Raw genomic sequence first — 69,897 nt, 5'->3', positions numbered from 1 at the left:
TCGATATGATTAATTAATGAGATAAATTAATTATCTCATTAAAAATTAATAGTGAGATATATTGCATTCTTTTTTTGTACTAAATCTTTGTGTGTGTGTGTTTTTTAAAGATTTTATTTATTTGTCAGAGAGAGAGAGCACAGGCAGGGAGAGTGCCAGGCAGAGGGAGAAGCAGACTCCCCTCCGAGCAGGGATCTCAATGCAGAACTCGATCCCAGGACCCTGGGATCATGACCTGAGCCAAAGGCAGATATTCAACCAACTAAGCCACCTAAACACCCATGTACTAAGTCTTTGAAACCCAGTGTGTATTTAGCATTTCAGCTCAGTATGCAGTCTTTCATTTCAATTCCAACTAGCCACATTTCAAATGCTCAATAAGCCACATGTCATATTTTGGGTTGGATTGTGTCCCCTCCCAAATTCATATGTTGAAGCCCTAATCCCCAGTATCTCAGAAGGTGACCTTGCTTGGAAATAGGGTCATCGCAGATGTAATTAATTCGGGTGAAGTCCTACAAGAGAATGGTGGGCCCCTATTCCAAAGTGACTGGTATCCTTATGAAGAGGGGACATTCAGATACAGACATGCGCACAGGGAGAGTACCCTGTGAGGACAGAGATGGAGGTGATGCTCTCACAAGCGAAGAAATGCCAAAGATTGTCGGGAACCTGTCAGAAGCCAGAGGAGAGACAGGGAACAGATTTTCCTCCCATGGGAAGCACCAAGCCAGCTGACACTTGGATTTTGGACTTTTCGTCTCCAGAACTGGGAGAGAATACATTTTATTGTGTAAGCTACTTGGTTTGAGGTACTTTGTTATGGCAATCCCAGCAAACTACTGTAAGTGGTTAGCAGTTGCCTTCTTTGACAATGCAGGGTTCATTCACTTAGTCCTCCTGGTGCATTCTGACATTGGCATGATTATTACCCCAATTAGGGACCAGGAAACTGGAGTTCAAGGAGCCTCTGAGGTCTGAGAGCCAGCATGCAACAAAGCCAGGATGGGAACCCAGATAGGCTGGTATGGGTCCAGGCACTCACCACCGTGCTGTGTCCTTCTACCTGACAAGTTCCCTGCATCCAGGTTACCCTCAGGTCCTGTCATGCTGACACAGCACTGATGTCTTTCCTCTGAAACTGTAGGGTGAGGCCACCTCCTCGAACGTCAGCCACTGGCTGGGCATGGAGGACTTTCAGTCTAAGCATCTGGATGCTGAGGCTTTGGGGGGACAGAAGATGCCCCTCTTCCATGATGGGTCTATCTACCCCCCAACCTTCCCAAGCTCATTCTCTCGGTCCCCCGAGCCATGGGCTGAGAAGCTAAACTACAGGGATGGTGTCGTGATGGTGTATAACCTTAATCTCACATCTTCTGCCCACTCACTGCGCTCACTGTCTCTCCCTCCCACCTTCTGGGTGCTCTGGAAACTCCAGGCATCTGTCGGTGGCCATAGGTGGCCTGCTTGTGGTCCTAATTCAAGCCTGTAGTCTAGCCTGCCAACTGAAGGAAGTTCTGTGGGGGGTGAACAAACGGCATCTCCACTGTTGGAGTGGGATCGGTCTTTGCGGAAGCCCCTGCCAGCTCTGCCTCACCTCATGGCTAATTCAGTCCTATCCTGCAGACGTCTCAGCCCAACAAATGCTACTGGATGTCCCTCCAAATATGTAGAATGGGGCATAGGTTACCCCTGGTGCAGGGGTTGGGAGGGAGTGTCTCCCTGACACAGATGCCTGGGGTGGGTGTGGCCTCATGCCTGAGCCTGCCTGGGAGGTGAAGATTAGGATTTAGGGCAGCTGGGGGAAGGTTTGTTGGCTCCCACCACCATCTCAGGGTGACCTCAGGGTGGCATGTCCACATCCCCTCTGCTCTTTAACTCTAGGGTGGGAGGTGGTGCAAGGGCCTGAGAAAGAGAGAGAGGTGAGCAGTGGGAGCCTGACCAACTACTCTGAAGACCTAGGACTAGGAAAAAAACATAGGTTAGGGGTCTGGGGCCACAAGTGAATTTCTATCTTTCTTTCTCTACAAAAGCCAGGAGGTCTGCCTTTACCAAGCCACAGAACATCAGGCAGGGAGTGCACAGAGTGATCTCTCTCCCCTTGATGTTCTGTCCTACCACAGGACCTTTGCACATGCTATTCTCTTCATCTTGACCATCTTACCTTACCTCCTTCTACATTGTCTTGTTAGTGCTGCAATTCCTCTGATTCCGCAGTTAAATGCTCAAACAGAACCCTGTTTCTGTATTCCAGAGTATTGTTCTCATTAGACATTGATTGGCTCAACTATTTGACTCATCCCCTTAACTGTCAACCCCATGAAGGCACAGGCAATATTTGCTGTGCTCACCATTGTACCAGTGTGCTCATTTGCATGTGCAGCAACTAAGAGGCTGGTAAGACCCAGAACTAGGGTTTGAACCCTCATTTGTCTATACCGAAGGCCTGGATCTTTAACTACTACCTGTCCTGTCACCCTGAAGATAGAGTGTTTTAGTAAAGGTATAAGCAAGAACACTGCACTAACGGGTGTCTTGTCCTGGGATGTCCCCCAGAGGAGATGGTCTTTGAGCTGGGCCTCTAGGTGGGAATGGGAGAAGAATATTCTAGATAGAGCTGACCACTTCAAGAAACTCATAGAGGTAAGAGAGGAGAGAGTGGCTGTAAAGGCAGGGGCCTCAAAAAGATTGAGGTCAGATCAGGAAGGCACTTCAGGCCAGGCTGGGCACTTCAGGCAATGTCCTTTCATTCGTGGGGGACCTTTGAAAGTTTTAGAAGGAGAAACCGATGTGATTCCCCCAGTGTCAGGAAGAGAACCATGGCCCAGGGGTGAGGAATGACCTAGACAGAAGATATTCAGAACAGGAAACTTGTCAGGAGGTTGTTGCATAAATTCGTGGTGGATGTAGGGGAGGAAGTAGAGGAGCAAATGGTGATCGGGGACATGTCAGAGCCTCACCTCTGTCCCAGACCATAACCTTGTGGGCAGACTTGCCAGGGGAATATGGAAGGCTGAATAGCGCTCAGGGCCTGGTGTGTGGGACTTATTAAATTAATTATTAAATTAGAAATTCATTCCAACGGAGAGTTTTGAGCACTTCAGATTACTCTGAACAGCAAAGGCAGAAATCCAATGATCCCCAGAATTACTACAATTATACTAAGGCTTGTTCCTAGACATCCCACTTGAACTTCATGTGTTTATTGGTTATTTCTTTACTTGCTTTCATATCTCCCTCTAGTCTCCCCACAGGCTTCCAACTCTATACTTTGACATCTCTGCTGAGTTTCAATATTCATCTTTTGTTACTTTGTTGGAGTTGTAACTTGGGTGTAAAATTTTCACCAGATACTCCTTGTTATTATGGTTCTGAGTTATGGGCCAATTTGCCAGAGCAGGGGACATGGAACCTGGGGTTTTCTCGCAAAGGGAATTAAAGCCACACTGAACTGACTATAAACTTTACTTGTTACTTCAACCAGATTTAAAGTTTACAACTTTTACAGAAGTTTTGCTTGTTTGCTTACAACTTAAAATGCCCGTCCTGTCTCAAAAAAAAAAAAAAAAAAAAAGCGGGGGGGGGGCTGTGGCTCAGTGGATTAAGCCACTGCCTTCGGCTCAGGTCATGATCTCAGGGTCCTGGGATCGAGCCCCACATAGGGCTCTCTGCTTGTTGGGGAGCCTGCTTCCCCCCCCCCCCCACGCCTGACTCTCTGCCTGCTTGTGATCTCTCTCTCTGTCAAATAAATAAATAAAATCTTGAAAAAAAAAATGCCCGTCCTGGCGTGCCTGGGTGGCTCAGTCCTTAATAGTCTGCCTTTGCCTCAGGTCACGACACCAGGGTCCTGGGATGGAGCCCCACATGGGGCTTCCTGCACGGCGGGAAGCCTACTTCTCCCTCTCCCACGACCCCTGCTTGTGTTCCCTCTCTTGATATCAAATAAATAAATAAAATCTTTAAAAAATAAAAAAATAATAAAATGCCTGTCCTTCCTCCAAAATGTTTTTTTAATGCTTTTTTATATTTTGACCTGATTTGCTTCTTTAATATTCTCCCTTATCAGTTGAGCTCCTTGGAGGCTTCCTCTCCTAGGAGATGAAGGATCAGTTGGGTGGCCCCCTCTTAGGAATATTTGATGATGTCATCATCATATGAAGCACTGCTCCACAGGGTTTTCCACATGTCCTATGTCCACACTGTCTAATTTCATAATGTCAAAGATGAACAAAGCTGGGGCACCTGGGTGGCTCAGTGGGTTAAGCTCCTGCCTTAAGCTCAGATCATGATCTTAGGGCCCTGGGATCCAGCCCCACATCAGGCTCTCTGCTCAGCAGGGAGCCTGGTTCCCCACCCCCCTTTGCCTGCTGCTCTGACTACTTGTGATCTCTCTCTCTGTCAAATAAATAAATAAAATCTTAAAAAAAAAAAAATAAACAAAGCTGAGCACTAGTTAAGGCAGACAACAGTGCAAGTTGGAGCAAGTATCGCCCCTCCCACTCACCCCTGTCCCCCAAGTTAAGCTTTTATCCTTTTATCCTCCTACATGAACTGGGAACAGGATCAAAAGTCATGTCCTGGGGTGCCTGGGTGGCTCAGTGGGTTAAAGCCTCTGCCTTCGGCTCAGATCATGGTCCCAAGTTCCTGGGATCGAGCCCTGCATTGGGCTTTCTGTTCAGTGAGAAGCCTGCTTCCTCCTTTCTCTCTCTGCCTGCCTTTCCACTTACTTGAGATCTCTGTCTGTCAAATAAATAAATAAAATCGTCAAAAAAAAAAAGTCATGTCCTTGAATGTCTGCATTTCAAAGAGATGGCTTTCAGGTCCTTGAGGGACAGTTTTGAGTGGTATATGATTTACATCTCAAAGGAATAGAGAAAGGATGTATAATTGCAAGCTTTCTCAGTGGGCATATTAGGGGGTTTGGGATTATCCTAGGGACACAGGCACAAGCTGCTAGAAACCAGGCTGAATTTGGTCAAGGGGAAAGTCTTTGTCAGCAGCCACTAACATGTGGCTACTGAGCCCTTGAAATGAACTGAACTGAATTTTTTATTTTAGTTACTTAAGTTTAAATAGTGGTCAATTACCACTGCTTTGGACAGCACAGTTTTGGAAGATACTGGTGTTTTTCTTAAAAGATTAATTAATTTATTCTTCTTTTAAATTCAGTTAATTAACATATAGTGCGTTATGTGTCTCAGAGGTAGAAGTCAATGATTCATCAGTTACACATAACACCCAGTGCTCACTACATAATGTGCCCTCCTGAATGCCCATCACCCTGTTAGCCCAACTTCCCACCCACCTCTCCTCCAGCAACCCTCAGTTTGTTTCCTGTGGTTAAGAGTCTCTTATGGTTTGTCTCCCCCGTTGATCACATCTTGTTTTATTTTTCCCTCCTATCCCCTATGATCCTCTGTTTTGTTTCTGAGGTTCCACACATGAATGAAATCATATGATAATTGTTTTTCTCTGGTTGGCTTATTTCATTTAGCATAATATCCTCTAGTTCCAACCACATTGTTGCAAATGGCAAGATTTAATGGCTAAGTAATATTCCATTGTGCATATATACCACATCTTCTTTATCCACTCATCTCTGTCAGTGGACACTTGGGCTCTTTCCATAGTTTGGCTATTCTGGAAATTGCTGCAATAAACATTGGGGGCCACGTGTCCCTTCGGATCACTACATCTGTATCTTTGGGGTACATACCTTGTAGTGCAATTGCTGGGTCCTGGGATAACCTTATTTTCAACTTTTTGAGGAACCTCCATACTATTTTCCAGAGTGGCTGCACCAGCTTACATTCCCACCAGCAGTGTAAGAGGGCTCCCCTTTCTCTGCTTTCTGCCAACATCCATTGTGTACGATTTATTTATTTATTTTTTTTTTTACAGAGAGAGCATGAGCAAGAGGGGCAGAGGGAGAGAGAGAAAGAATCTCAAGCAGACTCTGTCCTGTGGAGGCTGATAATAATAATAATTACTACTATCTTCCGAACACTTATTCTGTGACGGGCACTGAGTAAGATAATCTGTTTTTCATTGCCTTTTTTTTTTTTTTTGACCCAACAACCCAGTGATGTAGGTACTACTATCAACCCTGTTTTGCACTGGAGGAAACGAGCTCAGAGAGGTTAAACCACTTGACTAAAGTCACTCAGCTAGCAAGCAGCCATGCCAGGTGAGTCTGACCTTAGAGGCCAACTGCTAACCATCTTCCCAGAGGAAGAGCTTGGGGAGAAAGGATAGAGAAGAGGTTTGCTCTTGAGATAAATGTTGGAAATCCCAGGAACCTGAATGCACAGAGAGGAAACCCCTTTTCCATGGTCCCGAGAATGTGGCCAGAGTTCCCACGTGCAGACTCCTTCTTAGTGGGGTAAGCCTGGCATCAATTTTGGCTGCTGGGAGGAAACCAATATGAAACGATGTCGATGGGTGCCTGGGTGCTTTAGTTGGTTAAGCATGCTTGGCTCAGGTTGTGATCACCAGGTCCTAGGATCAAGTCCTGCGTTGGGCTCCCTGCTCCCCCACACCTGCATGCGCGCTCTCTCTCTCTCTCTCAAACAAATAAGAACTTTAATACTTAAATAAATAAAGCCATGTGGATGATTACGCATACCCCTACTTGTGCAGAGTACACAGAGTTCACATGCCTGAATGGAGAGAGAGAGCATGCGGGATACTTAATATGCGATAACAGCTTTTGTAAATCTGTGAGGGCAACTTGACTCTGAACGAGGTATATAGCTTATTCAAGTTTTACACAGGAATTCACATGCCTGAATGGAGAGAGAGAGCACACAGGATACTTAATACGCGATAACAGCTTTTGTAAATCTGTGAGGGCAACTTGACTCTGAACGAGGTGTATAGCTTATACAAGTTATGTATACCTTATACAAAGCTTTCCCAGCTCAAAGCCTTTGTTCAGACAGTTCCCTCCACCTACAATGCCCCTCAAACCACCACCAAAGCAGCAAAAAATCCTCCCTGGAATCCTGAAGACCGAGTCTGCAGATACCTGGGTGGCTCAGTTGGTTGAGCGGCTGCCTTCGGCTCAGGTCATGACATCAACCCCATGTCTGGCTCTCTGCTTAGCAGGGAGCCTGCTTCTCCCTCTGCCTGCCACTCCCCCTGCTTGAGTTCTGTCCCTCTCTGACAAATAAATAAATAGAATCTTTAAAAAAAAAAAAAAAAGACCAGTCTAATCCCATCTGTGCCTCTTACTAATTGGGTGGAATCTGGGGCAGGCGACACCCTTCTGTTGGGCCTCGGTTTTCTTGTCTGTTCTTGGGAAACTAGACCCTTCTGCCCACCCTGCAGGGTGGTCATGAGGCCCATGTGAAGGCAATGCAGAGACCAGTGCTGGAGCCTTGGGAACCAGTGAAGCCACTCGGTTCTCATCAGCCGGGGGAACTTAGCAGAAGTGCTGCAGACCCAGGTGGGAAGTGGAGTGTGAGCCCAGAGGGACAAGGCTGGCTGCAAGAGGGAGAGCCAGGGAGTGGCCCGGGCAGCTGGGCTTGGCCTTGGAGCAGAGCACTGTCCTTGCCAGCCTACTGGGACTGCTAAGGAGGACCTGATTTTCATTTGTTTATAACACCTACTGGGTGTTTTTCTTTTTTTTTTTTTTTAAGATTTTATTTATTTATTTGACAGAGAGAAATCACAAGTAGATGGAGAGGCAGGCAGAGAGAGAGAGAGAGAGAGGGAAGCAGGCTCCCCGCTGAGCAGAGAGCCCGATGCGGGACCCAATCCCAGGACCCTGAGATCATGACCTGAGCCGAAGGCAGCGGCTTAACCCACTGAGCCACCCAGGCGCCCTACTGGGTGTTTTTCTGATCATGATATCTAGGCACTCTCATCATTACCCTGAGATCAGGACCTGAGCTGAAACCAAGAGTCAGTTGCTTAACCGACTGAGCCACCCAGGAGTCCCTAAAACATACTATTGACAGTCCTTCTTGGTTATTTTGTGTGGCCCCTGGTGCCCATTAATTCCTTGACCCCGTTCCTACCTATTTATAAAGTCTGACTTCATAAATTTGGTCAGCCCTTCTGTTCTGTATGTAGCTTTTATTTTTCCATGACTGTGTGGCCAAGCCATATTTCCCTGTGGATTGTATTTCTTTGCATGTGTGTTATTTTTATATTGGGGGAAAGGAATCCACAAATATTACTTTAGTTTTATTTATTTGTTTGTCTGTTTATTTATTTTTAAGTAATTTCCTCACCTAAAGTAGGGATCAAACTTGTGACCCCGACTTCAAGACACACATGCTCTACCAACTAACCCACCAGGCACTCCCACAAGTGTTATTTTTTTTTTTTAATTTCTTATTAGGATAAAGTTCACTTAACAGAAAATTTTAGCATACCATTAGTGGCATTTTGTCCATGCACAATATTGTACAACCACTACTTCTAGCTACTTCCAAAACATTTCATCAACCCCAAAGGAGAATCCCCATTAAACAGTCACTCGCCATTCCCCTCTTCCCCCATCCTCTGGCTTCCGCCAATCTGCTTTCTATCACTATGCATTTATCTATTCTGGATAATTCATATAAAATGTATCCTCCGTCATGTGACCTTTTGTTTGTGGCTTTGCTCACTTAGCACCGCGTTTTCAAAGATCATCCACATTCTAACTTGTATTCGTACCTCATTCCTTTTTATGAATCAATAATATTCTGTTGTGTAAATAAACCACATTGAATTTATTCATTTGTCTGTTGGTGGACTCTTGGGCTGTTTTTACCTTTTGGCTTTTGTGAATAGTCCTGCTGTGAATGCGGGTGCACAGGTTTTGTTCGAACCCCTGTTTTCAAGTCTTTGGGATATCTACCTAGGAGTGGAACTGCTGGGCCATATGGCAATTCTATGTTTAACAGGTTTTTTTAAAAGATTTTATTTATTTATTTGACAGACAGAGATTACAAGTAGGCAGAGAGGCAGGCAGAGAGGAGGAAGCAGGCTCCCTGCTGAGCAGAGAGCCCGATGTGGGGCTCAATCCCAGGACACTAAGATCATGACCTGAGCCAAAGGCAGAGGCTTTAACCCACTGAGCCACCCAGGCACCCCTATGTTTAACAATTTTAAAAAAATATTTTAGGGCGCCTGGGTGGCTCAGTGGGTTAAGCCGCTGCCTTCGGCTCAGGTCATGATCTCAGAGGCCTGGGATCGAGTCCCGCATCAGGCTCTCTGCTCAGCGGAGAGCCTGCTTCCCTCTCTCTCGGCTGCCTCTCCATCTACTTGTGATTTCTCTCTGTCAAATTAATAAATAAAAAATCTTTAAAAAAAAAAAAGAAAAAATATTTTATTTATTTGAGAAAGAGAGAGAGAGAATGAGTAGGGAGGGAGCAACAGAGGGAGGGAGAGAAGCAGACTCCTCAGTGAGCAGGGAGCCTGATGAGAGACTTGATCCTGGAACCCTGGGGTCATGACCTGAGCCGAAGGCAGATGCTTAACCCACTGAGCCACCCAGGTGCCCCTCTGTGTTTAACTTTGGAGAAACACAAGTTTGTTTTTCTTTTTTTCCTCAAAGGCAGAAGCACAGATCAAGAGCCTAGGACTCTGGAGGCCCTGCCTTCCCCCAACCCCAGGTGTCCCAGCTGGGACATGTCACCATATGGGCCCTGTGGGCCTGGCCAGTTCCTCTGGACAGGACACGCTCAGTGAGGAAGCACAGAGAGACAGGAAGAAAGGATGTCTGGCATACAAGCTTAAGCCAGGCGTAAGGTAGGGTTGAGGAGAGTAGAGAGACAAAAGTCTGTACAGGAGAGGCTGGAGCTGTAGAATGAGCAGTAAGACCTTGGAAGAGGGATGCCTGGGAGGCTCAGTTGGTTAAGCAGCTGCCTGAAGCTCAGGTCATGATCCCAGGGTCCTAGGCTCAAGTCCCTTCTTCTCCTTCTCCTTCTGCTGCTCCCCTGCTTGTGCTCTCTCTCTCTCTGGCAAATGAATAAGTACAATCTTTAAAAGAAAAAAGGACTTTGGAAGAGTCCCGTGGCTGAGCCCCACCAAAGCTTCCCCTATCCTTGGAAGGGGGACTAGTTCTTCGAAGCCTGAACTCAGGCCCTGGGGCCTGGTCTGGTGGCAAGGCTGGTCTGAGATCTGTGGCTTGCTGAGTTCAGCTTGTGGGCCATGAGGGGGTCCTGCTCATGGAGGCTGCATTTGGTTGCCAGCTTGCAGCCCAGGCTCAGGAGACCAGGGGTCAGGCAGGAGACCCTAGGGTTCTAGTACAAGGGATGAGCCTCCTAGCTGATCATCCCAGCAATGCATCAGCCCTACACAGAGCAAAGGAGGAATTTGGCATCATTCATTCATTCATTCATTCATCCATTCATTCATTCGCTATGCACTTGCTCCATGCTATGCACTGGCCCAGTGCTGAGACTGTCAGTGGACACTGGATGGGAAATGTCAAGAACTCCTGTGTGTCCCGCCAACTCCTTAGCTATGTATATTCAAGAGCCCACCACACTCTGGGCCCAGGGCCATCTGTGCTCCCAGAGTAGGGACCGCCAGGCTGCTTTCCTCCTCTGCCGTAAGGTACACTAGCAGCCCCAGCTATGGCTGCAGGGCAGTGGTGTCCCAGAGGCCCTGGGTGAGTGCACAAGCCCGGACCTGCCCGGGGCAGCAGGGAGAGACATGCACAAGGGGCTTTTTGCTCTGCTGTCAGAATCACTGTTGCATGACCAAGTTTGCATTGACCCTCAGAAGGGGGGGGCTTCTGAGAGCCGGAGAGAGTTTGCAGGCCTAATGCCTGGCACTCAGGGCCCAAACAGACACCTGCAGTCTGCATTACTGTTCTGTGGTGTGTGTTGAACTGGGATGGATGCAAGACCATTTACTAGGGACGACTGTCCAGAGTCTGGACAGGCAGTCACCACCCAAGGAGAGAATCCATGGAAAGATGTGTAAGTTTACAAGCTGATGGCAGCAGACACCAACAGGCACTGAAATAACACAGGCTGGACAAGGGCCCCAGAAAACATATGACACATGCCCCGGATCTGGCCAAGGAGTCCCTGCAGGATGGGATGGGGGACGGCTCTCTAATGACCTGAGAATAGCAGGGTATTTTTTTTTTTCTTTTAAAGATTTTGTTTATTTATTTGACAGACAGAGATCACAAGTAGGCAGAGAAGCAGGCAGAGAGAGGAGGAAGCAGGCTCCCTGATGAGCAGAGAGCCCAATGCGGGGCTCGATCCCAGGACCCTGGGATCATGACCTAAGCCGAAGGCAGAGGCTTTAACCCACTGAGCCACCCAGGCACCCAGGGAAGGGGTTTTGAACTATTCATTAACTGAATTAAGAGAAGGAATTCCAGAAACAGGGTGGGTGAGAAAGTCAAATTCGGGGACAGATGTAAGAGGTTTACTGAGGCCTAAGTGTGAGATATCAGGGGCAGGGCTGACCATGCTAGGGTGAGCCAGCAGCCAGCTGGGGAGAGATATTGGGGGTGGGGGGGCATGAGACCCAGAGAGGGCAGTGGTAGATCAAAGCTGTTGTAAATGACAGAGGGTTCTTTGGGGAAGTTGGGGCGAGCAGGGCAGGTGAAATGAAGATGCCTGGGCAAAGCTTGTGGGACACATGTGGGTAGGTCGCTGGTCTCCAACACTTGTTATCAGCACCCATGAGCAGCTGCTGTCTGCCCCTCCCCGCAACCTACCATGCTCACTGGGTGCCTGTGGATCTCATTTCTCCTCATAGCAACCACCCAAAGATAGATACCGTTATCTTCCCCATTTGTCAATGAGGAAACAGAGCCCCCAAGAGATCTGGTCAAGGTCACACAGTAAGCGCCAGACACAGGACTTGAACTTGGGTCTGCCTTATCTCATAGATGATGCCCTCTTCACGAAAGGACGCTCAACAGCCCTAGTCATTAGTGATGTAAATTAAATGTAAATTAAAACCACAGAAATATCATCACGTACATATTAGAGTGGCATCAGAACATCAAGATAACTGAGGATACCGAGGCAGGGGTGTGGAGAAAAGGGAATGCTCAAATGCTCGGATGGGAAATGCAGAACGAGGCAAAAAAAAAAAAAAAAGTTTGCCAGTTTCCTACAACACTAAACAGACCCTTCCCATATGGCTCAGCAGTGATCCCACCCCTGGATATTTATCTTGGAGAAATGAAAACAGGAACAGACAAAAACCTCATGTATTCATATAGCGGCTTTATTAGTAATTGCCTCAAACTGGAAACAACCCAGCTAACCTTCCACCGGGGAAATGGATAAACACAGCACAGTGCTTCCACGCAATGGAACACCACTCAGCCACAAGAAGGAGCCAACCACTAACACAGGCAACAACACAGATGGTTCTCAGAGGCGTCATGCCAAAAGAAGAAAGCCAGATCCGAAAGATCACATACCGTATAATTTGGCATTTTCGGAAAAGTCAACTGCAGCATTAGAAAACAGATCAGTGGTTGTCAGGGCTGGGGTAGGGGAAGGGTGGATGACAAAGGGCCTGCAGGAGGGAATTTGGGGGGAGATGGAGTTGTTGTGCGTCCTGATTGTGGCAGTGGTCCTAGAACCGTAGAGGTTTGTTGAAGCTCTCGGGATTATTCAGTAGAAAGAGAGAATCTCATGGGTGTAAATGACACACCAAGTACTTGCCCTCACTGTGACTCAGCACTGCTTGCTGGAGAGAAACTTTGTACAGAGGGAAGAAAAGCATGCCTTCTAGGTGAGGGAACAGCGTGAGCAAAGACAAAGATTTGGGGCAGGGGACTGTGGGCTCAGAGTGAAGGCTTTGTAGGAGAGGAGGCAGGTGGGGACAGCTGTGAACATGTCCGTTATCTGGCCAACAGCTCTGGTCTTCAGCCCATGTCTCCAGAAGACTGTATCAAGGGCAGTTGCTAGAAACAGATGGAACGGTGGGTGGGATATGGCAGATCATGGGGTCAAGGCAACCCAAGCCAGGGAAATCCCTCCATCCTTGACATGGCTCTCCAATGCCCTCTCCTCCCATGTGGCACTTCTCCAACTAAACTCCCCCTACCAGTTGGCCCCAGCACCTTGGTGCCATCTGGGCAAGATACCATGGTAGAACCATAGAGGATGATAGGAACCAGGCACTGAATTTGGGAATCAGTTGAAAAAACTTGCTATCAAGATTCTGGAATAGATTGTTGAGAAGGGGTGCTGGGTGAGCCCTTAAAAAATGGGATCCCAGGGATGACTGCCTTCAGTCTTTCATGTTTTTTTTGCTTTGCTGTGGCTGTCTGGCCACCCCTGGGACACAGTCCTAGTAGTTCCTAAGATGCAGACCCACTGTGACAACTGGGCTGGGAGCAGCTGTCGTAGGATTCCCATTCCTGGGGAGGTTGGAGGGAGTCTGGCCAGGGAAGGCTATGAATTCATTGTGGTCCTAGAGATCAAAGGGGAGGCTATGGGAGCCACAAGGCTTGCCTAGAATCTCTTCGTCTTCTCCACAAAGATTTGGTCCATGAGTAGAACATCTACAGTGGAGCTGATATGTTTGGAATGAACTAGGCTGTAGATGTTGTCAAACCTCAGGACATCTCCATCAAGGGACAGATTTTCAGACGGGATGCCCCACCCAGGACCTCACCCTCCATGGTGTAAGTTCTTGTGCCAGGACCAGGGAGCCATTGTCCTGCCTGAAGCCAGTTACACATCCTGTCTGCTGGTGCCAAGAGCCCCCACATGGTAAAACGTGGATGCACATCAGGACTCCAGCCCCCAGCCCCCAGGTCCAAGTGCAGCTGTTTCCTGCCGATATTTCCAGATGCTGGCCTTGAGGCAGGTGAGGCTCCCGTCCTCAGGGACCACATGGGCTTTGCAGCGTTGGATGGGCAACACCTCCACCATGTCCCCTTCCTGCTTCTGTTCACACATCCTGGTCTTCAGGAAAATCCCAAGGCCGATGTCTGTCCCTTCCGATGCGAACTGCCATCTGCAGGCGACAGGGCCCCACAAATGACCACCTGCCTGAGCTCCAGGCCCCTCTCAGCTGTGCCCAGGGATGGCATGGCCACCATCCCTACTTGAGCACACAGCCCAGGAACAGGATTTTGTTCTCCACCTGCACAAAGGAGCCTCTGGCCACAGTCACCGTGTGCTCATAATGTGTCCTCACCTGGTTACGCGGGTGGTAGCTCTTGGGCACATCGCCCCCGTATTTGATCTGTGGGTGAGGGTTGGTGAACAAGCACTACACCATGGCCATCCCCCCTCCCTCCTCATCCTCTGGCCATCCTGGTCAGGGTCAGGTGCTTGGGGTTGCCATCAAGTCGGTCATGCTGCGCCCAAACTCCATGGACAGCTGGTCAAGATGGATGAACTTGTCAGCTCCCATTCAAGTTGCCTGTGAGAGGAGGAGGGGGCACTGTGGCAGCCAGGGAGGTTCAACAAAGAACAGAGAGACCAAGCCCCAGACTGTCCTGTGGCATACTGTTCCTTTTCCCTGGCATGCTTCTGGCGCCCCTAGAGGCTCGAGGTCTAGGCTGGGTTCTCAGCATGTGTACCTGTTCCTGTCCCCAGGTCTGCCCTTCCAGACCCTGCCCCCATCTGTCCAGGTGTTGGCCCACTGGCCATCTTAGTTGGGACTCAGACTAGTACCTCCTGGAACCTAAAGTTGAGGAGAGGCTGTCTCTGACCTGGGCTTCCTTTTCCTTAGAGACTGAGCTTCCAGTCAACCTGCTCCTCCAGCTCCAGCACCCCGAGAACTGGGGGGCAAGCCTGTGTCATTTCCTGCCCAAGCTACTCTGAGAAAGCCAATGGTTGGCTTTCTCTGAGAAAGCCACAAAGGATTAGGGTCATTGCAGGAACAAAGTAGAAGAAAGCAGAGGTAAACACCTAACATATTCTATGATAGGTATGAACTACTTAAGCATAAAAGCAATGGAGAAATCAAAGGAAAAACCTCCCAAATGAAATAACATAACACAAAGTTAAAAGTCAAAGATAGCAGCAAACTACAAACTGGAGAAAATGCCACAATATGAGAGAAAAGGTCAATGTGCTTAATATGTAAAAAGCACTTATAAATTAATAAGAAAAATACTTTTCTAGAAAATGGGTAAGAGATACCAGAAAGCAATAAATAAATAAATAAATAAAATAGCCAATTAGCATGAAGAAAAATTCTGGCCTCACCAGTGATAAAAGCAGCCCAATGCATTCCCTTAGATTCAGAGCAATGACGTCATCACACATCATGTAGCCTCTGGAAAACTCTAATGAACACTCATGAAAGGATGGGAGCAAAAAGGGCAAATAACATTTAGGTGTTCTTATGAACAATTGTGTAGACCTTGAGGGCCGGTTCAGACCATGAATGACTTAAAACATGTAAGGAAGAGAACCCAAAATGTCATGTCTCCACACTGTCACAAAACTGCTGTGTGACTTTGAGTCATTCTCTCTGTCAGAGTGAAGTTTCCTTCCCTCTCAGTTAAGACTGCCCATGACCCAGTGACCCCACCTCTTAAGATCCACCTGAGAAAAACATTCACACATTTGTGTAAAGGGAGTGTGTAGGTTTTCCACACTGAAAGGTTTATAATAATGAAAAATTGGAACCAACCTAAATATCCATTCCTAGTGGGTTGGTTAAGTAAATGCTGGCCCCTCCACCTTGTAAAATACTATGCAGCAATTAACAATGACAAGGTCGGGGTGCCTGGGTGGCTCAGGCATTAAGCGTCTGCCTTCAACTCGGGTCATGGTCCCAGGGTCCTGGGATCGAGACCCACATCAGGCTCCCTGCTCGTCTCCTTCTGACACTTCTCCTGCTTGTGTTCCTTCTCTTGCTGTGTCTCTCTCTATCAAATAAATAAATAAAATCTTTTAAAAAAATAAAAAAATAAAAAGGACAAGGTTTATTAAAACATCCTCAGATAGGCAAATCTGCAAATTATGCATATTGTCTAATGGAAAGAGTAAGTTGCAGAATAATTCTTACACTATATTCAATCATGCACTCTAGCTATTTCTATTATATAGATTATATTTTATACATATTATATATAAAATTTTATATATTTATATATCTATTTCTTGTGGATACACGGAAATGCATTGAAAAATGCCTGCAAATTATACAGAAACTGGTGACAAGGGTTATTTGGGAGGGCCTCAGGAGGCTTCAATGTAATCAGTAAGGTTTAGATTTTTTTATACTGAGAGTATGTTCAGAGAGTCCTTGTATAATTAAACCTTTAAAAAATAGCATAACAGGGATGCCTGAGTTCAGTGGGTTAAACCTCTGCCTCCAGCTCAGGTCATGATCCCAGGGTCCTCAGATCGAGCCCTCCATCGGGCTCTCTGTTCAGCGGGGAGCCCGCTCCCCCCCACCCCCCCACCCCCGCCTGCCTCTCTGACTACTTGTGATCTCTGCCTGTCAAATAAATTTTTAAAAATCTTTTAAAAAATAGCATAACAATGGAGCTCTTCACCATGGCCAGACATCCTTTAGTTTTCAGATTTATTTATTTTTAAGATTTTATTTATTTATTTGACATAGGTGGGGGATGGCGGAGAGCAAGCAGGGGGAGCAACAGGCAGAGGGAGAAGCAGGCTTCCCATTGAGCAGGGAGCCTGATGTGTGGCTTGATCTCAGGACCCTGGGATCATGACCAGAACTGAAGGCAGATGCTTAACGACTGAGCCACCCAGGCACCCAGTCCTCAGATTTCTATTTTGAGAGGTTCTTGGAGCCGGTAGAACTAGCTCTGTCCAACTGAGAAAGCGGGAATGCCAGGAAGGGGATATTTAAGTCAATAGCATAGAACTACTCCCCTAGAACATCCTGTATCCTTACAACTACCCTAGAGAAGACGTCTCTCTCTTTTTCTTTTTTTTAAGAGGAAGAAGAAGACATCTCTTATTTTATTTTATTTTAGAGAGAGAGAGAGATCATGAGTGGGGGAGGGTCAGAGGGAGAAGAATACTCCCCATGGAGCAAAGGAGCCCAATGCGGGACTCGATACCAGGACTTCGGGATCATGATCTGAGCCAAAGCAGTTGGCTAACCAACTAAGCCACCCAGGCACCCAGAACACATCTCTTAATGACTTGGAGAAACATTCCTGAATTTAACAGTGAACAAAATAGTATATTATAGATGAACTCAATTGTGATTGAGATATATATATATATATATCATATACCGTGAGGTTACTTTACATATATATATCTGTAGAGTAACCTCACAGTATTGGTAGGATTACAGGTTATTTCTATAACTCTCATGGTGCTTTTGTCTACACTTTCCAGATTTTCCAGGATGAGAGTGCCCCGATATCACGATCAGAAAAACACCCAGTAGGTGTTATAAACAAATGAAAATCAGGTCCTCCTTAGCAGTCCCAGTAGGCTGGCAAGGACAGTGCTCTGCTCCAAGGCCAAGCCCAGCTGCCCGGGCCACTCCCCGGCTCTCCCTCTTGCAGCCAGCCTTGTCCCTCTGGGCTCACACTCCACTTCCCACCTGGGTCTGCAGCACTTCTGCTAAGTTCCCCCGGCTGATGAGAACCGAGTGGCTTCACTGGTTCCCAAGGCTCCAGCACTGGTCTCTGCATTGCCTTCACATGGGCCTCATGACCACCCTGCAGGGTGGGCAGAAGGGCCAAGTTTCCCAAGAAAGACAAGGAAACCGAGGCCCAACAGAAGGGTGTCGCCTGCCCCAGATTCCACCCAGCTAGTAAGAGGCACAGATGGGATTAGACTGGTCTTTTTTTTTTTTTTTAAAGATTCTATTTATTTATTTGTCAGAGAGGGACAGAACTCAAGCAGAGGGAGTGGCAGGCAGAGAGAGAAGCAGGCACCCTGCTAAGCAGAGAGCCAGACGTGGGGCTTGATGTCAGGACCCCGGGATCATGACCTGAGCCGAAGGCAGCCGCTCAACCAACTGAGCCACCCAGGCATCTGCAGACTCGGTCTTCAGGATTCCAGGGAGGATTTTTTGCTGCTTTGGTGGTGGTTTGAGGGGCATTGTAGGTGGAGGGAACTGTCTGAACAAAGGCTTTGAGCTGGGAAAGCCTTGTATAAGGTATACATAACTTGTATAAGCTATACACCTCGTTCAGAGTCAAGTTGCCCTCACAGATTTACAAAAGCTGTTATCGCGTATTAAGTATCCTGTGTGCTCCTTCTCTCCATTCAGGCATGTGAACTCTGTGTACTCTGCACAAGTAGGGGTATGCGTAATCATTCACATGGTTTTATTTATTTATGTATTTAAGATCTAATTTGTTTGAGAGAGAGAGAGAGAGCGCGCATGCAGGTGTGGGGGAGCAGGGAGCCCAACGCAGGACTTGATCCTAGGACCTGGGGATCACAACCTGAGCCAAGCATGCTTAACCAACTAAAGCACCCAGGCACCCATCGACATCGTTTCATATTGGTTTCCTCCCAGCAGCCAAAATTGATGCCAGGCTTACCCCACTAAGAAGGAGTCTGCATGTGGGAACTCTGGCCACATTCTTGGGACCATGGAAAAGGGGTTTCCTCTCTGTGCATTCAGGTTCCTGGGATTTCCAACATTTATCTCAAGAGCAAACCTCTTCTCTATCCTTTCTCCCCAAGCTCTTCCTCTGGGAAGATGGTAAGCAGTTGGCCTCTAAGGTCAGACTCACCTGGCATGGCTGCTTGCTAGCTGAGTGACTTTAGTCAAGTGGTTTAACCTCTCTGAGCTAGTTTCCTCCAATGCAAAACAAGGTTGATAGTAGTACCTACATCACTGGGTTGTTGGGTCAAAAAAAAAAAAAAGGCAATGAAAAACAGATTATCTTACTCAGTGCCCATGACAGAATAAGTGTTCAGAAGATAGTAGTAATTATTAGGACTCCTGGCGGTAGCCACCCAAAATGGCCCCCAATGAGCCATACCTCCTGGTTTTCACCCCCTTGATTAGTCCCCTCTGAAACTAAGCAGGGCTGGTCTTTGTAACCAAGAGGATATTGCAGAAATGATGGGGTGCGACTTACAAGGCTTGGTCATAAAGATGTTGCCACATCTTCCTTGCTCTCTTGGCTCACTTGCTCTGGGAAAGCCAACTGCCATGTTGTCTGGAGAGCGCCCCGTGGAGGAGGAATTGTTGTTAGGAGTACCAATAGCCAGCACCGACTGGCCAGATACATAAGGCAGCTTGGAAGCCAACCCTCCCGCCCCACTCACGCTTTCAGATGACTGCAGTCCTGACATCTCAGCCGTAACCTCGCGGGAGATCCTGAACCAAAACAAGCTAGCTATACCACCCCGTAACTCCTGACCATAGAAACCAGGAGATAAGAAACGTTTGGGCACCTGGGAGGCTCAGTCACTTAAGCGTCTGCCTTCAGCTCAGGTCATGATCCCAGGGTTGTGGGACGAGTCCCGCATCAGCCTCCTTGCTTGGGGGTTGCGAAGAGGAGGGGCTTGCTTTTCCTTCTGCCTGCCACTCTCTCTCTCTGCCAAATAAATAAATACATTCTTAAAATAAAAAAAGAAATGATTATGGCCATTTTAAATGGCTATGTTTTGGAGTAATTCGTTATCATTGATATAGAGATAGCAGTAGATAAGTAATACACCCGTCTTTATGCCCATGACTTTCATCCCACTCCACCCTTTATTCCCGCTTTAAGCTGAAGTAGAAGGCAGTCATCATCAGGGCTGGGCTGGACAGAGAGCATAGCCTGGATATTGACCCAGAACAAAGAGCAGGGATACACCCAGGTCAGAGGGCCTCTGTAGTGCCTGACCCCCATCCGGGGATTAGCCGGCCTCCCTCAGGCCTGCAGATCTCACCGGCCCTTAGGAGAAGACCCATGAGTGCTAGAGGAGCCAGGGCCTGGGGCATGTCAGGCAGTAGCTTTCTCCCTCTGGGAAATGGGATAATAACGAGCCAGTTGCCCAAAGCTTCAGAAAGGACTAATTGTGGATTAAATGCAGTTTGGAGTTCTGTGCCAGACTCTTCCCGCAGGCCTGTGGGGGCAGGGAGGAGCCCCCTTCAGACACTTGATTTCCATCCTCAGAGCCAATTCTGGTGGGAGGGTAAGCTACATGGAACCTGAGGCTCAGAGAAGCTGAGCAATTTGCCTTGCGTCACACAGCCAGCAAGTGTCAGATTTGGGAGGCGAATCACGCTTCTGGCCCAGAACCCATTGTCCTGGCCTAAGTGAGGGGTAGCTTGATCTAGTCTGGGAGGGATCTTCCGCAGGCAGGCCCCAAGATTTGCTGACTGTGGGTCAAAGCCAAACTTCAAAAGTGAATCTGGCAGAGGAAAGAGCACTGGACAAGGAGTCAGCAGCCCCAGCAGCCTGGATTGGCTCACTTCCTCTCTCTTTCTGGGTCTCAGTTTGCTCAGTTACCACAAGAGGGCTCAAAGGTCTTTCTCTAGGCCCCTAACCCCAAGTGAGCTGTTAACCTTTGTCTTCAAGGACACAAGGGAGTATTCATCTGTGGGCTAAGCATTAAATTAGTCCCGACATGATACTGTTACTATACCTATTCCCCAGGTAAAGAAACTGAAGCCTGAACTCAGGACATGATTTGCTCAGCCCAGATCTGAACACAATTCTTGACCCCAACTGTCTGGTTTATTCCTGACCTGGGAGGAATGCACCTCTTTCCAGTGCAGAACACTCTGAGGGCAGGAATCGGGCCCTCCACGGCCTCACCCCTCCCTCTGTGTTCATGGATGCGTGTCAGTCTCCCTGGAGCCCACGCTTGCCCTGAGCAACCACGAGGGAAAGACCCTAAGGACCCTCATAGGCTAGAGAGGAAAACTCATGCCCGCTCCATCTGACCCCTCCAGGCTGTAGCTGAGGTGGTGATCTGCTTAAGCCGGACTCCCCTGACTAGCCCTTGCCTATGCCATCCAATATGTGAGCTAACGCTCGGTGGATGTGGCTTGTCCAAACTGAAACCCGCTGCAGCTGCAGGTATGAAACACATGTGGGATTCCAAAGACTTGTTGCCCCCCCAAAAAAATTTATTAAAAAAAACCCTCAGTAACAATTTCTATATTGATTACATATTGAAATGATAGTAGTTCGGCTGTATCTGGTTAAATAAAATCTATTATTAAAATTTATGTCACTTTTTAAAATTTTTGAATGTGGCTACTAGAAAATTTGAAATAACACATGTGACTCACATTTGTGGTTTTTGTTATATTTCTACTGAAGAGTGCCATGTAGCCTCTGGCCACCAAAACCCTCAGAGGTTGGAAGAGACCCAGAACTATAGAACTTGGAGGGACCTCAGGGGCCTTGGGTGCTGCCTTTCCTGTGACAAAAGGAGAAACTGAGGCCAGTGTCGGGCTCTTTCCCCCGACTTACCTGGCCCAGTATCTTCTGTTGCAATCAGGTCACCCACTTGTCCACCTGTGCTGCCTACAGTGGCCAGGATGGGATCTGACTCTCTGGCCTTGTGTCCAGATCCCGTTCTGTGGCTTCCTACAGGGTCCTGTCTTTTACCCAGTGGCAGCCCTGCCATGCCTACCCCTCCCCCAGAAAGTCAGCCCCTTCCTCCTGGGCCTCTAGTCCCCACCTCAAGGTGATTTGCAGGGTCCATTCCTTGCTGGGTCCCTGAGCCACTGGCCCCTGGACTCGCTTCCCTGAGTTTAAATAGTTATTTGTAAAATGAGGACAGTGATGCCTGCCCCACTGCATTGATGTGGGCATGTTGAAAGTGACACCATCTGCTGTCTCTCTCTCTCTCTCTCTCTCTCTCTCTCACACACACACACACACACACACACACACAGCTGTCCACCCTGCCTCAGTCTCCCACCCTCTATAACTATGGTCCCATCAGACGCTTCCTTGAGCTGGGCCGGCCATTGCTCACCCCCAGCAAAGGCCTGGAACCTGCTGTCACGGTGTCCCAGTGTGTACCAGGCTCCACCTACCCGATGGAGGTGGTTTTTGTTATATTTCTACTGAAGAGTGCCATGTAGCCTCTGGCCACCAAAACCCTCAGAGGTTGGAAGAGACCCAGAACTATAGAACTTGGAGGGACCTCAGGGGCCTTGGGTGCTGCCTTTCCTGTGACAAAAGGAGAAACTGAAGCCAGTGTCGGGCTCTTTCCCCCGACTTACCTGGCCCAGTATCTTCTGTTGCAATCAGGTCACCCACTTGTCCACCTGTGCTGCCTACAGTGGCCAGGATGGGACCTGCCCATGATTCATACAGCTGTTAGAGCTCGTGGTTTTGGGAAGAGGAGAAACTTCCCAGGTCCAGACCCAGCAGATGGGCGTGTAACCAGGCCTTCAGGTGAGGGTTGGGGGTTGGGTGGCCACCACAATGACGACTTCCAGCCACAGACTGTCTCCACGCCACCTTGGACAAGCAGAGAACCAGAGCTCAAGACAAAGGATACACATGATTGTCACTGGTAAGACCCCTTGACTCCCTGAACTCTGGACACTCCTAGAGGCTTCTGCAGAACTCTCCGTTTCATCTTTTGGAAACTGATGAAATGCTGGAACAGGGAAAGAAACATTTGAGGACGTTGCCTGTGCAGGGGAAATCACAAAGTGCCCAATGGTTAGCGTCACTATCATATTAAAATCCCCTTCTGAATATTCATCCCAAGCCCTAGTAAAAGGAGACTGTTTACCGCTGTTCAGCAGAGCACAGTTTTGGAAATTAATCCCCTCCATCTCCTTCTTGCTGCAAATAAAGATAATTTTGAGAGGCAACATCAACTGGTGTAGTCCGTTTCCACCTGCAGCTCATCAAGGAGCTGACCCTCTTGGGTCCCTAACAAGAGCATCTATGTGCATGGGGCTTTGCACACAGTAGGTACTTGTCTCAGTCTGGTTCGCCCCAAGGCAAACTCAGAAACAAGGACTCCAATGCAGGAAGTTTTTTCCAGAGGTGATCCTGGGAAAACCCAAGGGGGTAGGGAGAGGAGGAGTGAGACGGAAGATGGACGGCAGCTGCACAGGGAGGGTAAGCAAGCAGGTGAGGCAGAGCCCAATCCCTGTGGGGACCAATGGAAGGCAGCATAGACGGGGCACCTCAGAGTTCCCACCTGACGGTTTGAGGATATTTACATGCCAGCTTCGCACGGTCTTGGGTCAAGGGCAGCTCCAGGCACGGTCAATCCTGCAGGCCCTGCCGGCCTGCTGGGCGTGTGGCTCTGGAGGGTCGAGAAGGGCCTTGGGAAGTGGTGAGGCTTTGTTCTGGTTGGAGGCCAAAGGCTTTGAGTGTTCTGGGAGCCCCAGACTCTTCCTCCCCATCTGAACAGAGCCTAGAATAGGGAAGCAGAAGGTCTGAGGCCATGCAGCAGTTGTGTGACCCTGGAGACTGTCTGAACTTAGTGCTCACTCAGGACACTGAACCCCACGTGCCCAGCACTAAGCAGAGCATGCACGTGGACGGCCCAGCTGAGCCTTGGTCTTGTGTGGGGGTAACTGGAGTGGATCTGCTCCTCCTGTAGGACCTCCTCAGCACCCCACAGACCCATAAACTAGAGCTTTATCCCCTGGGGCAATTGCAGACCACCCTCCCCTGCTGCTTCCCTGGCCCAGGCCCTCTTGTCCCCTCCCCTGCTTCCCTACTCCCACCTCCTCTGGCCCGTCCTCCGGCAGCCTGCCTCCAAGAGCCTTCCCCTGCTCCAAAGCCCCCCTTGGTTCCTTGCTGCCATGGAGAGAAATTGTAAACCCCTGAGCTTGAAGTGCAAGTCCCTCTGGGGTCCTTTAGGAGCTGACTTTTCCTTCTCGCCTTCTTATTCCAGGACCCTTGCCTCTCCACTGTTTCTTGTCCAGCTTTTGCTTCTGCGGTATCTTCTGCCTGTTATGCCTTTCCTTGCAGTATCATCCTGCATCCAGTATCTGCCTCCCTCAAAGCCTATTCCAAATGCCTGGTCTGCTCCTTTTTCTGTTCTGTATTCTTTGCTGGCAACTGAGCCTACCCTCCCCGACTGAAGTCCCATACCTCGTTGTCATCTGCTCTCTGCCCAGCTGTTGTGAGCCCCTCACAGGTCCCTGCCTTGGGCTCCTTAAGAGGCTAGTTCATCTTTGTATATTACCCTTGAGCACCCATCATGGTACATTGTACTTAGAAGGTGCTCAATAAGAGCTTATCAAAGACACGATGCCAAGGATGTTGGCAAGGGCTACCTCTCCTTTCACAGCTTCTCTCCTGCTCTCTAGTACCCCTGGGTTGTCCCCAGCCTGCCCAGGACATGCCTACTCTCCAGAGTAAGTGTTTCCCAGGGTCCCAGCCTCTACCGGTCCCTGTCAACTCTTACCTGACCTGTGTCCCATCCCAGCAACACATGACTTTTCACCTTGTGAATTCATTCCTGCACTTGCGTGCTTTGGCTAATGTGTTACCTTCCAGTGAAAATGAGGGCCCAGTCACTTAAGGCAAGTAGGCTCTGGAATGCCCTCAAGGGAAGAAGTAACTTTCTCTTGCCCTACTGGCTAGAATGTCAAGCAGATTCTGCTCTAAGTGCAGAGCTCTACACGGGGCTCTCCTAGGACCCTGAAATCATGATGAACTGAAATGGAGAATCAGATGCTTCACCAGCTGAGCCACCCAGGCACCCTTCTTCTCTTCCCTCCTCCCTTCCATCCACTCCCTCCCCTCCCTTCCTTTTCTCTCTCCTTCCTCCCTTTCTTCCTTCCTTCCTTTCTCCCTTCCTCCCTCCCTATTTCTTTCCTTCCTTTCCCCTTTAAACATTTATTGAAAACCAACTGTGTGCCGGGCACTGGCCTGGGTACTAGAGGCTGCTTGTGTCAAGACAAACACAGATCCTGTCTTGGAGGAGCACATCATCAGCGCCTGGCAGACAAGCATCTCTGCAGTTGTGCCCTGGTGAGAAGAACTTAGATGGGGAGCCTGGAGGCCCTAAGCTAGCTTGAGGGCTGGGATGTCGGGGAAGAAGGTCCAGAGGAGGCGGCAGAGCTTGCTTTGGAGTCACTTAGCGATGTTAGGCCTGCAACGGGAAGGGCACTTTATGGTAGAGGGAAGAGCCTGTGTGAAGCCACAGACGTGGGCAGTTGCATGGCTTCTCCCCAGGGATGAGGGGGACCATGGAGCGCTCAGAGCCTAGGATGGCTTCTGGCTATCAGTGGATCACAGGGGCAAGCCTGGGGGAAGGAATCCAGGTGAGGGACAGAGGCCTGACCCAGAGCAGGGACCGGGCACAGACCATGTGTGTGTGTCCTAAGGCTGCTGTGTAACAAAGCGGCACAAGCTGGATGGCTTTAAAACAACAGAAATTTATTCTTTCACAGTTCTGAAGTCTGGAAGGCTGAAATCAAGGTGTCAGCAGAGCCATGTTCCCTCTGAGACTCTGGGTAGAATCCTTCATGGCCTCTTCTTAGCTTCTGGAGGTCACTGTTGACCCTTGGCATTCCTTGGCTTGTAACTGCCTCACGCCAGTCTCGGCCTGTCTTCACATGGCGTTGTCCCTGTGAAGGGACACATGACATTGCCACTTCTTAGAAGGACACCGGCCGTCTTGAATTAGGACCCACCCTAATGACCTAATCTTTACTTGATTACATGTACAAAGACCCTATTTCCAAGTAAGTTCAGTCATAGGGAAGTGGGGGTTAGGTTTTCGACGTTATCTTTTTAGGGGTTACAGTTCATCCCATAACAGAGAGGAACAGGTAGTTCCACTGAATTTCTCCCAGGGCACAATCATGACCCTTGTCCTGGCTTTCACCTGTAGGCCCAGGCCTAGCCATGGGTGCCCCCAGCCCCTGGCGGCAGCCAACGTCAGGACCGGCTAAGACCAACTTCGGTACCATGGCGCCCTCTGCTGTCCAGATGTGGCAAGAGCAGTGTGGCTCCTGGAGATCAAGCAGCCCTGCCCCTTGGAGACTTCATACATTTTTCAACCATTGAGAAGACCTCCATCCCGAGGTTGAGGTGGCCAACTAGAAGGCACCGAGGATCTGGAGGCTGCAAGCACCGGCCCTTGGTGTCTGACTGACCTGGGTTTGCATCCTGCCTCTATGGCTGCACAGCTGGTTGACCCTGGGCTTGTTGCTCGGTTTCTCTGTGTTTTGGTCGCCTCTTCAGGAGAGCAAAGGGGATTGTTCATGTTCCCATGGGGCATAGAGCTGAGCACAAAGTGCCCGCTCATACCAGACAACTACTCATTGTTAAAATATTATGTTAATAAATGAGTTAATAACTGTAATGTTCTTAAAACAAACCAGGCAGATAGTAAATGCTAATGGAGCAATTTATATTCTTGGCATCTACTATTTGCCAGATTTATTCCCCTTGGATCCCTAAGGGCTTAGTAGTGCCAATATTAATAATAAATAATTAGATGGCATATAATATTATTATTAGTATTTATAGGCCCTTAAGGGTCCAAGGAAATAAAATTAGGAGGTTCCACAAGCCCAAGATATTATTTTATTGCACTAAATCATATTTCTCTTTGACAAATAAAATGTGTATTGGGGGGGGAGATTATCTCATAAATTTGGAGTCAATAATATTGGCTCTTTCTTTCTTTCTTTCTTTCTATCTTTCTCTCTTGGCTATCCTTCCTTCCTTCCTTCCACTTAGTTCTTTCCATATGAATTAAATAAAGCCTTCAAAAGTGTCCTTATTTCTTGCTGCAAAGAAATTTAGGAGGCTAAAGGGGGCTTGTGAGTTCAAAACTCCCCCAAGCTGACCAACCATCCTGGTTGCCTAAGACTAAGGAGTTTCCTGGGATTTGGGAACTTTCCGTGCAAAAACTGGGACAGTCCCAGCATACTGAGACAGTTGGTCCCCTTAACTTCTTTCCACCCTGCTTGGACCAAAAACTCACTCCCAGGAGAAAGACTGATTCAAATCCAGGGAGGGGCTTAAGATCTCACTTATTTGGCCGGAAACCCAGTTCTTAGAGTAATAAGATGGTGACCTTCAGTAAATCACTTAACCTCTCTGAGCTTTGGTCTATAAAGATGGGATGTTGTGGATATCCAGATAAGGTGTACAAGTACTTGGCTTGGAGCCTGGTACAGACAGTTCTCCAATAAACTCATTTGGCTGTGGATTCTACCTTTTGTGTCTGGCTCCTGGCTCCTAGTTAGAGACCCACAAGTCCTGTGCCCCAGAGAGGGAACTTGTCCCCCTGGGGAGGCTGAGGGACGCAGGTGGTTAGAGCTGAGGCATACTCACACCGCTGCAAGGCGTCTGGGGCCCCAGAGAGAAGGTTTAGTTTAGGGTCTGATGTGTACTTCAGTTAAGTCCCTTCTGATCTCTCTCAGAATGTCAATTCCCACATCTGTAATATGGGATGGTAATGGTGCCTACCTCGAAGGGTGATCCTGAGGATTAATGGGATTATACAAGGAAACCTCAGCCTGGGCCCAGGGCCTGCTGCTCAGTGCTACCCCAAGAACTCCCCACCTCCCAATCATACACACGCGCACACACACACACACACACGGACTCTTAATCTGGACGCACACTCCATCCTCCCCAGCCCCTGTTCCAGTCCTACCACTTACTTGCTGTGTGATCTTGGCCAGATGACTTTCCCTCTCTGAGCTCCCTTCCTCATCTCTGGCATGAGGAAATGATAGTTCCCGCATTGCTGAGTTTTGATGAAGATGAATTGAAATAACGCACTCAGCCTAGTGCTGGACACATAGCCAGTGTTGGGCTGGACTCAGTGACTGGGAGAGCTCCAGGATGATCGCACACACACATGCTCTTCCAGGTCTTGGTAGTTCCTAGGAGTCCTTCAACCACACAGGGCTTCAGCACCTAACAGGTGTGCGCCAAACCCTGCCACACCGCTGGGCTCCGTCCCACAGACACACTCAGGCACCCCTCATGCTCTCTTGCAGGTCCCCCCATCCTCATGGGTCATCTCCCACACAGGGCCCCACCAGTCAGCACCACAGAGGCTGATTAACAAAAAACACAACATCAAACGCCTTTACTTCTGAACTCTCCCCTTTAAGGGGAGGCAGGAAATAGAACATTCTTTTTTGGAGGGAAGGGGATTTAATTCTTTAAAACAAAACAAAACAAAACACAAAAACAAAACTAGAATTAGTCAAATACTGATCTGAGGCCCTGCCTGCCGAGGGCCCCATTCCGGTTTGGCCGTGCCCCCCGCAGCAGACCCCACCTCACCCCGGAAGCCGGGATGGCACCAGGAGGGCCCAGCAGAGGCCGGCGGCACCCCACCCCCTGCGCCCCCACGCAGCCCCTCCTCAGCGATCCAGCTGGCCGAGGGGGCTGCGGGTGAGCGGGGTGTCACCACCTCAGAAAGTCCCGGATGAGCTTCCAGAGCTTAGTGACCCACAGGTTGACGCCGAGGTCCATAAGGTACTGGATCTCAGGCGTGAGCATGCGTCGGCAGAGCTGCGCGTGCCTCTGCCCGATGCTCTTCTTGAGGTTGTAGCCGAGGATGGACTTGGCGCCCAGCGGCTGCCAGGGCTGCATGGCCGAGTCCTGGATGGCGGCGGCGTCCACAGCCCGGCCCCCGTCGATGCAGATGCGCCTCATGCGCTCGTTGGCGCGCCGCAGGGCGGCCACCTCCCGGGCCATGCGCTCTCGCCCGAACGCCTCCACCTTGCGCCAGAAGCTGGCGTTGAAGTGGCGGTAGAGGCGGGCGTCCAGCACGTTCCAGGCCGTGGCGCGCCGGTACAGCTCCCCGGAGAGGCGCGGCACCGCAGAGGCGCGGCGGGCGTTCAGCTTGAAGTAGAGCACGTCCTCGAGCTGCCAGCACAGCAGGTCCTTGAGCAGCACCAGGGACTCATCGAAGTACTCCTGCAGGAGCACCAGGTGGAAGCGGCGCTCCACCTCCAGGATGTGCTCCTGCACCTGCGGGTCGCCGGGGTCCAGGCCGCTGTCGTAGCCCAGGTCGAAGAAGAGCAGGTTGCGGAGGTAGTGGGCGTTGTAGCCGTTGGGGTCGTAGTAGCGGTCTGGGTCCTGCAAGAACTCGGCCAGCTTGTCGCGGCCCGAGAGCTTCCACGTGAAGGGCACCACCGAACCGAAGTAGTGGAAGGAGGACTCAAAGAGACGGGCGGGGTCGCGGAGCACGGTGATGAACGTGGCGTTGGGCGGCACCAGCCCGCGGACCTCGTCATAGTGGAAGCGCATGTGGTTGCAGATGATGTTGAAGCAGGCGCCGGGCCGGTAGTCCTGCACCAGGTTGCGAGCGAAGAAGGCTGGGTAGTCAAAGTCGTTGCGGCCATTAGGGAAGGCGAACTTGAGCCCGTGCTTCTGGCCAAAGCGGAACAGGATGTTGAGCAGCGTGCTGCTGGCCGTCTTGTGCGTCTTCATGAACACGATGTCGCGCCGAGGCTGGCAAGCTCCCGCAGAGCTGTTGGCGGGGGTCTCCGGCTCAGCGGGCTCCGGGGAGCAGGACGCTGTGCCTTCTGGGGTCCTTCTGTGGACGGAATGGTGGGGAGAGTCTCAGGGGCTGCTGGGGGCCATCCGAGACACAGAACCCCCAGTGCCCCGGTGTCTAAAGATGGGGGCTTTTGGGGGATGGTGGGGAGGAGGGGAGCCAGGACAGGGGACCAGACAAGCCTGCATCCAAGCAGTCCAAGCTGTCCTGCTTGGGTAGGGTGCTTTGGCCTCTCTGGCCTCACCTTCCTCATCTGTGAAATGGGGGAAATAACGGCCCCTCTGCGGTGTTGGTATGAGGTCCAAGTGCGACAAGCTTGCTGGTTCCTGTCTCATTCCTGGCCACGGCATTGTCTGTTTATCATTAGCATGAGGCTAGACCACAGGAAATTTTGTAGGTTGGTTTTCAACCCAAAATAGTCAATCACTGGTATTTCCTCTAGTTCGGCTTGATACCACCAGCTAAGAGCACCAACCATGGCAGGCCTGGGCACAGCAGCCCCATGAGGGGGTGGGATAGCCTCATGGTTAGGAGCCAGGCCTGGGGCGGGGGCGCAGACAGATCCCGGTCTGAATCCAGGCCTTGCGTCAGCTTGCGTCAGTTGAGTTCTCCTGGACAAGTCACCCCCACCTCCTGGCCCCAATGGAGCCTCAGATGGTGATCAGCCCAGCCCCACACACAGTGTTACTGGGTCCTCACACTTCTATGAGGCAGGCTCTGTTATCATGCCCATTTTACAGAAGACACCGAGGCCCAGGGTTACACAGAGAGCTCTGCCCGTAGCACCATTTCTGCCCAGCACAGCATAATGCAGGGCCCAGGGTGCCCCCACACCCTAGATCCCACCCCTCAGCCCCCCAGGAGAGCCACTCACGTGGAGGCCAAGCCGGCGTGCAGAGGGGGAACAGCATAGGAGTACAGCAGCACCAGGAAGCTGGTGAAGAGTGCGCCCAGCACCAGCCCCTTGGCCATGGACACCCAGCGCTTCTTCTGTGGCAGCGGCATCTCAGATACCTGTGGGGTCACAGAGCAGGGCAAGCATCAGCAGTCCAGCCTTGGGGAGCCTCCATGCCTGCCCAAGGCTTGGTGGGGTCATGGGCAGCCTTTGACATTGAGACTGCCCTTTGCAGGCTCTGTGGCACCCCGGCAAGGTCCACACGAGGACAGAGAGACAAACGCACAGAGAGCCACAGCGACAGGGGCACAAAGAGAGACGGTGGGCAAAGCCAATACAGAGAGAGACTGGGGTATGGCACAAGAAGCAGGTTCTACTAACTGTTTCAGTTTTAATGTTTTTAAAAAGATTTTATTTATTTATTTATTTATTTGTCAGGAAAAGAGAGAGGGGGCACAAGCAGGGGGAGGAGTGGGCAGAGGGAGAAGCAGTCTCCCCACTGAGCAAGGAGTCCGAGGCGGGACTTGATTCTAGGACCCTGGAATCATGACCTGAGCTAAAGGCAGCCAGTTAACTGACTGAGCCACCCAGGTGTCCCTCAGTTTAAGTTTTTAAGGGTAGGGTGGGTACGTGGGTGTCATCAGTTTACTTTATACATTTTGGGGCTTCATAATGAAATTTTTTCTAAGACAGAAAAGAAGGCCCTCTTCCAGTGCCCCGTTCTTCCCTCGCCCCAGGCCTGGGGCCAGCACTATTCACAAGGAATCATTCACTTTTCAAAGACCCAGCCAGTGCCGCCTGTTCCCTATGCCACCCTTCCCAGCTGCCCAATGAAGGGCTGGCTCCTCAGCTCTTTTCACTGGTCCCTGTGCTCCTGGGTCTCTGGAGCAGGCAGATGGAGAAACTGAAGCTCTGAGTGAGGAAGGAGAGGGTTCAGGTCACCCAGGCAGACCTACCTCCTCTCTCTGACTGCCAGCAGGCAGGGATCCCCAGGTAAATCTGAATTCGAGATAAACAATGAATAAAATTTGTGTAATCTTATTTGTTTTTGAATATTTTATTTATTTGAGAGAGTGTGCGCGCATGCACAAGCATGGAGGACAAAGTGAGGGGGAGAGGATCTGAAGCAGACTCCGTGCTGAGCACAGAGGCCCCCTACGTGGGGCTCGATCCCACGACCACAAGATCATGACCTGAGCCGAAACCAGGAGTTGGGCGCTTAATCAACGGAGCTGCCCAGGTGCCCCCAAATTTGTTTAATTTTACTACTGCATAGCACATGCTAAAAATTATTCAGCGTTTATCTGAAAATTACATTTAACTGGGTGTCTTTTTTTGTTGTTTGTTTTGGGTTTGGGGAGAAGTTTTTGGTCTAGTCTTTTGGTCTAACTGCAGCAACCCTAACAGCAGGGGACTGAGGCATGAACTGTAAGGGGGGTAGTTCGTGCTGAGGGATGGGAGTCCAAGAGAGAGCTGGGGCTTAGGGCACCTTCCTCCCTCCCCTTAGCTGTAAGACCAGAGCACAAAACTTTCCACTCTGGCTCTAACACACACGGCATGGGGGCCTTGGGCCTCTGAGGCCACAAGAACTCATGCACGCCACCCCGTGACCACACACACGGCACGTCCCTACCATCCCTGGGGGCAGAGGCTAAGTAGCCTGCCTAGAGGAGGACCCCACATATTTCCCTCTGGAAAAGCTACCCAAGGCATCCATAAACCCTTCTTGGAGAAGGGGTACTCCAGGTCCCACCCCACCAGACAGCCCTGAGTCTTCTGCTCATCCTCTAGAAATTTCTCATCACAGGAAAGGACATGAGGAAGCAATGTGCAGAGGAAGAAGCTACACAAAAGAGAAGCCAGGCTCCCTCAGAACAATGACACAGCCCTGTTCCCTCTTAGGTGGGCAAGGTGGACAGGGCAGGGGTAAACGAGAATGGGGGAGAATGTTTCTAGAAGGCAGTTCATCCTAGCAAAGGAGGAATGTATAAGCTCTCCAAATTCCAATGATTCCATAGAAACACTTCAGCAGAGTCCCACATGGCATGGTGTTAAATTTAAAAAATTAGAAACGACCTCAACGTCCATCAGTGGGGGATGTTACACAAACCGAGACCTGTTCCCAGACGGAGTCCTCTGCACACGTTAACAAAACAAGACAGAGCTAAGTGGACTGGCTCAAAAACACACCATGATCTAATAATGTGGGGGAAAAAAAAAAAAAGAAACTTCCAGAACACTATGCCCCCAAATCCATTTATGTATACATGTAGTCCCAGAAACAACTGGAAGGCAGTATTCTAAATTTTAACAGCAGTATCCTCTACCTTGCTGGGAAAGAGGGTATATACGGGAATATTTTTCTATATTATGCATTTCTGTAACAACTGCTTTTTTAATCCAAAAAAAGGGCAAAATTCTTTCAACATTTTAAAATAACAGGTGATAAAGAATGCAGCGTGGGGTAAGGTGGCTAGCCAGTCTGGTCATGGAAGGGAAGGTGCTTATCCCAGGCTGTGGAGGCCCCAGTCAGGAACCCCCATGGAGTCCCAGTTTCTCATCTGTAAAATTGGGAAGCTGAGAGTCCCCCCACCCCCCGCCGCCATCATTGACTCTTTCAGAGACAGAGGAGGCAAAGAAAGCAATGAGCATGTAGTTCTCTTTCAAAGAGTGTTAGCTGTTTCCCTCCTGAGCCCCCAGGGACCTGGTCCTGGTCGTCTCAGTCTTTGTCACCCTCAGGGTGGGCTTGCTGCGGCCCAGTCCCAGCACAAAGCAGCTCCATGCATCAGGTGCCCCAACTGGGCTCCCACCCTGCTGGGGGATCCAGTAGAAAATAGGGCAGAGCAGTAGGCCAGGCCAGAGCCTCAAACTCCCTACCCAAACCCTGAGTGGGCCCCTAGGCCTCAGGTTCTCTGGCTTTAAAACACGGAAGGGTAAAATTCCTGCCCTCCCCAGATCCCAGGGCCCACTCTTGGCCCAGCAGCCCCACTCACCAGGGCACTTGCCAGAAATCTGGGAGGCTGATAGCAGAAGATCTGGGGTGGAGGCCCAGCAGCAGGGGGCAGACCAGCTCCCCAGAACCACCAATCAGGCTCCGCCTAACCTGGCCCAGGACAGCGCCCCCACCCAGCCCATCACGACTTCACTCATTCATTTGTCCACTCTGCCACTTGGGCTTCCTGAAACCATGCCTGCCCTCGGGTTTCACCTTGGAGCCCCTGTTATGAGCCAGGCCCTGGGCAGGGGCTTCTCTAGAGCATCTCACTGATCCTGCTCAGCTATCCCGGGAGGCTAACCTCCTGTCACCCACATTTTGCAAATGGGGAAATCAAGGTTCCAGGAGGTGATGTGACTTACCCAGGGTCACTCGGCAAGGCAGGGAGCAGGGCTGAGATTTAGGCTCTAGTCTGTCGGCCTCCAATATGCACCCTCCAGCTTTGTCCATGGCAGCCCCCGCCTGGTATGTCCTAAGCCCAGTCCCAAGCCTGCAGGAAGTGTCTATGTGACAAAAAGATCGGCCACAGGAGGCCAAAGTGTGGCTAATGGGGCTCTGTCCTAGCAGCACAGCAGAGTCTGGCCCCTGTGGGCTGGGGCAGGGCAGCCAGGAGGAAGAGAGGAGAAACAGAGGGCACTTTGGGGGCTGGTCCCTACTGTCTCAACAGCCTTCCTGCCTGGCCTCTGTGAACTTGGGCATGCCGCTCAGCCTCCCCATCTTAGTCTCCTCACGTGTACAATGGGCACACAGCACCAAGATCAGGGCAAACAGGGCCCTTGGTAATCACAGGCAGAGTCCCTGGGTAGACCAAGCTCTAGACAGGGGCTGGCCGGCCGCCAGAAGCCTAGCGGAGAAGAGTCATGAGACTGAGATTTCAACGCCAGGATGCACGTACACAGGCAGAGATCAGTACACATTAATTATTATTATCATCACTATTGACCTGGGCCCAGGTTCCCAGGCCTCCCATAAGGGAGGAGAGATCCTGTCTGTGCCCGGAGGCAGACAAGCATGAAGGGAACTCATCCCTGCGCTGTCAGAGCCTGGCACCTAGTTAATGTTTGGTGAATGACCCCCATGACCCTCAGGACAGAGGGAGCTAGAGATAACTTAAGGGTGTGAGAGCCACATGTGTGAGTCACACATCCAAGGGCCACCTGGAGCCAGCACCTGGAACCAGGGTCCTGCGTTTGAGACCGGGTTCAGCCGTTTCCTTTCTGTAGAAGGAAATCTAGGCAAGCCTGTGTCCCTCTCTGGGTCTTAGATTCTCCTCTAAAATGATGATGCCATCCCCCTGCATAAGATGCTCTATTCAGATCTTCCTCATCCCACAAGGAAAGAGCCCAGCACAGGGCTGGAGCAGAGCAGACACCACTGGGCATGGATGGCCATCAGTATAATTAACATCATTATGATTGCCCTCCCAGGCTCCCAGTCAAGGCCCCTTCAAGGTCTGTGCCCCCTGGCCTGTGATGGAGGCTTGCAGTCAGGGGACAGCCCCAGGTCCAAAGCCATGGAGTACCATGGACAATTACAGTGTGGCCTGAGCCTCACAGTCTCCAATCTGAGAATACAGCATAGTAGGGAGGCTAAGGCTCAGAGAGGGTGGCGTCACCCTCGAGGTCACACAGCACAGCAGCAGCAGACAGAACTAGAACCTGGGTCTTTCTTCCTCTGCCCAAGGTGGTGACAGTCCCAGGCACTCAGGGCCGATGGTCCCTCCCCTTCTATTCCTATCCTTCTTGGTTACCCTAGTGACATCGTCCTCCATCTACACTGACAGCTAGCTCCAGGCCAGGCCCAGCACTTCTCCTGTTCCGTTGGACCAGCACCCTCTAGAGAATGAAGGAGAAACAGGACTCATCCCCACATCAGGCACACAGGGAAACCAAGCCCGGGATGGTAAACCATCTGTCCTTTGGCGTCACTGCCACAATCAGGCAGGCCTTGGTCCCAGGTGTCCTGCTCCCCCCAGGGACCCCTGTGCTGGGGTGGAGGAAGACACACTCACCTTGGGCCGCAGCTGGCTGCCCCTCTCCTCTCCCTGTCTGAGCCACATCTGACTCCCAAGCCGTCTCTGCGGTCACTGGGAAACAGGAACACTCCAATGACACCCAGCAGTGCTCAGTTGGCTCCCTCATGCTCCAGCGAATGTGAATATTCATGAGTTCCCTCCCTGGGGATACCAGGTGGCATGTGTCTGTACCCTGCAGGTACTGCCTGGGCCCTCTGCCAGGGGCACATTCCGGGTGGTCCCTGACTATCTCTAGACCCCAGCAGCCAGACAGCTCCTTTGCCCCGGGGCTCAGCCAGGTCTCGGGTGTCCTTGCACCAAGGACACAAGCAGCCGCAGAGCCCTGCAGAGAGTCAGGGAGGCTAACTGCTCCTCGAACATCTCGTTTAAGTCCCACGGCTGCTCTATGCATTAGTCCACTCTCCAGGTGAAGGAATAGAGGCTCAGAGAGGTGAACTCACCCGTACAGGGTCACACAGTTAGCCGGGGACTGTCAGAGCCAGACAGGAAAATCCAAATGCAGACTTGCCAAATTCCAGGGCTTAGAGATACTGAGACACAACCAGAGACCAAAGTTTGTCTAAAATCAGCAGAGCCCACAAAAGCAAGCAACTCACCTGGGAGTCCTCCTGGGGGCAGAGAACCTGACCAGCTCTGCGAGGATCAGTCTGATGAGATTTCACCTCTGAGCCCCAAGTCCTTCATCAAAGAGGCAGTACAGATAGATCATGCCTCTCCTGTCGACATCCTGTGTGGGGATCGGTGCACGGGACACCACGCGATTCAGGCCCGCTGCAGGTGCCGATCATTCCCAAGGTCTTGGCAAGAAGAGGCAGTTCTCGGAGCCCTGTCCTAAATCCCAAGGGCCCTCAGGTTCACCCAAGGCGCCAAAATCTCTTGCACCCCTCTCTTAGCTGGGTTTAGGTTTGTCTTCGGGTCTGGATTCGACCTTGCCATGAACAGAGGATACCTAGAAAAGCACCTCACATCCTTCCATCAGGCACAGGGGTCCTGGGGATCAAGATTTACTGGTAATTGACCATCTGTTGATAGTGATCATTATTGTGATAGTTATTAATCTCACACTGAGCACTTTCATAGGCTGACCAGCTGCCAGCTCCTCTCAGGGAGCAGCAGGCATCTGACACCACTCAAGCCGCTTTGCCCTTTCCCCCATAGCCTCACCTAGCCTGGGAGCAGCCCTCAAGGCCCCATGAAATACCAGAGTCCATAGGTGGATTGCTGGATTGGCCCAGGGCACGGGAAAGAGCTGTTCCATCTGTTCTAGACTGAGTTAGTTGAAAAACAAATAAATGTATGGGGAGGAGGATGAGTCAGGGCAGAGCTGGTAACAAACAGCAGAGAGGTGGTTTATAAGTGTGGACTCTTGACCAGAGTTCACTCTTGTGCTCAGTCAGGACTTCTCACACATCACACACCCTCATGATCCTTGTCACTAGAGGCCCCGTTTCCACCCCTACTTTACAGAGGAGGGAGCTGACGCTCAAGGACGCGATGTGACAAGCCCCGTGTCACCAGAGGTTAAGGATCTTGGGCAGGAGGGAGTGGAGATCAGGCTCCTGAACAAAAGGTGAGGTCATGGTGGGGTGGGAAGGCAGGCAAAGAAGAGACACGTGAAGCAGAGCTTTCTAGAGTAGGAAGCATTGAAAGCAGAACCTACGCTTCCAGCCCTGCCACAGGGTTCTCCTCTCAGGGTATTGATAGTGACATTATCTCTGGCAGGTTCTCCCCCCATCCCAGCCAAAGAAACAAAATATAGAAAATGTTTTTAATTATAAGGGCAGTACATATCATTGAAAAAAAAATTCAGACAAGTACAGAAAACTGTAAAGAAGACAATGAAAAAAGCCCCATTCCCAAAGGTCACTGACTTTACAGCTTTAGCACAAGCCTCCCTACATTTTTTTCCATCTATAAACCCATACAGATGATAGAAAGGTCCCATTTTGTCTTACGCTTGCTCCCTCCTCCCATGTCAACAGGTTATGGACATCTTTTGTGACCCCAGTGAGTCTTCAGTTGATCTGTTCCACTGCACCATGCCCCGAGCTAGGGTTCATGATTCCCGGGCCAGAGTTCTGGGCTCACAGTCCTGGGGGTGAGAGGAGCAGGCGGCTGCAGGTGCTGTGATGGGGGACAGGCTGGTAGGGCTTGCTGGAATGCAAACACCTGATCCAGCCTGAGGCGGACAGGAAGAGCATGCTCAGAGAGGCTTTCCTGGAGTTAGGGATTCCTGATAGTGGAAGAGGCTATGTGCTCTCTGATTTCCAAAGGCAGCTAGTTCCCTTTTCTCCCTGAGTGTGTGGCTGAACTACATTTCCCATCCTCCCTTGTGGTTCAGCGTCCTTGTGTGACTGAATTCTGGCCAACGGAATGTGAGCAGAATAATAGCTGTTGATGTCAGGTGGGCGGGCCTTCTCTGTGGTCTCCTTTGACATATGCTGGATGAATGGGGCCGTCTTCTATGATCTGGAGATGGATGGGTGGGGGGCATAAGAAGGGAGAAGGCTGGTATTGGCATCACCACTCCCTAAACACCCAATTAGATTTCATGAAATGACAACTAAACTGCCATTGTGTTAAGTCTTTCCAAACTTGGGACTTGGGCCTAAGCAACTAGGCTTAACTAATGCACCTGTTACCCTGAAATGAGCCAGAGAGAAAAGCATGTGCAAAGACGCAGAAACTAACAGATATTCACCTTGGCCAGAGTGTGCAGCATGTGTGTATGTCAGAGGCTGGGTTTGCAGGGGGAGACTAGAGGGACAGCCAGAAAAGGGACAGGGGCAGGCAGGAGATGCAGGGTCTTGAGGAAGCATACTAAGGAATCTGGCCTGGATCCTGTGGGCAATGGGGAACCCTGGAGAGTCTTCAGCAAAGAAGAGAGGAGATGGGATTCCCATCAGGCTGCTAGATGGAAAGTGAATGGTAGGGGTGGGGAAGGACTGGGAGAAGCCAGTAGACCTTGACAGTGGTTGTTACAGCTGTCTAGGTATGAAATGACCTGGACGAAGGAGAAGCCTGGGAATGAACTGGAACCATCTGTAGGCCATGGCATAGACAACATTTGGTGAATGATAGGGTGTGGAGGAGGGAAGGGAAGAACCCCTGTTGGGGTGACTAAGCGGGGAGTTGGCTGGGGTCGGAGCTAGTCCCTGAGTGGGGGAAGCTAAGAGAGGGGTATGTTTAGTATTGGGGTTGGAAGGGCAATGTCAGTTTCGGTTTAGGACAAGTTGAGTCTGAAGGATGTGTGGGAATGCTTGTAGAATATGCAAAGAGCAGTAAGATCCCTTACCTGGAGCACAAGAGGAAGATCTCAGTGGAAAGAGACTGGGAGGCATGGGCACAGAGGTGAGAACTGAGGTCAAAAGAGCAGATGGAATCCACCAGAGAAAGGGGGAGGAAGGTGAAGAGCCCTGCCGTAAGAGCAAGAGTCTCCCAAGGAGATAAAGATGAAGGGCCTCTAAAGCCATTGACTGTAGAACATTCCATGGAACACTACTCCCCAAGAACCATTCCCTGACTGATGGGCATCCCTGCTGTTTGCTCAGTGCACACACAAAGGAACAGGATTCTATAAGATAAGGTAAAGGGGTGAGGGTGTCCTAGGGCTGTTCCTTGTACCTGGAAGGGAATCTCGTGGGGACACTGGAGGAGACTTTCAAAGTGGAACAAGACTCACCCTACAGTGCTTGGGCTGCATATTTGACAGCAACTATTACAGGCCTTAAGGCACCCATCCTCAGACCCAGCAATTCCACCTATGGCCATTTGTTCACAGAAGATGACCTAACAGGAGATCTGAGGTGGGTGCAAAAATATAGCAAAGGGGAAAGGTAGAAACAAATGTCCAATGATAGGGAATGGTTAAAAATATTACATGATATTCACCCCACGGTTTATTATGTACTCATTTAAATTATGTCTACAATATATAATAAAGTAAAACACACACACGCACGCACATACAGACACACAATTTTGTTTTACAAAGAGTCTGTATTACTTTGAAAAAAAATTAGAATGAAAAAGATGCTTCCATTTTTTTTAAAAACTGCAGTCTGGCTGGAGGAAGAGAGAGAATTGGCCTACCCCACCTTGCTGTGTGACCACGGAGCTCTCTGAGCCTCAGTATCCAAAACTGGGGAAGAAACAGTAGGCGCCCAGGGCAGAGAAGCTGGGAAGTGTGGACTGCACAGTTAAAGGTGCAGACAGGACAGGTTGGCCCTCCAGCCAGGAGCTCTGGCACAGTGCCCTGCAGGGACCCAGCAGTGGGGTGCCCCTCCGGAGTGGAGTGCTGGAGGAGAGATGGGGAGGATCACCCAGGGAGGGAATTCAGCTGAACTCACAGGAACACCCCCAAACTGTCAGCCCTGATGTCTTGCCCTCCTGCCTGCCCCCCTGGGCTGCGGGGATGACTGCCAGCTGGGTCCCAGGTCCTGCAGCTGACTGAAAGAGGGCAATGTTCTTTGATGATTCAGAAGGCACTTTCTCAGCTTGCAGGGTCACCTATTTCTACCGTTTCAAATGGCAACCATGCCTGGAACCCCCAACAGACTTCCCAGGGTCACCTGCTAGCCATGGGATGGGTGGGAACACTGAGGCTCAGAAACTAGCAGAGGAGTTCACCGGCAAAGTCAGAACTACAAGCAAGCTCTTCCTGCTACACCGCCTTGTTTGGGCAAAGTCACCACCAGGGCTGAGTTGACCCCAAGTAGCTTCAAAGGCGCAAAACACAGCTTAACCAAGAAGTCAGTGGTTTCTTCATTAGCTCCCAGTTACTGGGAACACAGGAGGTGAGTATGTGGAAGTTGGTAATAATCGTTCTCTGTATCCTCTAGCACGGCTGAGATGTTTTTTAAAGGAATGTCATGCACTTGTTTGCATAAAAATATGTAACAGTATGAAGGTTTTTAAAAGGTCCTGAGCACCTGCTGTGTACAATGTCTGGGTTCTGCCCACCAGCCTCTCCCCTCCTGGAGAGGCTGAGATGCTCTAGCTATGAATTCTGACTCTACCAGTCCCCAGCTGGGTGATCTTGGGCCAGTGACTTCCCCTCTCTGAGCCTCAGTGTCTTAACAATGGGAATATTCTGCCCCTCTCAGGGCTTACTAAAAGGATTAAACTGGAAGAGGCATGCAGGACCCTTTGCTCAAACCTTGGATCATTATCATGACCCTTCTAGACCCACTTGGCAGATGAAATAGGACCCATCAGTACAGACTCCTGGAAGGCAACCCTCCTCCATCCAAACCCCTATATTTCCCATGCTCCAGACCTGAGTTCCCTCATCCCCAGATTTTACATTGGGGGAAACTGAGTCACGGGTAGGAAAGGACTTGCCTAACATCTCATGGCAGTTCAGGGAGGGCACTGTTGGAATCAGGTCTGGGAGTGCCCAAGCCACCTGGAGCTGCCAGGTGGGAAAGAAGTTATCATCCCAGTTCTTCCCAACCATCACTAACCACCTGGTGATTCCTCCAGCCCCCAGCCCACTGATGCCCAAGGGTACCTCTGCTCTCTCCTGCCCTCCCTGTCTAGAGTAGAATAGTGCTCCTAAGAGGGCTTGTTCTTCCCCATATTCCTCACCCAGTCCAAGTGAAGCAAGAAGCCCTTCACAGGCCTGCTGCCGCGCCTGCAATTCCATCTGTGCCTCATTTGCCTAGGTTAATCACTGCCTCTCACCACAGTGACACTCAGTCCCCTAGGGCCCAGAGTGGGGGCTGTCAGGGAAACACTCTTTCTTGCTGGGGGACAAGAGGGCATCTGCCCCATGTCTCAAACAACAGTCCCAGGCCCACTGGACAAGGGGATATGAGGAAGCAGGCTCCTCTGTCCACAGGGAGCTTCCTTGAGGCAGGGCTCCGCCTGAGTGAGAAGCAGGGAATGAAGCAGCCCGAGGTGGCAGCTGGGAACAGGGCTCTGTTGTCTCCGCTCCCAGGGTAGCAGCTTGCCCACCCCCTGAGTGTCAGGCAGAGCTGGGAGCTAGAAAGGCAAGGGGGGGGAGGGGTCCTGAGCTAGGGGTTTGGGGCAGCACAGACCAATCTGGGAGCCTAGGACCCCAGAGCAGCAGAGAGGTCTTGAGCAGGGCTGCAATCCTGAGATGTGGGCTGGGACAAGACTCCTGTGATTCATAATCAACTCAGCCACCTTTGAACTACGTATGACCTTGGGCAAGTCACTGAATTGCCCTGGACCTCAGTTCCCCCCAAGGATAATGGGAATGCCCTCTTTCACAGGACAAAGTACAGGGGCTGCTCTGGCCCAGGCCGGCCCGTGGCCTTAAACCTCTCTGGGTCTCAGGTCATGCCCTTGGTAAAGGAAGAGGTTGGATTCTCCCAACTGGACTGTCCTCCTGAGGATTTTCATGGCACCGGTCACCTTGGCAACCCAGGGGATCCGGTGTCAGGCCTGCAGCCCTCCCTCCCTCCCTCCCTCCTCCTGGTGTGGGTTACTGCAGCCAGATGTGCAGATGCTATTGCGGCCTCCTCTCCAGCTCCAGGCAGGTGGGAACAGGGAGCCCTACTGGGAAGAGACCAGTCTTGCTCTGTGCTGTGACCAAGTACCTGCTTGTTAATGAGGGCAGACCAAGCTGTATCCCCTCCTGACACTGGTCCTAGAAAATCAACCAGCTGGATTTCCTATGGACCCTTCCTGGATATCAGGGCTTGTCCCATTTACGAGCTTCTCTTTGGTGGCCTTGGGCCTTCCTCAAGCAGAGGGGGATCCATCCCTCCCCCTAGCCCCAGCCCCTGGTCTGATGCCCCTTCCCCCCAACCACTTCTGGAGAGCACTGGTGGGAACAGGGGAGATCCCTGCCCTTCCTCCCCCAGGTCTCAGGCTGCTGTGTCCAAGATTAATCATTAATGGACTTCCAGCTCCAGCCCAGTTCCAGCCCCACCCACCCTGTCCGAGGACTGGGACAACCCTGGAAAGGGGGCGATGAGGAAAAAACCAAGGGCAGGGCACACACCCACGTACCCCCCGCAGCTGCTGACCCTCTGTCAGCCCAAAGGGCACTCATTCCCTGGAGCAGCTGTTGGCACTCTCGCACCACCCAGGTCTGAGAGTGACTCCCACGGTCCCGGTTTGGAGGTCTGGGTAGCGCCGGCTGCAGCCTCAGGCAGGGCACAGGCAGGGCACAGGCAGGGCACAGGCAGGGCACAGGCAGGCAGTGGGTGTTGGGCTCCCAGAACATACCTTAGCCCCGTTCTCCTCGGGCCTGGCGTGGCTGTTTCGGTCCCGGGCCCGCGCCGCCCGGGCGCTCACTAGGCGGCGGGGCGTACCCGCCCAGGCCCCCAACTCCACCGGACCTGAACCATGCTCCCGCCGCCGCCTCCGCCACCACACTCCCTCCGGCCAGGTGCGGCCGCCAGCCTGGCCCATCCCCCGGTGCTGCGGCCAATAGGCGGCCAGCCACGGCCCCCTCCCGGCCCCTCCACGCCCGCCTGGGACGCACAGAAGCCGCATTCAGCGTCCTCGCGCGAAACGCTGCGCCCCCGCCGCCGGCTCAACAAGGCGCGTTTGTCTCGGGAGCGCCAACGGGGCCATTGTCCCACTGCAGGACCCTGAGGCTCGGCTGAGCTCCGGCCCGGAAGGGGATTCGAGGGTGCCTGGGAAACGGGGTGGCGTGGTGCTGGTGATGAGGGCAGTCCAGCTCTGGGCAAAGGGAAGTGGCTAGACTAGTCACTGAGCTTTTACTGGGGTCTCTGGAATCCTAAATATCCAACATAAGGTACAGCCTCCTGCTCAAGTCAGTGCGAGTTGGGGACACATTTTTGGGGTCTAAATTGTGGATGGGGGCAGGATCCCTAGAGGGAAGCTCAGGCAAGGGACCTATCTCCAACCAGTCTAGCCACTAGGTCTCCGCTGACCCCACCTCTCCAGGGTGTTCACAAGGGGTGCACCACAGCACCACCCAGATGCAGGCGCCGCAACCATGATCCACCTTCTTTCAGTCCCCAGCTTCCCTCCTCACCGCCGAGGAGGACCAAGGACAGGAACTCCTGCCCACCTGGGCCGGGAATGCACAGCTCCAGCGGTGGGCATTGCAAAACCTGCTCCCCACTCGGTGGGGCATGGGCTGCGCAGAGCCCTGCTGCCCCCGCCGTAACTGGGCGACGCTGGGACGCTGGAATGGGGAAAATTCCACATCTGCATGGCTGCCAGGGATTTTCCTGGATCCAATTGGCTCACTCTCCAGCCTTGCCTTAGCACCCTTGCCATGGCCCTGATCCCATCCCTGCCCCGGAAGCACATCCACCAGCCCCACCCTCACCAGCGTGCAAGAGTATAGCACAGCCCTCTCCACCCACAGAGGGTCTGGCCAAGACAAGGGCCCTGGGTTCTCTGCTCTCCTGCCAGAGCCTGCCCAAACTCACTCCCACCCCTGTCTGGACCCTCCTCCCCCAGCCAGGCCTGCAGCCACTGCCCAAAAAACTACAGAGTGTGGGCACAGTTGAGGGGTATAGGGCCAATGCCCTCAGGTGCCTAGACTGGGGGGTACATGGAACCCAGTTCCAAACCCACATTCCACCACCCTTGCCCCTGCTCCTGGTAGCCCTCAGCACCCTGAGGGGGCTATTCAGAAATTCCCTGCTTGATCTGGGAGGCGCTGAGTGACCATCCCAAGTGCTGGTTTCTGGCCCTGGCTCTGCCGTGAGGCACTGGACCTCTGGGCAAAGGCAAGTCTCTCCAGGCCTGAGCAAGAGCACTGTCAGGGGCAGGAGGGAAGCTGCAATGACGGCCCAGCAAGGGTCACGAGTCAGACTGCATGCAACACCCACAGGGGGTTACTGGACAATTCTGCCCATGAGCCTACAACGTAAAGCTAAGTACCCACGACTCAAGCCGCACAGAGCTCTCAGGTGCTGGCTTCCCCGTCCTGGGCTCACTCTAGCAACCAGTTACCACAATCACAGCTGGTGTTTAGAGCACCTTCCTTCCCAGGCACCCGGCCCTATGGAGTCTGCACAACACTATCACTGAACCCTCCTCCCCAACCCCCATCCCCCAGAGACATACTAGAACTTCTACCCCTAATTTACACAGGAGGAAGCAATGTTCACAGAGGAAAAAATACCTGGGCTGGAATGTGAACCAAGCGCAGACTCCACTTTACTAGGTGGCCCTTCTCCAACCCCATGAAGGCTCATGAACACAGAATTCAACTGGTTCTAAAACTCCAGCTGTTGGGTAACAAATGCTTCCCCACCCTCGCCCCACCACAGCAGCGGGAGAATCACAGGTCCAATCCTTCAGAGGAGGTGAGCACTGCAGGAAGCCAGGAGAAACGGAAGCAGCCCCTGAGAGGCTGCTCAGGCCCCTACAGCAACCCCAACCATGCCACTGACTCCTGGGAGCATCAGGCTGGGCTGGGCACAGAGGCCTCTCCTCTGCCCAGTCACCAGCAGGGAGCTCCATCCAACGGAGGCTGGGGCTCTAGCCAGAGAGCGTGAGAGGAAGCCAGGGCCGGCAGGGGGAGGAAGGGGATGAAAACAGAAGAGACTCTGGTCTGCCACCAAGCCTGGGTCCTCCGGCCTGCCTGTGCCAAGTCCAGCTGCCGGGAGCGGGCCACATCCATCCAGAGGCTGCCGCCACTCACACTGGCCTGGCCTTCTTGGCCTTCTTCTGAGACCTCACAGCCTCGTCGTGGGCTTTCCGCTTCTCTGCCAGTTTGTTGGCCTGTGAGGAGGAAGGGGGGATCGAGCTGTGATTGGGGGCTGCTTCTCCTCCTACTCAAGGCTGTCCCTTAAAGGTAGAGCTTCCAGAAAAGTTAAAGAGGCAAATGACCAAGAGGAAAAACAACTATCTAAACAACCTCAGGCAATAAAATGGGCTTTTTACCTTTGCTTTCAGGGCTCTATGATTTAATGGGCCCATAACAAGTTAGGAGGATCGCAGGCTCCCGAGCTAGAAGCAACTGCCCCGTTTACCTTCCTCCTCGGGAAAGCTGAGTGCCAATCACCTTCACCGGGCTGCTGGGGAGGAGTCTTTCCCCTGGGGCCCATTTGGAAATATCTACTACAAAACACACATGGGCCTTTCAATCTGGCCAATTACATGCCTATGAATGGACCCTGCAGGGACTTCAGAGGAGGCAGGGCTGCGCTCAAGGGTGTTTTCTAAGAATGCCTCAAATTGAAAAACAAACTGATTCTATCTAGAGAACAGATCACTTGTATGAGGTCATAGCAAGAAATTCACTCTATGATTAAATGAAAAACATCCTCTAAACCACCTGTACATAGCATGATGGCTCCAAAACCCTGTGTTATTTACACACACAGAAGAAACTGGGGCGCTATTCTACAGATCACCCCAGAAGCAGAACTGTGAGCCACTCCCACATCATTGATTACAGAGTTGTGGTGTGCAAAGAACTTCAAAAAAAGTTTTTATTTATTTATTTATTTATTACAATGAGCACCTCTGGCTTTGTGAACAAGAGGAAACAAAAGAGAAACCTAACCAAGACCTCCACAGTCCCTCCTGCTTTATGCACATCTGTTAAGCGGTCATCTGCGAAAGCGGGCCTGGAGTTTGCTGAGACAGCTCTGTCCCCAGACGCCAATAAACTCAGAAAGAGCTGGGTGTCAGAAGGAAACTGATGCTCTGAAAAAAGCCCAGGCACAAGCTGCTGACACCAAGATGCCGACACAGGCCTGCATGGGGGCCCCAGGGGCTGGGCCAGGCCAGACCAGCAACCTCAGAAAAAAATCTAAGAAAGGACCCGGAGTCTGCACAGAGGACAGTCAGCCGGCCCCCAGATTCACCTGGAAGTCTCAGGCAGGTGACAGGGACTCACCTCTCGGATTTTGCGCCTCTTGCCGAACATGATCTTGTTATAAAGGTACTTCTCCCGCTTCTTCATCATCATGATGGCCAGGCGCTTGGCTTCATTCTCCTCCTCCTGTGCCAGCCTCTCCTTGTCCTCCAGCTTCACGGTGCCTTCCATCACTCTGGGTTTCTGGGGACACAGGGCAGACACTTGTGGATGCTGGCTCCCCCACCCCCACTGGTCCCCTGGTTCTTGCCATTCTGGGCCAGGGCTGGCACCAAAGATGGCCAGTGGGGCACCTCCCAGAAGCTTCCCAGTACCTTCCCCTCCAGCCTCTGCTCCTCCAGGGCTGTCAGCCGGGCCTCTTCTTCCTTTTCTGAACCAGCCTCTGCATCTTCTTCCTCCTCCTCTTCATTTTCTCCCCCTTCATCACCATCACCATCATTGTCTTCCTCCTCATCCTCCTCTTCAGATTCATCCATATTTTCTATGAAAGGGCAGTGACTTCTGAAAGCCCTGGGAGCCTCCTCTTCTCCTTGCAGGCCGAGCACTTGGGCCCAGGCACCACACTCTTCAGCCAAGAAGACGTTCCAAAGAGGGTGCAGGGCTGTCCCAACTGGGACTCCCCCGGCACCTCTCCCTACAGCTCCAGCTGGCTTCTGAGGAAACTCCAGGCCCCCAATCCCAAGCTCTGCCACCTCCTACATAAATACCCACGACAACTTCCAGACCACTCCTGCTCAGTTACTCTGAACATCAAGGAACAGCAGACTGTAGGACACACGTGTTCCCTCTCCTAAGCCTGACTGTCCCATTCTGAGGAGCTTGCCACCTCTGCAGCTAAGGAGGGAAACGAGGTGAGGCCAAAGCCAGCCCGGAGAAACCCACCCATGCCATCGCCTGGCCCACTCACCTGGGTGCTCCCCTCGCTGCAGGGCCAGCAGCTTCAGCTTCTCGGGAGGGACGTAATCTCCCTCCTTCTCCGACACGAAGGGTGAGAGGTGTGGCGGCAGCTGCACTCCAGGGAAGTAGTCTGCCACGGGGAGGAGGAGCCGCGCATTCACACAGTCAAACACCCACTGGGGCTGCACGTAATACCTGGCGGCAGAGACAGGTCATAGAAGCAACCTGATACCCCCCGCCTCTGGGGATAAGACAGACCTCTGCCCCCCACCCCGAAATCCAAACAGACGGAAGAAGATGAGAGCCCTGGGGATCTACCTGCCGATAACAGGCGTCTGCTGCCCAGGCCGATCGACAATCTGGTGGGTGATGCAGGAGTCTGTGACGTCATATGTGGCCCCAATGCAGAGAGACTGGTCCCAGGACACATCCCCCCCGAAGCTCCTACAGGCATAGGGGGAGAGCACAGGAGTATCCAGCATGAAGCTCACCCCCCTAGGACACACCCATCCCCTCCCCAACACCAGGATCTCCCCACATGCTGGTGCTGGACACTCCCCACGCCCACTCTGGTGATTCTGCACCACAGCCCTGAGGGGTGCGTGCTGCCACCATCCTGTGTTACTGCGGGACATCTGGGACGGGCCCCAGCCCAGAGCAGAGCACAGCCAGGGCGATCAGCCTCTCACCTAATGACAAAAGCCAGGGCCTCGCGGGGTACCTCACGGTTCAGGAAGAACTTCAGGCCCTCAAAGAGTTTCTTGTGCTTTTCCTGTGCCTCCAACTCCTTTCTGCGGTCCTCCTCCTGCGCTGTCATCTCCTGCCATGAAAGAGGCCGTGGTGCCATCCAGCCTGCCCACACCCGTGCTGGAGGGCAGCAGGCGGAGATGTCCCCCAGCTTCCACCCAGATCGCTCAGTCCCAGCACGCCCCCCCAACCCTGACATGCAGTCCTCACCCCATCAGCAGGAAACTCATCCACTTCAGCCTCCTCCTCCTCCGCAGGCACCACCATGCGGGCCAGACTGTTACCCAGGGCTGCCAGTTTCTATAGGAAAGAAGCAGGGCCACTGCTTACAGATAGGAGGTCTTGGCTGGGGACATGGTCAGTGGCAAGGTGGGGATAGCAGGAGCAGTGACAGTTCTGGGACATCAGTGGTCTTGGGTTCCAAGGGCAAGCCCTGAGCCCACCCGTCTAGCCATGCATATCCACACCACCAGGCCAGTGACCACCCTTCTAGGAGGATGCAAGGCCAGTACTCTGGAAGCTTCTCTCACCTCCATAGAGCTCTCGGAGTCCAACGCATAGGTGTCCTCACTGGTCTTCGCCTCTGTGTAAGCCTGCCCCTCCAGCTGGGAGGCAAGGAGAAGGTCAGAGGGAGAAGATGCCAGAGCCCCCTGTCTCTATGTGGGCAGCAGGACCGTGGCCCCAGCACACTGAGAAGAACCTGGGCTGGGCTGGGTTGGGGCCCTACCTTGGGCGGGTAGTGCAGGTTGAGCGACTGGTAGAGGCGGAAGTTGACGAAGCCCAGCAGTGTGGTGTAGAACTCAGTGAAGGTGGCCATGACCCTGTAGTCAACATCTGTCGGGTGCTGCAGGGCACAGGGGACCCGTTGGCAATGCAGGTGCAGGTAGGGGGAAAAGACGGCACTGGCAACCCCCACGGGAGGTGACTCCAGCCCGCCCAAGGCTCCTCCATGGCAGCCCTGCCTTGAGACCCCTACTCCATGAGAAGAGGCTCTGTGGCGTGTCCCACAAGCACTCTGGGGGAGGCACTGGACAGGGTTCCCCAGGGTTAGGGGCATCCTGAGGCCAGAGCCAAATCCCCAAGCCATAAAGAGGAAGATGAAAGGGACTGGCTGAAGCACCCTGGCCCCTGCCCCAGTTTTCACTCATCCTGCAAGTCCCGGCTCAAACCAGACTTCGGTCACAGAGGTGGCCTTCCACCACCAGCCTGGCCAGAGCTCAACCTTCGCCATGAGTCATCCCACAGTCTTCATTTAATGTCTTCTTCTGGGCTCGCCTGCTAGCCTCCCCGTGCCTAGCTCCATCGCCACCCCAGCTGGGAGAGTTGGCCCTGCAGCAGTCTGTTGGCCTGGGGGGGTACAACTCAACACCCTCACACCTTGGCAGGAGCCTTGGAACGAACACTCAATTCAGAGGCCCAGGCCAAGGCCCAAGCCAAAGACAAACGCACAACTCAAGGAACCAGGACAGGATGGGACAACTGCCTGACTCGGCCCCAGGAAGCTCTGGAGAAATGGCAGGAGAAAAGCTGCCTGCTTGGGGCAAAAGCACATGGCTACCCTTGAGAGCTACCAACCCGGCAAGTATGGGGCATGAAAGGATTCATCTCTGCCCTTGAGGAGTTGATAAAGCAAAACAGGGGAAGGATCTGAGTGCCAGACAAAGTGTCTCGACTCTTGAGCAACACTGCCCCCACAACCAGGGAGGCGAGCCCAGCCCTGCTGACCGCCCAGGAGCTGGATGGCAGAATATGCTGAATAATGTCAAAACCGGTAGTGATCACAACATCCCCTTCATGCCACACATGCCCATGACCTTGAGCTGTTTCTCTATTCTGCCATTAGGCAGTGTGAGGGTACAGGGACCAAGACGTACTCCACCCGTGCCCCCACTCACACCTCCATCCTTCCAAGAACATCTGCTAGGGAAGCATCTGAGGACTAACTCCGTAACTCCATTTTCCACAGCACAGTGCTGAGCAGGGTCCCATCGCTGCCCCCCTTCCCACCCCACCCCACTACTTGCCTGGGTCCTACTTTGAGGAGCCCAGCACTAGCTATTCAGGGGGAAGAAGGTACACGAGGGCCTCAGTAATGACCCAGGACTGGTCCCCCATCCTCCAGCTGAGAGGAAGTAGTGGCAGTGAGCTGGCCAGGGAGGAAGGAGGAACGGCGGCCTGTTCCCTTCCCCCAGGGCCAGCTGTGCGGAGGCTGGCCTCTACAGGGCCCTATTCACCACCAGGAGAACATACAAAGACCAGTCTGAGCAGCATGGGGGTGGCACATCAGAGAGAAGGAAAAAGAGGGAGGGCTAGAGAGGAAGGAGGCATGGCAAGAAGAGAGGAAGGAAGGAGAAGAGGGAGGGGCCCCAGGCTCTGGCACACATCTGGGCCCTGGAGAGTGGGAAGAGAAGACTGCTGAAGGCCAAGGCGCCTCTCACCCATGGACTGCAGCCTGCCCGCAGACAGCTCCACTACCCTGCAGTCAGAGTGGGTTCCAGCCTCGGACCCCTGCCAGCCCAGAGTAAAGGGGAGGGGCCCAGATCCCCAGCTCTCCTGCAGCACCTGCTAACCTGGTCAGCAAATAGACTGTCCAGCCAGGCTGGCACACCTGCTGCTCAAGGCACAGGCAGGAGACCCGGCCAGACACAGGCCCAGAGGATGACAAGTCCGGCAGAAGGAGAGTCTGGCTAAGACTATGCGGGCGACCAGAGGTTAATGCTGCCCCCTAAGGAAGCAAAAGCAGGATTTCTCTCTGTGAATCCCTGCCCAAAATACCCAGTCTAAACCAAGATAAACAGGAAGTAGTGCCTTGTGCTAATAACATCTCATGTCCTCATCCTCCCCCACCTCACCCAGTGCCCCCAACCCTGGGTAGGAGTCAGGAGAAGCTAAGGGGTTAAGCAGAGCAGCCTGGCCAAGGTCTGGCAGCCACTAGCGACAGAGCGGGATGACGATCCCATGGCTCTGAAGGCAGGGCTGGGCTCAGCTACTTCCCGAGCTTTGGTGGCTGCTTACTGGCCACACGGCATTCCCAAAGGGCCTAGCGCCAGGCACTCTATAAGATTTTTTTCCCCTTACATCCTCAGGACAAGACTTAGCAAGCGGAAAAACATCATTCATGAACCGAGGCACAGAAAGAGGCAGGAACATGTCCAAGGTCACCCAGATGACTGCACACAGGCAGGCTCGAGCTGTCATTATAACACTGTGCAGGACATCCCTCACCCCATGATACCCCTGCTGCACTTGGAAACCCAGCACATGCTGGACTGTGCAAGACAATAAAATCCTCCCTCTGCCCAAGTCCTGATGTTTGTTAGGAGCCAGAGAATGAGCAACGCCCCAGAGCAAGCCCCTGCCTGCCCCACAGGTGTACTCACATCGTGGGAGAAGGCATAGGGTGTGATCCACACAATGGGCTGCCCCAGTACCTCGGCCTGGTAGTAAATGCCTTTGATGGACAGGAAGACCTGGGGGGAGGGCACAGTAGGGTGAAAAGCACTGGGAGGCAGGGCAGGGAGAAGAGCGGCAACCCCTCCCCCAGGTGGCCCCAGGCAAACCTTTCGCAGGGCGCGGGCGGCAATGACATAGTGTAGGAACTCCACAGTGAGCCGGCGGCACAGCTGAATGGTCTGCACGTGGCACTTGCCAGTCCGTGGGAAGGTGGAGAAGAGGAAACACATGGAGAGGGCATCATCCAGGTCCCGCAGAGCATCTATGAATGTGGGGTACCTGCAGGCCAAGGAGAGTGGTGCTCATAGGCTTGGGCAGCCTGGGCTCGGGGTGGGGTGAGGAGGCTAGATTCCTCTTCTGATCTGTTAGTCACCCCCAGAATCCCCATTCCCAAGCAGGTCTTGCCACTCTTATCTCCTGATCACAAAGTTGGGCAATGCCCAGGGGCCTGGCAGCGGCAGCTTCCCCATAGCCTTGGAGAAAGCATGGAATGAGGCCAGGCCCACTTAGCTCTGAGGATCAGAGAAATCCCAAAGGGGGTCCTGAACAGTCACTGCCCACCAAGGACTCAGCCTGGACCCACTTCTATTTGTGGTCAAAGAGAGTGGACCGAGTCTATTTTTCAAGGTAGGAACCGCAGTTCAAAGCAAATACAGTCGTAATGTTCAAAACCAAAAGCAGAAAAATATGACACTGCCCTAGTGTGTGATGGTGGAAAATGGGGGCCAGCCTGCACTCAGCAGCACTCACGGCTTGGCCCGGCCACAGGTCACCAGAGTGAGTTATGTCTCGTCCCTCCTCACCCGGCCCTTGGTCTGGATTGCAGGAGCAACTGGAACCAAATGCTAAAAATGTTGGAATTTTTTCAGTCCTGGGCAAGGAAAAGCCAGAGCAAAAAAGCGCTTCCAGGAATCCTGTGACAAATTAAGAAGCTGACGAGAACATGCCATCCTTGGCAGGATCCACTACTGCATGGCTGCCCTGCTGAGGGACGGAGGCCTGGGTCATGAAGAGGGCGCTGGAGTATGTGTAATGACACCTGGATTCCCACCCCAGCGGTGACCCAGGATGAATCCCTGGGCCTCACCCAACTCCAGTGATTTCATTTGGAAAATGACACTGTTGGACCAGACTGTTGGTTTAAAACTGGGCTTCTGTAGCTCCCTGGAAACGCCTAGGGATAAGTGGTCAGACAGGGCCTCTGGCCTCCCTCTTCTAGCCAGAGCGGCTGTCGGAGCCTCTGAATCCAAACTGCCTTCCAGGAAGCCTTCTTTCACAGAAAGCGTTTTGCTGCTTCAAAAAGGGACTCTGAAAGCCATGAGACCAGAGACAGCCATGGTCGTTCCAGCCCCAGATGGCGTCACTCCCTGCAGTGCGCCAGGAGGAACCTGCCAGTCTTCACGGCACACAGAAACAGAAGAAAGGCCGCAGGGACCTCTCCAAAGCCAACAGGAGGAGGGGCATCTGGTTTTCTGGTGTGCAGGCAGAAACGTCAACTGGCCCCTGTGGTGTCTCCTAAGTGTCCTCTCTCTGCACTTCACGCACAAACACACTACCCTGGCCAGGACCTTTGAAGGAACAGCACCAACTGTTTCTGAGACACCAGCTTTTTTTAAGGCGATGGCAAAGGAGATCAGGGCTGGGGTGGGGGGCGGTGGATTTGGAACTCCATAACCACACTGCCACCTGGTGTGGGCATGAATCTAGATACTTGGCTTTTTCCTAGTGCAAGTTTTGCATTTGCTCCACATGACAGCTGTGTGTCAACAGGCAGGACAGGAGCTATCGTCTCTCTCTCAGAGGAGGACGTACTCAGAGCAGGAACTGTTCTCAGGCCGCCCAGCTTGCAAGCTGCAGAGCTGTGGTGAGGACAACCCATGTTGGGCTCCTAGGCCAGGGCTCTCTCTGTGCTAGCCCATGGCGGGCCTGACTCAGTGACGCCAAGTCCATCCAGCCCAGAGTGACTATTCCCAAGCCGTGAGCCCCCAAGGGAAGATGACGTTCATTAGCCCAGGGTTTCTGAACCTTACCACCACTGACAATTTGGGCCAAGCTGTTCTGTGACGGGGACTGTCCTATCCACTATAGGGTGTTTAGCAGCTTCCCTGGTCTTTACCCACTAAACACCAGTAGGACTCCTTCTCCTGCCCCACATCCAAGTCATGAGAAGCGCAAATATCTCCAGACATTTCCTTATGTCTCCTGGGGACCAATTCTGCTACTGGTTAAGAACCATAGCCTTAGGGGCGCCTGGATGGCTCAGTGGGTTAAGCCTCTGCCTTCAGCTCAGGTCATGATCTCAGGGTCCTGGGATTGAGCCCCGCATTGGGCTCTCTGCTCAGCGGGGAGCCTGCTTTCCCCTCTCTCTCTCTGCCTGCCTCTCTACCTACTTGTGATTTCTGTCTGTCAAATAAATAAATAAATAAAATCTTAAAAAAAAAAAAAAAAAAAAGAACCATAGCCTTAGCCAATGGATGAGTGGGACTACTGAGAAGGCTGGGAAAGAACACTTAAGATTAGGGTGCGTGGGTGGCTCAGTCAGTTAAGTGTCTGCCTTCGGTTCAGGTCATGCTCCCAGGGTCCTGGGATTGAGACCTGCATCGGGGTCTCTGCTCAGTGGGGAGCCTGCTTCTCCCTGTCCCTCTGCCTGCCACTCTCCCTGCTTGTGCTCCCTCTCTGTCAAATAAATAAATAAAATCTTAAAAAAAAAAAAAATCAGAGGTACCTAGCCATGCCTGCCATGTCTGCCCCACATGCCTGGGGCACAATCCCTGAACTCTGGCTCTTAATAACCACAGGGCCTTTGCATCTGTGGTTCCCATTGCTTGAACCATACTTCCCCTGACTGACTCAAATATCTACCCCTAGACACCTATTCTGATAAACCCATAGGTAACATATTTCCCCCAGGTCCCTTCATGCAGTTAGCATCCCACATGGTACTTGCTGTGACTTGCAATTCGTGGTTTTTTTGGTCTGCTTCCTCCAAAAGGCTACCAGCAACTTGAGCAGAGTCCTGGTGTTAGGACTGAGTCCCCAACTCACCGCTCCTTGACAATGTGGTCAAGTTTGTAGTTGGGCTTGTTGTCCTTCAGACGCTCCACAGTGTTCCACTCACTCTTCCCATAGGCCTTCCGGAGCTTCCGGACGAACACCTGGGAGAGAGGAAGAGATCACTGATGCTGGGGCCAAGGGCTCCTGGAGACCCTTCTTCCATCAAGGAGGGACACATGAGGTGGGAGGAGTCTCAGGACCTCCTAAAGCTGATCACAGCTGTCTGATTGTGCCAGCTGATGCCCTCAGCCTGGGATGTATAAAACAGTGAACTCCCAAAAACATCCCAACTGGCTCACACAGATGAGCAGAGCCAGCTCTCTGCAGCCCTGTGTGGATGACCAGACATGACCACTCTGATGTGCTGACTTCACCACATGAAACATGAAAACATCATGTTTTCAGCCCTATTTTCCAACTGAGCCCAAGTGACCTACTCGCAAAGCAGCACTGGACCAGGAAAGCTAGCCTTCATTCTGAGCACCAGTCTGTGTGGGCATGAAACAAGCCACGGGTCTAGGGGCAAGGTCATGCAGGAAAATGCAGCTGAAGCCAGGCATGGGCCCACAAGGTCCTCCAAACCAACTGATGTCTTCCCTGTAAGTACTTTTGGCCAAGACGGCCTCTGGTGCTCTTCAGAGGCTCCAAGGCTGCGGAAGAACCAAGACAGCCATTTCCCACAATGGGCCCACTTCCAATGCAGTGGGTTTAAGTAGTTTAAAAAAAAAAAAACAACCCAGCAGCAAAACAGAGCCAGCCACCCATCCCCTGGACTTGAATATTCCAAGGGCCAGCAGCTGGTGCTGGCCAGTCTCCTGTGGCCACCAGGTGGCGCCTAGCTCCTCCCAGCCCAGAGCTCAGCTGGGTCCCACTGCTCTCCCAGGCTTCAGTAACAGCAGTCTGCTTTCAATTATCAGCATTTGGTCCAATGAGGTCTCTGTTTTCCCTATGGTACTTAAGCAATGAATGGTTTCCATTTATGGAATGGAAAGCCTGGTCTCCTGAGAACGATTCCAGAAAAAATTTGAAAAGGTGCAGTTTCTCTGGGCGCAGAAGAATACACCAAAGAGGGCGTCTGGGTGGCTTAGTGGGTTAAGCCGCTGCCTTCGACTCAGGTCATGACCTCGGGGTCCTGGGATCGAGTCCCGCATCAGGCTCTCTGCTCAGCAGGGAGCCTGCTTCCTCCTCTCTCTCTGCCTGCCTCTCTGCCTACTTGTGATCTCTCTGTCAAATAAATAAATAAAATCTTAAAAAAAAAAAAAAAAAGAATACACCAAAGAGTCCCTGAACGTACTTTCTTTGCTTCAAGGGCAACACATTTACTCTCTAAAAGATCCAAGCCAAAGGAACAGCAGGTAAAGCATGAATCATTTGCCAGGTTCTGTGCAAATGATTTCCACACGTGATCTCAGTTAATCCTTGAGACATTCCTTTGAGGTAGAATTACCTCACCCTTCTTGCTCAGAAAGGTTAAACACTCTGCCCAAGGTCACAGCTGCTGGGTCACAGAGCAGCGACAGATGCCATCCAGACCCCAGAGCCCCGGCCTCACCTTGTATTCCCGGAACTTGTTGACGATGGGTTCATGGAGGAGGAACTTGATGTCTTTAAGAAGGTAAAAAGTTCGGGCCGCTGTGGAGCCCTTATTAACCTTCTTCTTATGTTTGGGCTCATGGGGATAAATGCCCTTCAAGATGCACAGCCGCCTGGAAGACGAAGACCATTCCTTCTGTCAGTAAACGCGCTGAGCGCTGGCCACATCAGGCCTGCAAAACAGCTGGGAATGGGGAAAACGGGCCCCACCCTTGGAGAATTCATGTCCCTGTGCAGGACCTGATCAACACAAGTCCCCCAAAATCACCTAATGTAGACTGTCACACATACCAGAAAGGAAATAATCAGGATGCTGACGGGGCCAGATGGCAGGTACCCCTTTGAGCAAAGAGTCAGAAAAGGCCTTGCTGAAAAACTGACATTTCAGCCATATAAAAGGTAGAGGGAAAAGCATTCTAGAAGGACAGAGGCTGTAAGGATGTAAAGTGCTGGGTGACCAAAAGTGGGCCAGAGCAGGGCCCACAAGCTGTGGAAAACTACACATCTGACTCTACAAGGAGCTGAGAGTCCCTGGCTGCAGGGGCTCTCAGGATCAGGAGTCTGTTCTGCCAGAAGGGAGGGGACAGGTGACAAAGACCCAGCCAGAGAGCAGCAATGCAAGGTAGCAGTAGGCCCATTCTGATGACCCATTGTGACATGACCCATTCTTCAGCTTCCCCGCAGACCCACCCTTGGCAAAGCACTGCTCATTAAAGCAAAGCCAGACTAGGGCTATCAGAATTCTAGACAGAATTTGTGGCAGTGTAGGTTAAGACATGGATACAGCTGAGTTTTCACCATCACTGAGTGTGACTCACCACCCAGGCACCTCCCTGCGGTTCCCCTATTCAACTTCTCTCCACCCTCACCTGAAGTCAGCCAGGCTCAGCTGCAGCTTCTTCCGGGCTTTGTTTCGGGTGATGTAGTTGGTGGCGGAGCCTCGTTCATACTTGGAGAGGGAAAAAACCAAATGACCATTAGCACTGATTGCAGTGATGACGTCAATTTCTGGGCATGCATCAGGCCAGAGGCAATAATCACTGTGGACAAGTAGCCAAGAGGCTTCTGGGACAGGAAATGCTATAGAGAGGGAGTCCACCTGCCTGAGCAAGCTCTGTTGCACTGTTCTTGCAGTAAATCAGTGTAAAGGACACACACATCTGCTCGGAACCACGAGGTTGCTATGGATCAGTACTAAACCAAGCACTTGGGAGTGGCTCTAAGTACTGGCCATTATGATTAGTGATTTCCACACATTATTTCATTTAATCTCACAACACCGTGGCATGGGTGCCATTAAAATTTATTTTACTGAGAATAAACAGACTCAGTGAAATAACCTATCCAGGTCATATAGCTTTTAAGGGCTTCGATTCAAATGCAGTTTGGAATCCTGTGCCTCAGTGCCTAATCCCCTAAGCCAGTTTTTTCAACGTTTTCATTGTAACCAACCCCTACCATAAGAAGCCTTTTTAAACTGTCTCCCCCCTTAACTGTCCCCTCTCACAGCCCCATGAAATGTTACTACAGACATACCAAAGATGTGTTATGTAATGTGTTCTTTCTTGTTTGTTTTAAAAATTTTGTTTATTTACTTGAGAGAGAAGGAGAGAGAGAGCGTGCGTGTGCTCAGGAGGTGCAGAGGAAGGGCATCTCCAGCACACTCTTCTCTGAATGCAGACCTGATTATCTGAGATTACAACCTGAGCCGAAGTCAAGAGTCAGAAGCTTAATCAACTGAGCCACCCAGTCAGCCCTGTAATATGGTCTCTTTTTTTTTTTAAGATTTTATTTATTTAGATTTATTTATTTATTTGTTTGTTTAAGATATATTTATTTGACAGAGATCACAAGTAGGCAGAGAGAGAGGCAAGCAGAGAGAGGTGGGAAGCAGTCTCCCCGCTGAGCACAGAGCCTGATGCAGGGCTTGATTCTAGGACCCTGGGATCATGACCAGAGCCGAAGGCAGAGGCTTAACCCACTCAGCCACCCAGGCGTCTGTGTAATATGGTCTTTTAAAGGGCCACAAACCATTGAAATATCTAAGACCCCTTCAAAAGAAAGTCAACAAAACCAAGAGACAACCAACAGAGTTGAGAGAAGATATTTGCAAATAACATATCAGATAAAGGGCCAGCATCCAAAATCTATAAAGAACTTATCAAATTCAACCCCAAAGAACAAAAAATCTAATCAAGAAATGTGCAGAAGACATGAACAGACATTTCTGCAAAGAAGACATCCAGATGGCCAACAGACACACGAAAAAGTGTTCAACATCCTCGGCATTGGGGAAATACAAATCAAAACCACCTCACACCAGTCAGAATGGCTAAAATCAACAAGTGAGGAAAAAACAGATGTTGCAAGGATGCAGAGAAAGGGGAACCCTCCTACACTCTTTGGTGGGAATGCAAGCTGGTGCAACCACTCACTCTGGAAAACAGTACTGAGGTTCCTGAAAAACCTGAAAATAGAGCTTCCCTATGACCCAGTAATTACACTACTGGGTATTTACCCCACAGATACAAATGTACTGATCCAAAGGGGCACCTGCACCCCAATGTTTATAGCAACAATGTTCATAACAGCCAAACTACAGAAAGAGCCTAGATGTCCATTGACAGATGAATGGATAAAGAAGATGTGGTATATAAATGGAATATTACACAACATTCAAAAAATGGAATCTTGCCATTTGCAACACCATAGATGGAACTAGAGGGTATTATGCTAAGCAAAATAAGCCAATCAGAGAAAAGCAATTATCATATGATCTCTCTGATATGTGGACTGTGAGAAACAAGGCAAAGGATCATAAAGGAAGAGAAGAAAAAATGAAAAAAGACAAAACCAGAGATGGAGAAAAACCGTAAGAGACTCAATCTCAGGAAAAAAACTGACAGTTGGAGGGGTCAGGGGTCAGAGGAATGGGGTAGCTGGATGATGGACATTGGCAAGGGTGTAAGTTATGGTGAGCTCTGTGAATTGTATAAGACTGAATCACAGACCTGTACCCCTGTAACAAATAATACATTGTACGTTAATATAAATAAATTAATTAGGGGCGCCTGGGTGTCTCAGTCCCTATGCGGCTGCCTTCAGCTCAGGTCATGACCCCAGTGACCTGGGATTGAGCCCTGCATCGGGCTCCCTGCTTGGTGGGACGCCTGCTTCTCCTTCTCCCATTTCCCCTGCTTGTGTTCCCTTTCTCACTGTGTCTCTCTCTGTCAAACAAATTAATAAAATCTTTTTTAAAATTAATTAAAAATACAAATAAAGGGTCACAAATCACTGAAATCTAAACCCCTTCAACTAATTCTTGTGGGTGATACCCAGTTGAGAATGCATTCATTCATTGGAAAATGAATTCCCCTCCAGCATTCATTCAAAGGAAAATAAGAGAACCTCTACTACGTTCCATGTATTAAGCTAGATGCTACAAGGGCAATGAAGACAGAAGACCTGGTCTCTACCCCCTCCCCAAGGAGCATACTGTCTGATGCAACCATGTGGATGTCTGCAGTGCCAACATCCTGTCTCGTGTTCGCATCTCTGTATCATTGATAATGAGCAATAGTGCATTGTACCAAAAATGTCCTTTCCAAACAAGATCACTGTCTGCAGTAAGGCAGCAGGGACCTTGATGGCCAGGTCTAGCTCTAGGAAATAAACCTAGAGCCCCTCAAAGAGTATGTTTATGACCCCCACCTTCCGATCACCCCATCACAAAACACAACCTTCATTTATTCTTTCTTCCAGAAACTGTCTACTGGGGTTATAAAGATGAGCTTTAGCCTGTCTCAGACAGTTAGGTCTTCCTTAAAAGTGTTTTCCATTGCTTTACATCACACATATGTCTGTCATCACGCTTATCCTTTTAAACATCAAGTAGATAAGTAGTTCTCAGCTGGGGTGATTTTACTTCCTGGGTGTGTGTGGGATGGAGGGAAGGCAATTAGGCATTTTGGACTGTTGAGTGCCAGTGGCATCTAGCGTGTAAAAAGTTAGGATGCTATTAAATACCCTATGATGCTCACTCAGGACAGCCCTCTCTACAACAAAGAGTTATATGGCTTGGGGCGTCAGGGTGGCTCAGTCGGTTAAGCATCTGCCTTCAACTCAGGTCCTGATCCCAGGATCCTGGGGGCTCCTTGCTCAGCAGGGAGACTGCTTCTCCCTCTCTCTCTGCCTGCTGCTCCCTCACTTGTGCTGTGTTTAAAAAAGAAAAAAGAGCGTTATCTGACTCAAGACGCTTGTGAAACCCAGCATTAAAAACTGTTGTGATTTGTTTACATAGCTGCATCTGTGCTGCAAGGGAGATTTTTCCATCTTCTATCTTTGTAATTCCAAACACTGACACTTACTGGTTGTTCAACACTGTGTTGGCTTAAACATAAACAGGCAACAGAAACTTTCAATCTGAAGGAAACAGAAGACAACTACATCTTCCTCACCTTCATCCCTTCCCCAGTCTTTTCACACCACCAAGGTGATTCTCTATACAGCACGAGAAATCCTTTAAAAACTGACTAGGGTACTTCCCCTTGAGACCTACTGCACCTGGAGTAAAATCCAAGTCCCTCCTGGTGGCTCACAAGCCTTGTACATCTGGTCCCAGTCTAACCACAACCTCACCAAAGGCCATTCTTCCCTTGGTTTGACTATCCCCCAGCCATCCTGATGTCCTAATTTCTTGCACACAGAAAGCCTTTCCCACCTAACCGTCTTGGCACTGTGTGTCCTCTGCCAGGTTTGCTCACTAAACACTCCCACCGCCCAGAACCCATTTGGATCTCCTGATCTTTCAAATTTCAGCTTAAATGTCGAGTCAGAGAGACCTTCCAACACAACACTAACTGAAGTGAGTATTCTTTTACATTCTCCACCCTTTCACATCACATTTAACAACATGTGATTGTTTCATTTGGTTGTTTAGAGTCCTTTCCCCGCCAGAAAGTGAGCTTGGGGAAGGCAGGGACCACACCTGACTGTTTGTTTCCCTCCCAGTGTGCAGGGTAGGTTCAACAGAGAAGGGATAACAAGTTTTGGAGATAATAAACTTGACATAATGGTAAACTTTACGTAATGTTTATTACTGTTTCAATAAGCAGTTGACTTTCCGCCCGGTCTGCATTTAGGGTGAGGCTTTCTTTGGCAACTCCCAACTTTCTTCTACAGCCCCGCTCCAAGGTTCTTTCCTGGACTTCATCGGACAAGGACTGTCATCCTCGGACCCCTTCTCATAGCTGTCTCTCATCCCGTTGATCCCAGCAGTTTCTGAACGCACGAAGGGCCACTCCAGAAAGGTGCAGTCCTCTGGCACCCTCGCTTCCCCCTCCCTCCCATTCCCCTTCTTCCCAGCACCACCCCTCCCCGGCTCCTGCCCCATTCACCTTCTTCTTCTCCAGGCCTCCCATTGCTCCACGCTCAAGGGTCTACGAGCGCCGCGCGGGCAGACAGCGCCACTTCCTCCCGCACGTGCCCAGCCTAGGGCCCCGAGGCCCCCACGCCGCGGGCCTGCGCGGGCTGCCCGATGAGGTGCCTGAGGGAGTCTAGGAAAATATTCGGCTTTCCTCCTCGAAATTTACAACGGAACTTTCTGAAAAAAGTCACTGAGACCGCTTTTTAGAGTTCTTTCTCATCTCTGGACATATAACAGTTTTAGTATTTAAAAGAACGCAGCTATTCAGGCGTTTCTATAGCCATCTGGTGACGATCGCCTGTCTCTATGAGCCCCGTTGCATGTTGGGATGGAGGGTGGCGGAAGGCTTAGCGACCCCGCAGTGCCTTCTGGGATGCAGAGGACAGCCACACTCTGAGGTGAGCGAGGGCCGGTGGGTTGTCGTCGTAACGGTTGCTAGGCGCCCTCGGAACGAGGCTTCTTCTGAGAAAAAGCGGCGGCCAGGGGCGCTTAGTGAGGCTGGGCTGTGTTTTCCTCCGGCTGCTTGTGGCTTTCTCTTTGGCTCATTGGCTGTTGGAGGGGGATAAAGTAGATGAAAAGCAAACTTTTTTACTCAGAGAAGTCTAGTGACCCGAGAGGCCACTTGTATGTTCTGAGCCTTAGCAGTAAATTGAAAAATGACAAAAGGCGAAGCAGAGCTATAGAACTTGTGGTATATTTTAAAGGTACCTTTGGGGGCTCCTGAGTGGTTCAGTGGGTTAAGACTCTTGTCTTCCGCTCAGGTCATGATCTCAGGGTCTTGGGATGAGCCCCGCATCGGGCTCTCTGCTCAGCAGGGAACCTGCTTCCGCCTCTCTCTGCCTGCTGCTCTGCCTACTTGTGATCTCTCTGTCAAATAAATAAATAAAATCTTAAAAAAATAATAAAAAAGTAAAGGTTCATTTGGCACATTTGAGCTTTTAATATGTACATATACCGGGTCGCCTGGGTGGCTCAGTGGGTTAAGCCTCTGCCTTCAGCCCAGGTCATGATCCCAGGGTCCTGGAATCGAGCCCCGCATGGGCTTTCTGCTCAGCAGGGAGCCTGCTTTCCCCTCCCTCTCTGCCTGCCTCTGCCTGCTTGTGATCTCTGTCAAATAAATAGATAAAATCTTTTTTTTAAAAAGTACATATACCTTCTGTATTGTGTTCCTCAAAGTATAATTATAAGGTTTATACAAATATTCACCACTGCCTTCAGATGGTGTGTGGTGTGGAGAACAAAGGCAAAGGAAATTAAAAAAAAAAATGTAAATTTCTTCATAATGTACCTTATAATGCCCCATTCACAAGTACTTGGGACAGACACGGGATGATCCTCCAGGAACTCAGCTGCCTCAATCTTAATACTTTGCTAAAGCAAAAGGCAACCTTAGCTTGACCTCCAGGATCCTGTAAGTCTTCTTTAACATATGAAAATCCCTTTGGAAACTTTTTTTTTTTTTTTTAAGATTTTATTTATTTATTTGACAGACAGAGATCACAAGTAGGCAGAGAGGCAGGCAGAGAGAGAGGAGGAAGCAGGGTCCCTGTGGAGCAGAGAGCCCAACACGGGGCAAGCTTCCAGGACCCCGGGATCATGACCCTAGCGGCAGAGGCTTCAACCCACTGAGCCATGCAGGCGCCCGGAAGCTTCTTTTATCTCTACAACTGTGCCCCCTCCCCCACAAAATACGTGTTAGCAATCATCCTCCAAACATATGTCCCACTGATGTACATCTAAAGGGTCTCATGACTAGTATTCTACTAGACAGTAGTAAATGACCTCTCAAGGTCCTGGAAACCTTGCTTCCAAATTCTGTAGGGACCTAGGCTATCCCTCACCCCCTCCCAATTTGAAAGTATATAATTAGTCACTCCTCATGACCCCAGTACACTCCTTCGGCCCACGGGTCCTGTCCCTGTGCTTTAGCAAAATCACCTTTTTTGCAATGATGCAGATGTAAAACATCTCAAGAATTCTTTCTTGGCTGTTCCCTCCAGACGCCAATATCTCACATCATTTTGGTGTTCCAACATGCAGCCTGAGTCTTCTCATCTGGACTGTGAGCCTTGGTACAAACTTGGTAAGTAATTTCTCTTTTCTTCCTTTACTTTCATTGCAGGGGCTTTTCAAGGAGTACAGTCTTATTGGAACACTATTATGTCAATTGCTCAGGCTGCGATCTTCTAGCTTGTGGCTGCTCTATGGGAAGGAAAAAGCCTGCCTTTTGGCTGGGAGTTAGTTCCCTGGCCGAAATGGTAATAAGACCCAGAAATTTGATGTCCTCTTGTAATGCCCAAATTCCGAGGCCCCCCAAAGATGACCACCAGAGTCCGGAGTCAAAGCCAAACAGCAGGGGTCATTTATTACGAGTTCAAACCCGGACCTCTGCGCACTCGTTGCTGGTGACACTAAGAGGTCCCGAGCTCAGGATCACAACACTTTTTATACACTATTTTTGGGGAGGCAGGGACTTATCAAAAAGCAACTCTATAATATGACTGGCATGCTACAGAGCGGGGAAAAGGCTGGGAACAGATTATCGGTTAGGTCAAAGGGCTGTCATTCTTCAAACTGCTTAGTTGGCGCTGCTAGGGTATGTGTCACCTCAGGATTGGCCGGGGTCTCCCTGTCAAGCTGCGGGGTGCCAGATGGTTATTATCTCCTGCACCCGAAGCTGGGTGGGGGGTCCTGGAGCAGTCATTCTTCATGTCCAATTCTGGGTGGGGGTTTCTCTGGTGCCAGATGGCTGTTATCTCTTGGCCCAGAGCCGGGTGGGGGTCCGGGAGCGGCCACTCTGCTAGGTTCAATTCTGAGCGGGGGTTGTGTGGTTACAGAGTGCCTATAGAAAGTTTGCTGGTAATTTTCCATCTCCTCATGGGTTAGCAAGCGAAGGTACAGAAGCAGAAATAGCGGTAATGGTTATCATTTAGGCATCTCACTCTCTTCATATCTGTCCTTATACAGAGTTGTCTTTTTGGGGAAGGGGTAGTACAGGAAAGCCACCAAAGTCACTAGGACAGCTGCCAATCTTAAGGCTCCTATGTGAGGTTTCCTCCTCATTGGTCTAATGTGGTCCTCTTCACATCTCTGGTCAAGCCACTTCTGGCCATGAGACCTCCACTTGGACCTAACCAAAACCAGTACCCATGCAATTGAATTAAAACCCAACCTGGGACATTTCCTAGGAAAGTTAGCTGTAAGGACTACACGTGTTAGAATGTCACTTAGATCACAATGGATTTCTACCTTAACTGTTTTCTGTCAATGACCCCTACTAACTACTTCAATTATAAAATTGGGTAATTTCCCCTTGTAAAACTTCTCTTGTGTTTTCTATGGGTTAAAAAGGGCAGATTCTTCATGGCAAGGTAAGGCATGACATGGCATCTCAGTGCATACACCAGCACCTATTTGTAGTCTAGAATGCCATAGGGAAGGAAGCAGGAGGATGATGGCATCCATCTTATAGGGCATGGTGGTGATCACAGTGATTTGTTCAAGGGACACCTGGAACCATTGACATGTCCTCGTGGGAAGCCCCTGGGAGTCGGGGTGGAGAAATAGATTTTCTTGGCAATGGACCAAGAAACTCTTCCTCAGTTCACAAGGACTCTCCCGTGGCATACCTTTTAACCCACTGGAAACAATTCAGATTGCAAAATTTAGGAAAGGACTGACCTTCTGTAACACTGCTTGACCTCAGTCTGTCAGTCTCTTCTGCAGAAAGCAGGGCAAATAGATGAAGGTACCCTAGGTCCAGGCCCTAAGGGATGCAGAATGTTTGGCAGCAAACCAGGTTGATAAACTCTCTCCTGCCCTACTGGATGATAATTATCTAAACTGGCCTCCTCTTATCAATCCAGGTTGCCAAAACACAGGCCATCCCTAATGAAAGGGATAGTGATCCTCTCTTATTGCTCCTCCTCCTCACAGATGTGGGGCCTTCTCCTTCATTCATCTCCCAGATAAATGGCTGTGATAATTGAAGCCAACTGTAGTTAGTCTACCTGGGGATGAGAACTTTAAGGAATATTCCCCCAACAGCTGCCGAAACTCCTTTCGTTTTGAGGAAGTTCCATGTCTTCTGATGGGGACTGGATATTCCTGTGTTGGCAGAAAAAACAGTATCTGCTCACCTGTCTGAGCAGACAAGCTTTAGAACCAGCAGTCCTGGGGTGCCTGGGTGGCTCAGTGGGTAAAGCCTCTGCCTTCAGCTCAGGTCATGATCTCAGGGTCCTGGGATCGAGCCCCACATTGGGCTCTCTGCTCGGCAGGGAGCCTGCTTCCCTCTCTTTCTCTCTGCCTGCCTCTCTGCCTACTTGTGATCTCTCTGTCAAATAAATAAATAAAATCTTTAAAAAAAAAAAAAAAAAGAAGAAGAAGAACCAGCAGTCTTGTTTCTCTGCCTTCCAGCAGCATGTTGCCTCTTCTGCCTCCCCCTTCTCCTGTACCACTTTGGGTGCTGCCTGCATAACTAGTTTCTCTACCGTCCTCAGTGCCTCTGGCACCATTGGCTCCTCCACCTACCCTCACCATCAAGGAGCAAAGAGCACTTCCCTTGGACTTAAAACCACCCACTTCAAGTTGCCCCACCGGTGCCCCATGTAAAAATTGACAATGGGAAACAAATTGATTGACTTTTAAGTGGACCCGGGTGGAACACAACTCAGTATTCAAACTACTCTAATTAAGATAGGCATGTCTTTAGAGTTATCAGGATTAAATATGAAACTTCTATTCTACCAAGCCTTACTGAAGGTCAAATAAGCACATGTTATCTCTGTTGCAATTTGTCAGCAAAAAGATGACTTAGGGGTGCCTGGGTGGCTTAGTTGGTTAAGCAGCTGCCTTTGCCTCAGGTCCTGACCCCAGGACCCCGGGACTGAACCCTATGTCGAGCTCTCTGCTCAGCGGCCAATCAGCCTCTCCCTATCCCTCTGCCCTCTACTCATGCTCACACTTTCTCGAATAAATTAATTTTTTTTTAAAAAGATGACTTAAATGATGTTTAATTTTTTCTGTCTCAAGTTTTCGTGCATAATTGTTAAGATAGCTTTCAAAGTCTGAAACTTCAAAGTTTTGCTTGGATGATAAATTGGAATTGAATTCATTGGACATCTAAATCTTTTCCAGTTGAGATAAAATACTAAAGCACTGACTACTGACTGTAGGTTTGCACTTTGGCTTCTTATTACAGAGAAAATAAGGATATTTGAGTCTGCTGGAAAACATGCTTTGTGTTTGATTGATTCATAAATCTGCCATCTAAAGAATTCTGGTATAACAGTTCACAGTTGGTTACTACTTAGTTTCCACTGGAGACTAAGGTTTTAGTTAAAATTCTGCTAAATGTAAGTAAGACTGGTGGAAATAAGAAAAGCAGCTCTACTGTAGGAAAGTTGATGTGTAAGAAAGGTACAGAGAATGGGAATACATTTTTATCGAAGGAAAGAGAAAGTAATTTAGTCCTAAAATGAGACTGGTTATTTGAAAAAGAAAAGGCTTGAAATAGAATCTGAATGCGAAGGAAGTATAAGCTTTGTGAAGGGAAATGGAAAGGAATTTCATATGTGGTTAGGGCAGACTAAGATTGAAATGAATGGATTTTAAAAGTACACTGGTGGGGCGCCTTGGTGGCTCAGTGGGTTGAGACTCTACCTTTGGCTCAGGTCATGATCTCAGGGTCGTGGGATTGAGCCCTCTGTAGGCCTCTCTGCTCAGCAGGGAACCTGCTTCCCCCTCTCTCTCTGCCTGCCTCTCTACCTACCTGTCATCTGTCTCTATGTCAAATAAAGAATTAAAATCTTAAAAAAAAAAAGATACCTATGACTTACAGAAATATGTTTATTTGTAAGGGCTAAAGTATTCATTTGTGTATATGAAGGGATATATATGTAAGAGATAAAGCATTTTAAATATTTAAGGGATAAAGTATTCATTTGCAAACAAACTGAAACATTTAATTTTCTCTCCTCCTGAACACTATGAGATTCAAAAAGTCTTTCACTATTTTCTTTCCTGGTAATCATAGTTATTTGCGTAAGTTCTGTAAGTATCTATTCTCCTTGTAACGGGACACCAGTTGGAAACCTTGGTTAGTTTACCAAGGCTTTGACTGGAATGTCATATTTGAGAGACATGCCGAGACTCAAATATGACCAGACAGCTTTAAGGAACTGAGCATGACATTACGAAACCTGGAGCCATAAAGCACCTTGGAACTGTTGGCCTGATACCTTCCTTACAGAGTTCCTAGCAGCCTCACCAGGTGAGTAACGACTGTCATTTCCTGGCAGGTACAAGAACCTCAGGATATCTTAAGGACCTCAGAAAGAAGAATTTGTCCAAATATACAGGTACTGCAGGCATGTCTGATGACAAGTATTTGGCTTGGCTTCTGGTCCAGAGAGGCTACTAAAAGTTCAGTCTTGATTCCTTCTGAAGAGTTCCAGAAAAGCAAATTTTGAAAGATCTACATGGTCAATCACTATTCTTGCTGATCTTAGGTAAATAATTAGGCCAAGTCTGTTAAAATTGGACTTTTTTAAAAAAAAAGATTTTATTTATTTATTTGACAGAGATCACAGGCAAGCAGAGAGGCAGGCAGAGAGAGGGGGTTGGGGGAAACAGGCTCCCCACCGAGCAGAGAGCCCGATTAGGGGCTCTATCCCACAAGATCATGACCTGAGCTGAAGGGAGAGGCTTAAACCACTGAGCCACCCAGCTGCCCCAAGAACTTGTTTTTCAAACTAGTCTTGATTTGGCTATCTCTAGAAATAAGGGTAATTACAGAGAAAAGTTGTTTCAATAACACACCCTTGCAAATGTTAAATTCTCATTCTAGTTGTCTTAGAATGTTGTTTGCCTTAAGCTAAACAACTTGAGATAAACTTCAGGGAAATTGCCACAAAAGCTCATGTATACACAATCTTCTTGTTATTCTGTGGGGATAATAACAGGACCCGTGGGCACATGATTATTTGAACAGATGGAAACTGGAACAGTTTCTCCAACAATTGTATACTCAGCTATCACCTTGACCAGTTGTGTGTGGCTGGAATGACAAAATCATTCCTTAAAAGCCAGAGTGTACCCCACTCTGTGGGGTTAACTATGGACTTATGGAAATAATGGATGGCTGTCATCAGGAGTAATGCTCACAAATCATTAATCTCCAGGCCACTGATTGGTTTGCTACTGACTGGACAAGGAAGCCCAAAACTAGATGGCTGGCTCCTAAGGCCTAAGGGGACACAATGGCCTACTGCTCTAACTTGTGGCCATGGCTTCACATGGCAAGGAGCACAACCCAAGAGTACAGGACAAAGGTAGGGCCACTGTGGAATCTTGGGGCCCACAGTGGAAAGGCCACTGTACTCTTGGGTTGTGCTTGGATGCATGTTCACATTATTAAAACCATCACCAACCCAGCCAACCTTGCCAATTTAAAACCACAGTGGACATGTTCTGTGTTGAGTTGGTATGAACACCTAGCATCCTTTTAGGACTGGAAGAAGTCATTTGGCACACAGAAGCTCTTAATAGGTTAAGATATTTTGTATGTTAAGATATATGCTATGTTCTGAGCCTTAGCAGTAAATTGAAAAATGACAAAAGGCGAAGCAGAGCTACAGAACTTGTGGTATATTTTAAAGGTAACTTTGGGGGCTCCTGGGTGGTTCAGTGGATTAAGACTCTTGTCTTCTGCTCAGGTCATGACAGAATGACACTGACACTCAAAATAGCATTTCCCTATTAAATACTGAAGTAACAGAAATGCACGAAGCAGTTTTGCAAACTAGAAAGGCGATAGATGTTAACTGCTGCACAAGATGGAACTTGTGCTATCACAAAAACAGAATGCTGTGTGTACATTCCAGATTATCCCCCAAATATTTCTGCATTTCTGACATGAATGCCCAAGTTGGCACTTTCATTTCAATGTATTGTATGACCCTTATATATGGATCTCCCCAAGTAGAAAGGATCATCCATTGGCTTGAAGTTATAACAATAAAGAATATAATGTGTTCATATATGTAAGGAATAAAGTATTCATTTGTGAACAAATTAAAACATTTAACTTTCTCTCTGTCTGAACCCTCTGAAATTAAAAAAGTCTCAATGAGTATTTCCTTTGCTGGCAATCATAGTTATTTGCATAAGTTCAATAGAGAATCTGTTCTCCTCCTAACAGGACAAAGGTAGGGCCACTGTGGAATCTTGGGGCCCACAGGTCAAGAAAGAATTCTTGAGACTTTTATGGTACAAAAAAGGTGATTTCACTAAAGCAAGGGGACACGACCCATGGGCAGAAAGAGCTGCTTCTAAGTGTGAGGAGCAACTGATTATTAAAATTTTTCTATCCTGGGACGCCTGGGTGGCTCAGTTGGTTACGCAGCTGCCTTCGGCTCAGGTCATGATCCCAGCGTCCTGGGATCGAGTCCCACATCCGGCTCCTTGCTCGGCACGGAGCCTGCTTCTCCCTCTGCCTCTGCCTGCCATTCTGTCCGCCTGTACTCGCTCTCTCTCCCTCTCTCTCTGACAAATAAATAAAATCTTTAAAAAAATTTTTTTTTCTATCGTATGGAGAGGAACCTGACTTTAGGGCTCCAGGAAATTGAGTCTATAGGTTTCTGGAGTTCTGACTACTCTCAATTGTGTTTCTCTTATAAATCATTAAGACAGCGACAGACTGATAGTTT

At 50.4% G+C, this 69,897-nt stretch overlaps 2 protein-coding genes and 1 long non-coding RNA gene across 5 annotated transcripts; all 3 read right to left on the bottom strand.

Moving 5' to 3' along the window:
- Positions 1–12,177: 12,177 nt before the first annotated feature.
- LOC309847593 lies at positions 12,178–14,398 on the bottom strand. The gene is made up of 2 exons (XR_014302513.1): positions 14,128–14,398; positions 12,178–13,944 (listed from the first exon to the last, which is right to left on the bottom strand). It is a non-coding gene; the product is annotated as an uncharacterized lncRNA (long non-coding RNA).
- A 13,461-nt stretch (positions 14,399–27,859) lies between these two features.
- On the bottom strand, positions 27,860–44,214 carry GAL3ST1 (galactose-3-O-sulfotransferase 1). Of its 3 annotated transcripts, XM_082698127.1 has the most exons (4): positions 42,435–44,214; positions 31,161–31,203; positions 30,184–30,323; positions 27,860–29,348 (listed from the first exon to the last, which is right to left on the bottom strand). In XM_082698127.1, the coding sequence occupies exons 3-4, from the start codon at positions 30,312–30,314 to the stop codon at positions 28,211–28,213; spliced, it is 1,269 nt and encodes a 422-aa protein (XP_082554253.1). In that variant the 5' UTR covers positions 30,315–30,323; positions 31,161–31,203; positions 42,435–44,214; the 3' UTR covers positions 27,860–28,210. The 3 variants fall into 3 exon arrangements, with proteins under 3 accessions (XP_082554253.1, XP_082554251.1, XP_082554252.1); XM_082698125.1 differs by lacking the exon at positions 31,161–31,203 and having other exon boundaries at positions 42,435–43,732; XM_082698126.1 differs by lacking the exons at positions 31,161–31,203; positions 42,435–44,214 and adding an exon at positions 35,211–35,304.
- A 185-nt stretch (positions 44,215–44,399) lies between these two features.
- On the bottom strand, positions 44,400–61,284 carry PES1 (pescadillo ribosomal biogenesis factor 1). The gene is made up of 15 exons (XM_082698102.1): positions 61,161–61,284; positions 56,634–56,713; positions 55,724–55,877; positions 54,163–54,272; positions 51,225–51,396; positions 51,045–51,134; positions 48,392–48,508; positions 48,195–48,269; positions 47,875–47,964; positions 47,607–47,737; positions 47,236–47,361; positions 46,928–47,112; positions 46,335–46,501; positions 46,042–46,203; positions 44,400–44,918 (listed from the first exon to the last, which is right to left on the bottom strand). The coding sequence occupies exons 1-15, from the start codon at positions 61,182–61,184 to the stop codon at positions 44,835–44,837; spliced, it is 1,767 nt and encodes a 588-aa protein (XP_082554228.1). The 5' UTR covers positions 61,185–61,284; the 3' UTR covers positions 44,400–44,834.
- Positions 61,285–69,897: the final 8,613 nt, after the last annotated feature.

Source organism: Mustela nivalis, assembly GCF_964662115.1.
Source record: "Mustela nivalis genome assembly, chromosome: 14".
NCBI lineage: Eukaryota > Metazoa > Chordata > Mammalia > Carnivora > Mustelidae > Mustela > Mustela nivalis.
The sequence above is the reverse complement of the archived record's forward strand: the minus strand, read 5'-3'. Positions and strand labels throughout refer to the sequence as shown.

Excerpts from the sequence above, each read along its gene's own strand:
- GAL3ST1 (XM_082698125.1), bottom strand. The coding sequence starts at position 42,704 with ATGCGGCTTCTGTGCGTCCCAGGCGGGCGTGGAGGGGCCGGGAGGGGG. Across the intron at positions 30,324-42,434 it reads CCGAGGAGAACGGGGCTAAG|GTATCTGAGATGCCGCTGCC; the intron begins GTATGTTCTGGG and ends GTGACCCCACAG. Across the intron at positions 29,349-30,183 it reads CACGCCGGCTTGGCCTCCAC|AAGGACCCCAGAAGGCACAG; the intron begins GTGAGTGGCTCT and ends TTCCGTCCACAG.
- PES1 (XM_082698102.1), bottom strand. The coding sequence starts at position 61,184 with ATGGGAGGCCTGGAGAAGAAGAAG. Across the intron at positions 54,273-55,723 it reads ACAAGTTCCGGGAATACAAG|GTGTTCGTCCGGAAGCTCCG; the intron begins GTGAGGCCGGGG and ends CCTCTCTCCCAG. Across the intron at positions 51,397-54,162 it reads GACCACATTGTCAAGGAGCG|GTACCCCACATTCATAGATG; the intron begins GTGAGTTGGGGA and ends CTTGGCCTGCAG.